The sequence below is a fragment of the Lolium rigidum genome, chromosome 1 (assembly GCF_022539505.1).
Source record: "Lolium rigidum isolate FL_2022 chromosome 1, APGP_CSIRO_Lrig_0.1, whole genome shotgun sequence".
Lineage (NCBI taxonomy): Eukaryota > Viridiplantae > Streptophyta > Magnoliopsida > Poales > Poaceae > Lolium > Lolium rigidum.
In genome coordinates, this window is record NC_061508.1 from 188815297 (window position 1) to 188887385 (window position 72089).

General features: G+C 45.6%; 4 protein-coding genes across 6 annotated transcripts; 3 read left to right on the plus strand and 1 right to left on the minus strand.

The window, feature by feature from the left end:
• Window positions 1–9053: 9053 nt before the first annotated feature.
• On the plus strand, window positions 9054–21436 carry LOC124686374 (FACT complex subunit SPT16-like). Of its 3 annotated transcripts, none has more exons than XM_047220341.1 (2): window positions 9054–9152; window positions 17776–21436. In XM_047220341.1, the coding sequence occupies exon 2, from the start codon at window positions 17808–17810 to the stop codon at window positions 21147–21149; it is 3342 nt and encodes a 1113-aa protein (XP_047076297.1). In that variant the 5' UTR covers window positions 9054–9152; window positions 17776–17807; the 3' UTR covers window positions 21150–21436. The 3 variants fall into 3 exon arrangements, with proteins under 3 accessions (XP_047076297.1, XP_047076292.1, XP_047076300.1); XM_047220336.1 differs by lacking the exon at window positions 9054–9152 and adding an exon at window positions 13601–13777; XM_047220344.1 differs by lacking the exon at window positions 9054–9152 and adding an exon at window positions 14001–14020.
• Window positions 21437–25328: 3892 nt separating this feature from the next.
• On the plus strand, window positions 25329–26372 carry LOC124682848 (BTB/POZ and MATH domain-containing protein 1-like). Its single transcript, XM_047217466.1, has one exon. The coding sequence runs from the start codon at window positions 25329–25331 to the stop codon at window positions 26370–26372; it is 1044 nt and encodes a 347-aa protein (XP_047073422.1).
• Window positions 26373–30988: 4616 nt separating this feature from the next.
• Window positions 30989–31972, plus strand: LOC124682849 (BTB/POZ and MATH domain-containing protein 1-like). Its single transcript, XM_047217467.1, has one exon. It carries the CDS (start codon window positions 30989–30991, stop codon window positions 31970–31972), a length of 984 nt encoding a protein of 327 aa, XP_047073423.1.
• A 9100-nt stretch (window positions 31973–41072) lies between these two features.
• Window positions 41073–44683, minus strand: LOC124682850 (pentatricopeptide repeat-containing protein At3g02330, mitochondrial-like). The gene is made up of 3 exons (XM_047217468.1): window positions 44574–44683; window positions 41743–44431; window positions 41073–41443 (listed from the first exon to the last, which is right to left on the minus strand). Exon 2 carries the CDS (start codon window positions 44421–44423, stop codon window positions 41853–41855), a length of 2571 nt encoding a protein of 856 aa, XP_047073424.1. The 5' UTR covers window positions 44424–44431; window positions 44574–44683; the 3' UTR covers window positions 41073–41443; window positions 41743–41852.
• Window positions 44684–72089: the final 27406 nt, after the last annotated feature.

The following is a 72089-nucleotide window of genomic DNA, read 5'->3' on the forward strand; positions in this document are numbered from 1 at the left end:
AAATCCAAAATGCGAGCTTTCTCCTTAGACCTTTGTACGAGCGGCATGGAGGTACCCCATTGTGACACTTGGTTAAAACATGTGCATTGCAAAGATCCGGTAGTCCAAGCTAATTAGGACAAGGTGCGGGCACTATTAGTATACTATGCATGAGGCTTGCAACTTGTAAGATATAATGTACATAACTCATATGCTTTATTACTACCGTTGACAAAATTGTTTCATGTTTTCAAAATAAAAGCTCTAGCACAAATATAGCAATCGATGCTTTCCTCTTTGAAGGACCATTCTCTTTTACTTTTATGTTGAGTCAGTTCACCTATCTCTCTCCACCTCAAGAAGCAAACACTTGTGTGAACTGTGCATTGATTCTTACATACTTGCATATTATACTTGTTATATTACTCTATGTTGACAATTATCCATGAGATATACATGTTACAAGTTGAAAGCAACCGCTGAAACTTAATCTTCCTTTGTGTTGCTTCAATACCTTTACTTTGATTTATTGCTTTATGAGTTAACTCTTATGCAAGACTTATTAATACTTGTCTTGAAGTACTATTCATGAAAAGTCTTTGCTTTATGATTCACTTGTTTACTCATGTCATTACCATTGTTTTGATCGCTGCATCCACTACATATGTTTACAAATAGTATGATCAAGGTTATGATGGCATATCACTTCAGAAATTATCTTTGTTATCGTTTTACCGCTCGGGACGAGCAGAACTAAGCTTGGGGATGCTTGATACGTCTCCGACGTATCGATAATTTCTTATGTTCTATGCCATATTATTGATGATACCTACATGTTTTATGCACACTTTATGTCATATTCGTGCATTTTCCGGAACTAACCTATTAACAAGATGCCGAAGTGCCGGTTCTCGTTTTCTCGCTGTTTTTGGTTTCGAAATCCTAGTAACGAAATATTCTCGGAATTGGACGAAACGAAGACCCGGGGCCTATTTTGCCACGAACCTTCCGGAAGACCGAAGAGCATACGAAGTGGGGCCACGAGGTGGCAACACCACATGGCGGCGCGGCCAAGGGGGCCCGTGCCGCCCTATGGTGTGGGCCCCTCGTCGGGCCCCGACTCGCCCTTCCGCCTACTTAAAGCCTCCGTCGCGAAACCCCCGATGCGAAAAACCACGATACGGAAAACCTTACCGAGACGCCGCCGCTGCCGATCCCATCTCGGGGGATTCGGAGATCTCCTCCGGCACCCGCCGGAGAGGGGATTCATCTCCCGGAGGACTCTACACCGCCATGGTCGCCTCCGGAGTGATGAGTGAGTAGTTCACCCCTGGACTATGGGTCCATAGAAGTAGCTAGATGGTTGTCTTCTCCTCATTGTGCTTCATTGTCGGATCTTGTGAGCTGCCTAACATGATCAAGATCATCTATCCGTAATACTCTATGTTGTGTTTGTCGGGATCCGATGGATAGAGAATACCATGTTATGTTAATTATCAAGTTATTACATATGTGTTGTTTATGATCTTGCATGCTCTCCGTTACTAGTAGAGGCTCTGGCCAAGTTTTTGCTTTTAACTCCAAGAGGGAGTATTTATGCTCGATAGTGGGTTCATGCTCGCATTGACACTCGGGACGGTGACGAAAGTTCTAAGGTTGTGTTGTGTCTGTTGCCACTAGGGATAAAACATTGGCGCTATGTCCGAGGATGTAGTTGTTGATTACATTACGCACCATACTTAATGCAATTGTCTCGTTGCTTTGCAACTTAATACTTGGAAGGGGTTCGGACGATAACTCTGAAGGTGGACTTTTTAGGCATAGATGCAGTTGGATGGCGGTCTATGTACTTTGTCGTAATGCCCAATTAAATCTCACTATACTTATCATGCCATGTATGTGCATTGTTATGCCCTCTCTATTTGTCAATTGCCCGACCGTAATTTGTTCACCCAACATGCTTTTATCTTATGGGAGAGACACCTCTAGTGAACTGTGGACCCCGGTCCATTCTTTTAGTACTTGAAATACAAATCTGTCGCAATACTTGTTTTCTTGTTTTCTCTGCAAACAATCATCTTCCACACAATTCGGTTAATCCTTTGTTACAGACAAGCCGGTGAGATTGACAACCTCACTCGTTTCGTTGGGGCAAAGTACTTTGGTTGTGTTGTGCGGGTTCCACGTTGGCGCCGGAATCTCCGGTGTTGCGCCGCACTACATCCCGCCGCCATCAACCTTCAACGTGCTTCTTGACTCCTACTGGTTCGATTAAACCTTGGTTTCTTACTGAGGGAAACTTGCCGCTGTGCGCATCACACCTTCCTCTTGGGGTTCCCAACGGACGTGTCAACTACACGCATCAAAGTATCATCAAAGTAAATTTTCTCCTCCATGCTTGGGGGACTAAAAATATCATGCTCATCAAAACCAGCTTCCCCAAGCTTAAATTCTTCCATAGCATTAGCAACAATGGTGTTCGAAGCATTCATACTAATATCATTGCTACTAGCATGCAAATAAGGTTCCATAGGTTTTTTAATTTTCGCATCAAACAATCCATGTCTTAACTCGAGAAATAGAATAAAAAGCTCACTGTTATTTTCCATTATGCCTAACTAGTGAACAAGAAACAAAAAGATGCAATTGCAGGATCTAAAGGAAATAGCTTCGAGCACTCACACACCGACAACAGTGCTAGGAAATAGCTTAGTAGTCGGAGGATGTGAATACCTTTTACCTTACCTCCCCGGCAACGGCGCCGTGAAAATAGCTTGATGTCTACGCACGCTTCTATTCCCGTAGACAGTGTTGGACCTCCAAGAGCGAGAGGTTTGTAGAACAGCAAGCAAGTTTCCCTTAAGTGAATCACCCAAGGTTTATCGAACTCGTGGAGGTAGAGGACAAAGATATCCCTCTCAAGCAACCCTGCAATCACGATACAAGAAGTCTCTTGTGTCCCCAACACACCCCATACACTTGTCAGATGTATAGGTGCACTAGTTTGGCGAAGAGATAGTGAAATACAAGTGGTATGAATGAATATGAGCAGTAGTAACGGTGCCAGAAAATAGCTTGTCGGTGTGCGGTTGATGGTATTAATATTGCAGGAAGTAAAGATGCGATAAAACAATAAATAAGCGATGATTGCGGTATTTGGAAACAAGGCCTAGGGATCATACTTTCACTAGTGGACACTCTCAACATTGATCACATAATAAAACCACTCTACACTCTCTTGTTGGATGATGAACACCATTAATTGTGTAGGGCTACAAGAGCACCTCAATGCCGAAGTTAACAAGCTCCACAACATTCGATGTTCATATTTAAATAACCTTAGAGTGCATGATAGACCAACGCAATTATACCGAGTACTAACATAGCATGCACACCGTCACCGACCGAACTATGAAAGGAGGAATAGATCACATCAATACTATCATAGTAATAGTTAACTTCATAATCTACAAGAGATCACAATCATAAACTACGCCTAGTACTACATGATGCACACACTGTCACCATTACATCATGGAGGAGGAATAGACTACTTTAATAACATCACTAGAGTAGCACATAGATTAATAGTGATATAAAGCACATTGCAATCATAAATGAATATAAATAAGCACTTCACTATGCTACTCTGAATTACTCTTTGGCAAGATAACGAACACTAATTCATCATGTAGGCAAACCTTAAAGATGTATTCCCAAGTACTAATAAACACCCCACGCCGTCACCGTGTGCATTCATAGGAGGTACTAACACACCACAATTTCATAGAGACATCCAACTCAAATCATAACTCGGTGAATAAGTATTCGTGAAATATAGCCTAAGAGACCTACACGGTGCACACACTCGTCACCTTTACACACGTGGGACAAGGAGTCTCCGGAGATCACATAAGTAAAATCCACTTGAATAGCATAACGACATCTAGATTACAAAGCTCATCATATGGATCTCAATCATGTAAGGCAGCTCATGAGATCATTGTATTGAAGTACATGGAGAGAGAGATTAACCACATAGCTACCGGTACAACCCTTAGCCTCGGGGGAGAACTACTCCCTCCTCATGGGAGACAGCAACGTCGATGGAGATGGCGGTGATGTTGATGGAGATGCCTTCCGGGGGCACTTCCCCGTCCCGGCAGCGTGCCGGAACAGAGACTCCTGTCCCCAGATCTTGGCTTCGCGATGGCGGCGGCTCTGGAAGGTTTCTCGTACCGTGGCTTTTCCGTATCGAAGATTTAGGTCAGGGGGCTTCTTATAGGCGAAGAGGCGGAGTCGGAAGGCTACGGAGCCTCCTCACACTAGGGGGGCGCGCCCCCTTGGGCCGCGCCGGCCACATGTGTGGTGGGCCTGTGGCTCTCCTCTGGTCTCTCTTCGGTGTTCTGGAAGCTTCGTGGAATTATAAGATGTTGGGCGTTGATTTCGTCCAATTCGAAGAATATTTCCTTACTAGGATTTCTGAAACCAAAAACAGCAGAAAACAGGAACTGGCACTTCGGCATCTTGTCAATAGGTTAGTTCCAGAAAATGCATAATAATGACATATAATGTGTATAAAACATGTGAGTATCATCATAAAAGTAGCATGGAACATAATAAATTATAGATACGTTTGAGACGTATCACTGCCGCCGCGCCTCCGAATCGCGGGGGCGTCGCGTAGACGAGCTCCTCATTCACCTCGCGCTTCGGCACACTGTACGGCGTGGCGCGGTGCAAAGAAGGCGTTGATTGCGCCGGCCCCAAAGAAGAAGAGTTCGAGGAGGACGGGTACATCCTCCTCGGTTGCCTGCGTGTTGCGGTCGGAGGAGATGGCGATGGAGAAGCTGGCAGCTCCAACCTTGCGGCGCCCCTGTGGATGCCGTCAACGATGGCCGAGAGGGTACGCCCGGGAACACCCAGAAATGGACGTGCCCCTCCTTGTTTCACATGTTCCTCCGGCCGACGAGGCTGTCGGTGTTGTTCATGTCGACGTCGTACTACGCCTGGAAGAAGTCCGCTCACGAGTCATCGTTGCTGGTGGGGGCGCAGGTGGGATTGGCGCTGAGGCGAGCGCGCTGGGTCGTGATCGCGTCCCTCCAGCGATCGGTTCCCAGTGGCGGTGGCGGGACGCCAATCCCGTTGACGGCCATCCTCCAGCCGCCGCTGATTGGCAGGCGCATGTCCGGCGGGACAGGGTACCGCGCGCGGTACAACGCCCACGCCTCCGCCACCGTGAGGCTGCCGCGCCCGAAGCCGTTCGCCGCGAGGATGTTCTTGCTGGAGGACGACATTGGCGCTGAGGCGAGAGGAAGGAAGGAGGTGCGGCGAGATTGGAATGTGGAACGTGTCGATAGGAAGAAGGGGGCGCTCTTTTTTGTACAACGATGGCGGGCGAGGCGACATGCAGCGGGGCGTTGGCCGCAATAAACGCCGACGCGGATGGCCACGCGACCATGCACGACGAGACGCTTCACTGCATCGTCTGGGAAAGCCGGGCACCATTAACATCGCTTGATCAGAGGTATGCGACGTGATTTAGACTTCCGTGTCAATGACGCGTCAGGCTCGTCACTCCCCGCCTCGCTTCTCGTTGTGTTCGGCGTGCTATGGACCAGAAACGGGCTCAGGACACCAAATGCCAAATATCGAATTGAACCCCGTTGGACGGGAATGGCCTTTAGAACACGTCTAGGAATGAAAAAATGTCCAACACGTCTAAGAGCATGTCTAGCAGAGCCCGTAAACTGGGCAAAACCGAATAATAACTGCCAATTTACGGGTTTAGTTCAGAAAATGGCACAGATCAGTCACTCTAAACGAGCCAAAACCGAAAAAAAGTTTTCAGGCCGAGACCGAAAACCCAACTCAGCCTATATTTGTAGGGGCTGAAAAGACGAACTGAACAACCAAACTATATCCGTGGCACGCTGAAATTTCAGATTGAGCTAACTGCTTCCGCTGGTACGGCCAACCAAATTCGCCGGAATCCAACCAAATTCCGGCGAACCGGCGACGGCGTGGCGCAACGCGGGCGGGGCGGAGCGGGACCGGAGCTGGCCAAGGCAGGGCTGGCCGGGCGGGGCGGGGGCAGGCCGGGGCGAGGCAAGGCGGGGCGGGGCGCGGCCGAGCTGGGCGGAGCTGGGCGGGGCGCAGCCGAGACGGAGCAGGGCCGGGGCTGGTCGCGGCCGAGCTGGACGGAGCAGGGCCGAGGCGAGGCGCTGGTTCGCGGCCCTCGTCGTTTAATCCGCAGGAGCGACCTCCTTTGTTTCGATTTAGCAGAGAAGATACCGCGTCCCTCCTTTGTTTAATCCGCATCACGTCGCACTCACGGACTGATGGACATGCATCTGAATGGATTCAGCAGCTTGCTTGCTTAAGCTAGCTAGCTTATGAATAGATCCACCAGTCTGATTGCTTGGTAGTTCGATTAGCTAGATGATCCCTGCTTGCTTGGTAGTTCGATTGGCTAGATGGCCGAAGTGGCGCGGGGCCGAACGGGGCGAGGCCGGACGGGGCGGGGCGCGGCTAGGTCGACGCAGGGCGGAGCAGGCCGGGGTGGCTGGAGCAGAAGAAGGAGCTGATATGTGCGTCCATGGTATATTTAGGAATACTAGCTGAAATATCCGTACGTTGCTACGGAATGACAAATTTTAAGATTTAAGATAAATATAAGTAAGTTATATGATCTTTAAAAATTGCTATAAAACAAACCTATCTGAGGCTTGGGATTAAAAGGGTCTTCTAATTCCTCAATGGGTAGATAAAGATCATTAGATGCCCATTTATTAATTACTTAGAAAACATGAATTATTCTTCCATCACAAAAATATCACCTTGCATATTGTACGTAAGAAACGTCAGCTGTGACGTTTGCACATGTTTATAAAAGGTTATAGTCAGATATTGATTCGTAACTATGCATTAGTAGCAAAAATCACATGTGACTGATGTTAGCTAGGGGAATGTATTAGAGGAGCGGATGATCACGAGCTACCAAGCGACAAAATCTTGGCAAAAAAAGCGCAAATACTCACCTTCACCATTAACCTAAACCGGTCGTGGGAGACTGAATAAATATAGGGATGGAAAAAAAATCATGTAGCACATTCTATTAAGGCTAGAAAGAGAAAGTTAAAAACATGCCCACAACACCTAGAAATCACATCTCTATCAAACAAAAGCTCAACCTAGCAATAGTAAAAAAATCCACGCCCACTTGCACAAGGATGAACATCTCTGTAAATTTGATAGTCGTGGACGTGAGTAGGTTCAGTCGGAGGAGTTTGAATCCCCTCACAAGATGAGGGCCTGTCAAAGATCAGGATTCAGCTAGTTGAGGTTCATCTATTCGCTTCCTTGGCTGGTTGGATATTTGCATCGTGGCCTCTGGTTCTGCCAGCGTTTGTTTTCCCGTCCAGTGCAACCACTTTTACAACATTGGAAAAACAATCAATCAACTATCAACATAATCTCAGCCTCCTAGTTCAGACGTACGAGCTCCTGGGTGTATATATTGTGGAGCTGGGGCGATTCGTCGCCGTTGACAGCCAGCACGGCCGGCTGCATGGCGACGTACACTGTAGTGAGCCTGGACGTGATGTGCCCATTGGTGGCATGGCTCGTTAGCTGGACGAAGGGCCCGGGCAGCGCGTTTCTGCTGCCGACAATGCACGTGGCTAATAGGAACATGACTGGGTTCTCCCGCTTGCTGCCGCTGCGCGTGCATAGCAGTGCCAACACCTGGTGCTCGTCAGGAGCAGCATGCCCATGGATACCGCCGCCGCGAGATTTCAAAATTGACCGGGTAGTATTTTTTCGGTGAAGTCGACTGAAAGGCGAACAATAATGTCGTGAACCGATGGCGGAGTTGTGCAGATCGACCGCCAGCATCGCTGCATTATTAACGGGAGCAAGCAAGAGTATGGCGTGGATCAAGGAGATGGAGGTGGAGATCCCTCTGCATGTCTTTGAGCTCCTTGCTATCCTCTTGGACACCATCGAGGCGAGACCGGCTGATGCTGGTTAGGGGCAAGACAAATTCCGATCGAAATCGTGCAGAACAAATTCAATCAGCACGAATAAATCCAATAATGGTGCACGATAAATTTCAATAGAGATCGTCATGAGAGATTGACAGATCGACGGGGCCGCATATATTTGTAGAGGAGGGGTCTCGTGCGGTCAGGTTCTAATGTGATCGTATATAGTAGCAGATTATGTATAATAGTCGACTTCCGTTTTATTTTATTTTTGTACTTGTTTTCGTGGGCCGAAGGGTTGGTTTACGTGAGCAAGGGCGTGGCCCATGGGTGCGAGCGAGATGTGAATCGCGAGCGGGCGCGAGCGAGGGGATGACTTACCACTGTTGCATTGCAAACTAATAGTAAAGATGCCTTTTTACGGTTTTAGTTTACTATTCTGCATCAGTCATTTTTCGACCCGTAAACACGAGTTCGGTGAACTAAACTCTGCATTTTTAGTTCATATTTTTTATGAACTCTGCTAAAGATGCTCTAAAAAGCTTTTGAAAAGTCTTTGGAGGAAGCCGGTGAAGATGTTCCAAACGGCGTGCAGCAGCCGCTCTCGTGTTCCCGACCCAAGGAGCAACGTGGCACGGTCGACACACGTGACACGGTCTAGCCCTCTTAACCCTAGACTAGACCCTGTGTGTGCCTGCCTTGTCCGAGCGAGCGGCCAGTGCCCCCCTCTACCAGACGCTTCCCCCATCTCGCTCCCGCGTTCCTCAGCGAGCCCCTCTAGCGACGTCGCCGTCTCCTCGCCGGGAACCAGCTGCCACCCACGACCTCCCTCGCGATCGGCGGCCACCCCGTCCTCCTCGATCCCCCTCTCGCGCCCGGACAGACCTGCGAGGCCGGAGACCCTCTCGGCCGGCGGCCCACCCTACCCAACGTCAGCCCTAGAGCGGTGAGTTCGGTGTCCTCCCATTCCTCTCGATTATCCCCTTTCTTGCACACCGTCGCCGCCGAATTCGGGCAGCTCTGGGTCCGTGACTTGGTCAAAATAGAAGTAACATCCCCTTTCGAGCTTAGGTTTCCTGCCTCGTCATAGGTAGGAGAAGTTGCGCCAAGATCCTAGATTGGAGAATTTCGTTATCTGTAGACTGCGAGTCTCCATTACACTGCTTACTGCGGGCGATCATATATAAGGTACTTCTTCCATGTTTCTGACTTACTAGTTGAATGCCCCTGCGTTGCTATGGGGTCTCAAGTTTTTTTTTTTCCTTTATGCCATTGTGCTTCGTACTCGTTCCACTCCAACAATACCGCCAATGTATTCCCTAGTCCTCCTACGTCGGCACTTGCGTTCCGATGTTGTTTTTTTTAGCTTGACAAATCACCTAGCCGTTTCCATGCCGCATCCCTGATTTCCTCTCCAGCTCCGCTGACCGGTAGTTCATACCATGAGCGATAGAGAGAGATGGAGAGTGCTCTAACTGTGAACAGGACCGATGGCGCCGATCACCGATCTTCTGGATCCAGCGGGGGGTGGCTTCGGAGTTCGGAGAGAGCGGCGGTATGTTGCCTGTTGGGTATGCAATTAGCATCAGCATAGCCCCAACAGTGGTTGATAGGGATGATGGATTCATGCTGTTATCACCCAAAAGGACACCAGCAACTACCGATGCAAACCACCCTGGTTATTTGCCCCTTGCCCACAGCCACTCTTGTATCGTCTCATTTTGGTTTTGAAAGAACATACACATTATTAGTAAGTAATTGATTGGTTCAATTTTTTTTTGTAGTATATATTGCTCAGGGACAGTATAAGCCAGCGACAAAAATGTCTGGAAACTATACAAACTTAAAATGAAAACAGCCATCCATCACAAACCCTTTCCCTCTGGTGAAATGTCTAATAGAAAACAGAAGTACACTTCCAGAATGTATAATGGAACCGAGTCTAGTCTGACCTGATAACTCCTGTGAGTTAGCCCATGTCGCGAAGCTCCAGATGTATAGCAGATATTGGAAGTCCTTGATGCATTTTCATTCATTATGTCAGATATTTTTGTACCTGGTAAGAAAACATCCTGGGACATTAGATGTGTTAATTTGTAAACCCTGGCATGTCTGCTTGATAGGTTGCTAGAAGTAGTTTGATAGATGCTGTCAGAATTGTCCGTGCTGCATGTGATACAATTATACCACTTTGAGCTAAAATGTTATGTTTATCTGAAGAACATAAGGTTGATCATTGTGCACCTATTTTTGCTGGCCTGTGAGGAGATTTCGCAGGACGCAGATGAGACACAGTGCCGGTGACCTCGCAGAAATTCTACAGACGATGTCGGTGATGTGTGTACTCTGGAGAAGCAAGTCATGCTGCAGCGGCGCTGATGATGGTGATATCGTCGAAGAGATGGAGACGAGCAATGGGCTAGTGTTTTGGTAGTGATATGTTGCACGTGTTAAGTTTGTGAGAGAAAGGAAGTTCTGCTAGACATGTGTTCTGAGAGAAATTTTAACATGCTCCCAACAATTTTGGACCGTCTGTTTTTTCAATCTAAGGGCCTAGATTTAAGGAGGTAATAGGCCAACCAAGAGAGGTTCACCTGGCCCTCTTAAATAAGTATCTGCATTACAACAAAATAACATGTTAGTAGCAAGCTTTGAGATTGTCCTTAGAAAATTACAGATAGGAAGAAGTACTGAGACTGTACCGTGATAGATTTATGATTTGTGCCATGTTAACATGGAGTGCCAGCAGTATAATGCTCTCGTTCTACCAAAGTACCTTGTTTACGCTGACTGACAGTGATTTGGATGTAACTTAATTCTTGGCTGAATCTCACAGACCTAGGAAAAGCAACCAAATCAGAAGGACAAAAAAGAGAGCAATCATCCAAGATCACATAATAAAAAACACGAACAGGAACCAAACCTTGATCTAGTGTGTGCACCGAAGTAAGCTGCCTTATAAAAGAGATTGAGAAGCAAAATCGGACGGGTTAATCAAAGACTTACAGTGGACGATATGAAGCGACATGACACCAGATATGACATCGCCGAAGAAGATGAGGCCAGCCCACCACTGCCTCCATAAATGGGACGGCGCCGGAGTCCATGTAGAGGCACACGAAGGCGTTGCCGTGGCTGAGTCGATGCAGAAGTCGGTGTGGGGCATCTCCCGATGGCGCACAACCGCGGCGGCGAGGCAGGACGACCACTCCGAATTCGGTGCCGACGACCAGGCGCACATCCTTGATGTAAGTGGGCGGCAGATGGAGAAACACATGGGGATCCAATCAACCAGGTCGGTGACGGTCAGAAAAGGGGAGGCGCCAGGAAAATCCATGAGTAGAAATCTACCTGACAATAGAACATGCAAGAAAAGTTATTAAATCACTACTGGAGAATCCCGTAAAACAACAAGCTTTTATAGCACCTTAATTGAAGAGGAACAATACATGTTTTCTTATAAAATCTCCAAAAGATATACCACCAAGCACTAATTTCAGTTCAAGATGCATCAAAAGATTATTTCTAAGAAGATAGTACATTACCTCTCCTACGAACAAGAATCTCTTGGAAAATACAACATAATCTTTTAAAGGAATAAGTAACACCAAAATTTACTTAGAGATGAAGCTGGCACTTACTACTGGAGATATCAAGCCTACATAAATGGTTATTCCAGATATAAAAGAGAATGATGTCAGATAGAGTTGTTTCATTGTCTTTGGTGACTACTTTAGAGAAAGCAAAATGAATGAATATTACTATACATGTACATATGTACTTCCGCATTACTAAGAACAACTTCAAAAAAAAACACTTTTGCATACTGAGTAAATAAGGTCTGGGGGTCACCGTATAAGGCAAGAATTGAATAGTACATGGCATCTCTGGCATTTTCATTGTCTTTACTGCTGGCACCTCTGCTTTCTGCACCTCTTATTAGCTGTTGCACTTGCAATCGTCTAACATGAGAATATTACCCATAATGAGGTGAGCTACTGTTTGCATTTGTAAAATGACATTAATGTGCAGAAAAAATCACCTCTTCCATTAAAAGGAAACTTTGTTACGCCGATATTGTCTTGAATCTCTCGCTATTGCATCTCAATGAAGACTTGTATTGTCTCTGGACCTTCAATTATGCAAAAAATACAGAAGTGAAGCATTAGCGACTGTTTATGGATCTAGGGGCTCTCTTGTTGAACTGAATTTACACAGAAGGATAATGCAGAGTTTTAGTTGTCTTTACCACAGCACAACCAGTAAATAAATATTCAGAATCTTGTTGCGTCGACCTGCAGAACAGACAATTCCGGCTATGAGGGCATACCAGATCGCATTTGATGTCTCACATGTAGTTGATGTCATGAAGTGAGCATTGTAGATTGATTTGGAGGAATAAATCCCACGACTAAATCCAAGTATGCTCAACCTCTGAAGACATATCTTCAACCTCTGAATAATTTCTCTAGATCGCTGGGGATTGATATACCAGTGGGATCAACTCTCAGGCATTGAGGCCCGGTTGTCGCCTTCTTCCCCTCTGGTGTCAATTTTCTTCTCTGAGCTAGCAACTGATGAGGATGTGCAAACGTTCAGCTTGACAAAACAATAATGGTGCTTCACCCAACTCCAACAATATATACTTACAAACAGTAGCGATAAATTGGTCACTGACTCGCGAAGGACGAAGATTGGTAGGCGGAGCCGGAGGAGCATCCCCATGACTATGTGCGTCCGCCTCCCCATGGGCAGGCGTCTGATGCGTACACCGACGATGAAGAATTTTGCATCAGGAAGGTCCTCACCCCCATGTGCATCTCCACCCGTGGCTCCGGCGTGGGTGAGCCTCATCGGCGTTCACCCATCGCACAGGAGGTTGGCTTGGGGACAAGCGCGGAGGGAGAAGGCAACCATGGAGCCTGCTGAAGGCGGCTGAATGACTCCGATGGCAGTGCCTAGACGCAGAGTGGACGCACGACGAGAAGGGCTAGCAAGCGGCGGCGTGCATCAGCGGATTGGGGCGGCCAGCAGATACGTGGGAGCTCGCCGTCGACCATGAAGAGAGCGGCGGCGCCCAACCCTAGTTCGCGAGAGGGAGAAGGTGAATCGAGGGATCCTGATGGTGCGGGGACTGCTGGTTGAATTGTTGGGGAGAATATGGGCCAGGCCAAAGGGGCGAAGATGAAGCTCGGCCAGGCCCAAGAGGGCGACGACGACGAAATTGGTGGCAGAAAACGGAGGAACTTCGTTCTTTTTAAGTAGTGTAGATGTTTTTTTACGGTTTTAGTTTACAGGTTCTATTCCGTGTCAGTCATTTTACGACCCGTAAATAGTAATTCGGTGAACTGAATTCTACGTTTCCAGTTCGCGTTTTTACGGACTCTACTAAAGATGGTCTAAAAAGTTTTTGAAAAGTCTTTGGAGGAAGCCGGTGAAGATGTTCCAAACGGCGTGCAGCAGCCGCTCTCGTGTTCCCGACCCAAGGAGCAACGTGGCACGGTCGAAACACGTGACACGGTCTAGTCCTCTTAACCCTAGACTAGACCCTGTGTGTGTGCCTGCCTTGTCCGAGCGAGCGGCCAGTGCCCCCCTCTACCAGACGCTTCCCCCATCTCGCTCCCGCGTTCCTCAGCGAGCCCCTCTAGCGACGTCGCCGTCTCCTCGCCGGGAACCAGCTGCCACCCACGACCTCCCTCGCGATCGGCGGCCACCCCGTCCTCCTCGATCCCCCTCTCGCGCCCGGACAGACCTGCGAGGCCGGAGACCCTCTCGGCCGGCGGCCCACCCTACCCAACGTCAGCCCTAGAGCGGTGAGTTCCGTGTCCTCCCATTCCTCTCCATTATCCCCTTTCTTGCACACCGTCGCCGCCGAATTCGGGCCGCTCTGGGTCCGTGACTTGGTAAAGATCGAAGTAACATCCCCTTTCGAGCTCTAGGTTTCCCGTCTCGTCATAGGTAGGAGAAGTTGCGCGAAGATTGTAGATCGGAGAATTTAGTTAACTGTAGACTGTGAGTCTCCATTACACTGCTTACTGCGGGCGATCATATATAAGGTACTTCTTCCATGTTTCTGACTTACTAGTTGAATGCCCCTGCGTTGCTATGGGCTCTCAAGTTTTTTCCCCCTCTATGTCATTGTGCTTCGTACTCGTTCCACTCCAACAATACCGCCAATGTATTCCCTAGTCCTCCTACGTCGGCACTTGTGTTCCGATGTTTTTTTTTTTAGCTTCACAAATCACCTAGTCGTTTCCATGCCGCATCCCTGATTTCCTCTCCAGCTCCGCTGACTGGTAGTTCATATCATGAGAGATAGAGAGTGCTCTAACTGTGACCAGGACTGATGGCGCCGATCACCGATCTTCCGGATCCAGCGGGGGTGGCTTCGGAGTTCGGAGAGAGTGGCGGTATGTTGCCTGTTGCCCTGTTGGGCATGCAATTAGCATCAGCATAGTCCTAGCAGTGGTTGATACGGATGATGGATTCATGCTGATATCACCCAAAAGGACACCAGCAACTACCAATGCAAACCACCCTGGTTATTTGCCCTTGCCCACAACCACTCTTGTATCGTCTCATATTGGTTTTGAAAGAACATACACATTATTAGTAAGTAATTGATTGGTTCAATTTTTTTTGTAGTATATATTGCTCAGGGACAGTATAAGCCAGCGACAAAAATGTCTGGAAACCATACAAACTTAAAATGAAAACAGCCATCCATCACAAACCCTTTCCCTCTGGTGAAATGTCTAACAGAAAACAGAAGTAAATTTCCAGAATGTATAGTGGAATTGAGTCTTGTCTGACCTGATAACTCCTGCGAGTTAGCCCATGTCGCGAAGCTCCAGATGCGTAGCAGATATTGGAAGTCCTAGATGCATTTTCATTCATTATGTCAGATATTTTTGTACCTGGTAAGAAAACATCCTGGGACATTAGATGTGTTAATTTGTGAACCCTCGCATGTCTGCTTGATAGGTTGCTAGAAGTAGGTTGATAGATGCTGCGAGAATTGTCCGTGCTGTTTGGGACAGGTGCTTCCTGTGATACAGTATACCACTTTGAGCTAAAATGTTATGTTTATCTGAAGAACATAAGGTTGATCATTGTGCACCTATTTTTGCTGGCCTGTGAGGAGATTTCGCAGGACGCAGATGAGACACAGTGCCGGTGACCTCGCAGAAATTCTACAGACGATGTCGGTGATGTGTGTACTCTGGAGAAGCAAGTCATGCTGCAGCGGCGCTGATGATGGTGATATCGTCGAAGAGATGGAGACGAGCAATGGGCTAGTGTTTTGGTAGTGATATGTTGCACGCTTTAAGTTTGTGAGAGAAAGGAAGTTCTGCTAGACATGTGTTCTGAGAGAAATTTTAACATGCTCCCAACAATTTTGGACCGTCTGTTTTTTCAATCTAAGGGCCTAGATTTAAGGAGGTAATAGGCCAACCAAGAGAGGTTCACCTGGCCCTCTTAAATAAGTATTAGCATGTTTTATAATTGTTAACCCCTAGACAAAAGGAAAATATAATTGGAAAGTATCAATAAATGACAATACGGTTTATTTTTGGTATACCCCTACCATATGGAGACCATTCGGAAAGATATTGTCTAACAAGTATGCGCCACACTAGCAATGGTAGTTTGACATGACAATATTTTTTTGTATTAGGGTGGTAACATTTTTCTACACATTTTTGTGATGTATATCTTCGGCGAAAAGAATAAAAATTATAACTAGTATATATTTGGTCCGACATTAAAAATATATCTTGTGACGAGAAACGAAAGAAAAAACTTAGGAAACTTCCAACTATGAAGAAGTAGCATGAGCTACCAGTGCTGAAAGCTACCACACATCCTGGGGTCTGGGCAAGGGTATTTCTAGGCGGCCTTTCCCTTGCCTTTTATTATGCAAAGAGGCTGATTCGAACCCAGGACCTCTAGGACACAAGTGGAGACACTCTACCACTGCGCCTGGCCAAATATGCATTAAGAAAAAAAAAATGGCTCATGTCATTGTGTGGCAGCCAAACAAAGTCACGGTACTGCCTCCATGGGCACAAAATTTGTGGAGAATGCCATTAGGGAACATGACATACTTTTCTTTCCTATTTGGAATTGTAGTACCGGAGAGTTCCACCGGCTACAACAGGTTTCAAACACATGCAAAATAACTTGGCCCCACCTATTATAAGAATCAACGGTTTAGATTTGGTCAATGCTCTTACCTCCTAGGTGGTACGATGGAGCATATTAAAAGAGCTCCATGTTCTGAATGATTTTTTTCGTGAAAACGCATAAGACTTTCGCGTTTCATTTCATTGAAAAGATAGTGTTTGGTTTATACTCCTACTAGGAGGCATGGTACATGAATGAGGCAAGGCAGGAGTGGTTCTGCAGATTTATATTCTGTTGAGATATTCTAGGGAAGTAATCATCTTTAGCAAGTAAATAAGTTAGATTTTAGGGAGGGAATAATTTTGGCGAGGATTTGATGTACCAGCGCAAACAAGGAAAGAGAAGATCTCCTCTAGCGCTAATGAGGAGAGGAGGGTGCACGGCGGTAAAAAAGCATCAGACAGTGTTGATTCTCCCAATATTTAGTGGGTGTTTTCGATGGCTATTTGATGGTCCTGAACTCCTGATTTCTCTGATGTTTGGTGTTGAAAGTGACGTACCAACCCTAACTCGTAATTAATAGTGAAGATATCATTTTTCATTTTAGCGCTAGCATATATGTAAATAGACTATGCATTGCACATATTACAACCATGTGTGAGATATGTATAAAACTGTCCACGTGTTGTTATTTTTCTGAAGAAGTGTTGAATCCTTGGGCACGCTTCTATGCATGCGTCCAAAGTCTGCATATTTCAAAATATTGATGTAATGAATCTACTGCAAGGGCTGTAGTCCATTGATTACCAGTCATGCTAAAGGCCATCTAATTTTCCGCAGATTTATGTCTACGACATCAAGATTACTAGACTAAGAAGTAATCAGTAGGCAGATAAAGAAAACAGTGTTTCATGCCCTCCGTTCCGAAAAGGATGTTCCAAATTGTTTAAATTTGGATGTGTCTAGACGCGATTCAGTGTATAGAACTATAGATACATCCAAATTTACACAAATCTGCGACATCCTTTTTTGGTACGAAGGGAGTAAGAAATTTACATGTTCCTTGCTTTTGGAAAGTCAAGTAGGAGCCGCAGTATGTCATTTCTGGATATTTGTCTATTCATTAGTAACAGCCATGTGTTGGCCTCCTATTGGTCCATACCTTGGTAGCTTCAATACTCACCATGTTACGATGAATTTTTTTTACGCAATATGGTGGTTCCTTTCCTTAAAACTATGAGACCCTTAATAAAAGAAATTACCTGACTTCACATGGCAGTTGATGCCTGTCCTAGTGATAATATTTTAATTTGTTTTGGGCACTCTAAATTTATGCTGATGTGTAACGTTGCAATAATTTACTATGGAGAGACATCTTGTTTTGTATCATAACAAATGATCTTGCGAAGCTAAGCAATGAGCAGTGTTAGGAGTCAAGACTAGTTTTTTCTTGTTTTGACAGCATCTAATTCAGAATAAATAAACCAGTTTGCAAGATTTGTTCTCAAGATCAAAATTTGTGACACACATCGATGTTCTGGATTATCACTCCACCTGTTCTGTTGTGGTATTTTTCATGGATTTGATATATTTTCTGTATATCTATTCATTAGCATTTCATAATGTAAAATTGTAATTGTAAATGCTTGCTGCATTAGCTAACTATGGATCAATTTTCCTGCAGTTGGCTTGGTTAATGTGAGCTTATTGCTAAAGATGGCAGATAATGGTAAAGCAAAGTCAGGATCAGCAGGAGCCTATACAATCAATTTAGAGAACTTCAGTAAGCGACTGAAGGTGTTCTATGACCATTGGAATGTAAACAATTCTGATCTTTGGGGTTCTTCTGATGCCATTGCTATTGCTACTCCACCTTCTTCCGACGATCTGCGTTATTTGAAGTCCTCAGCTCTGGATGTTTGGTTACTTGGATACGAATTTCCAGAAACCATTATTGTTTTCACGCACAAGCAAATACATTTCTTATGCAGCCAGAAGAAAGCAAATCTCATTGGAACCCTCAAGAATGCTGCAAATGAGGCTGTTGGTGCTGATATTGCCTTGCACGTGAAGGGTAAGAATGGGGATGGCATTGACCTGATGGATGACATACTGCAAGCCGTTTGTGCTCAGTCGAAATCTGACACCCCAGTTGTTGGTCACCTTGCAAAAGAGGCACCTGAGGGTAAGCTTCTCGAAACATGGGCAGAAAAGCTATCTGGGGAATCTGTACAGCTTATTGATGTCACAAATGGCTTTTCTGAGCTTTTTGCTGTGAAGGATGCCACGGAGATTATCTGTGTGAAAAAGGCTGCTTATCTAACTTCATCTGTAATGAAGAACTTTGTGGTTCCAAACATGGAGAAGGTTATTGATGAGGAGAGGAAAGTCTCACACTCCTCACTGATGGATGACACAGAGAAGATTATTCTTGATCCTTTGAAGGCCAAGGTAAAGTTGAAGGCTGAAAATATTGATATATGCTATCCTCCTGTCTTCCAAAGCGGGGGGAAGTTCGATCTTAAGCCAGGTGCCTCCAGCAATGATGATTATCTCTACTATGACTCCGCAAGTGTTATCATTTGTGCAATTGGATCCAGGTACAGCAACTATTGTTCCAATGTTGCCAGAACATTTCTGATAGATGCTACCCTGACACAGAGTAAAGCATATGAGACACTTTTGAAAGCCCAGGAAGCTGCTTTAGCAGCATGTAAACCAGGGAATCAGATGTGCGCAGTTTATCAGGCTGCAGTTGCAGTCTTTGAGAAGAATGTGCCTGAGCTACTTCCTAATCTAACAAAGTCAGCTGGAACTGGAATGGGCCTTGAGTTCCGAGAATCTGGCTTAAACTTAAACGCAAAGAATGACCGTCTGATAAAAGAGGGCATGGTTTTCAATGTATGTCTTGGTTTGAGTAATGTCCAAGCAGAAACAAACAATGAGAAGACAAAACAGTTTTCTTTGTTATTAGCTGATACAGCTTTGGTTAGTGACAAGACAGTAGAGATCTTAACAAATTGCTCCAAGGCTGTTAAAGATGTTGCATACTCGTTTAATGAAGATGAGGAAGATACTCCTAAGCCTAAACGGCCTAAGGTTGAGCCGAATGGCCTGGAAGCAATACCATCCAAGGCGACACTTCGATCGGACAACCAGGAGATGTCCAAGGAAGAGCTCCGGAGACAGCACCAGGCTGAACTTGCTCGTCAAAAGAATGAAGAGACTGCTAGAAGGCTTGCTGGGGATGGTTCTGGTTCCGGTAACGGACGCGGTCCTTCTAAGGCTTCGAATGAGCTTGTTGCATACAAGAATGTTAATGATGTGCCTTATTCAAGAGAGTTGGTGATACAAGTAGATCAGAGGAATGAAGCTGTTCTCTTGCCTATTTATGGCAGTATGGTCCCTTTCCATGTTTCTACTGTTAAGAGTGTGACTAGCCACCAAGACAACCGCACCTGCACCATCCGCATTTTCTTTAATGTACCTGGCATGCCATTCTCAAATGATAACAATCTGAAGTCTCAAGGAGCTATCTACTTGAAAGAGATCACATTCCGATCAAAGGATCCACGGCATAGCAGTGAAGTTGTTCAGCAGATCAAAACATTGAGGAGGCAGGTTGCTTCAAGGGAGTCAGAGAGAGCTGAAAGGGCCACCCTTGTTACTCAGGAGAAACTCCAGCAGGCAAGCACAAAATTGAAGCAAATGAGGCTTAACGATGTGTGGATAAGGCCTGCATTTGGTGGTCGTGGGAGAAAGTTGACAGGAACTCTTGAGGCTCATGTTAATGGTTTCAGATATTCCAATTCAAGGGCTGATGAGCGTGTGGATATCATGTACGGGAATGTAAAACATGCTTTCTTCCAGCCAGCAGAAAAAGAAATGATCACCCTCCTTCATTTCCATTTGCACAATCATATCATGGTTGGAAACAAGAAAACTAAGGATGTTCAATTTTACGTTGAAGTGATGGATGTTGTTCAGACTGTCGGTGGCAGTAGAAGATCGGCCCTTGATCCTGATGAGATTGAAGAGGAGCAGCGTGAGAGGGATCGGAAGAACAGAATTAACATGGAGTTCCAGAACTATGTGAACAAGGTTAATGACCACTGGTCGCAGCCACAGTTCAAGGGGCTTGATCTGGAGTTTGATATCCCGCTTAGAGAGCTTGGATTCCATGGGGTCCCGTACAAAGCTTCAGCTTTCATCATTCCAACGTCAACTTGCTTGGTTGAGCTAATTGAGACTCCCTTCCTGGTGGTCACACTCGGTGAGATAGAGATTGTTAATCTAGAGAGGGTGGGCTTTGGAACGAAGAACTTTGACATGGCTATCGTGCTTAAGGACTTCAAGAAGGATGTTCTTCGCATCGATTCCATTCCATCGACATCACTTGATGCAATAAAGGAGTGGCTTGACACCACTGATCTCAAATACTATGAGAGCAGGCTGAACTTGAATTGGCGTCCTATTCTGAAAACTATCATTGATGATCCTCGGAAGTTTGTTGATGATGGTGGCTGGGAGTTCTTGAATATGGAGGGAAGTGATTCTGAGGTGGAGGAATCAGAGGAATCAGATCAGGGGTATGAGCCTTCTGATGCTGAGCCTGAGTCTGAATCAGAAGAAGATGATTCCGACAGTGCGTCATTGGTGGAATCAGATGATGACGAGGAGGAGGATTCGGAAGTAGACTCTGAGGAAGAGAAAGGCAAGACCTGGGATGAGCTGGAACGGGAGGCAACCAATGCAGACAGGGATCATGGTGCAGAATCAGACAGTGAGGAAGAAAGAAGGCGTCGCAAGGTCAAGACTTTCAGCAAGCCCCGCCCATCATCGGAACGTGGCAACCTGACTAGCATCAGCAAGCCTCGTCCACCAGAACGCGGTAATGCTGGCAGCAGCAGCAAGCCTCGTCCACCAGAACGCGGTAATGCTGGCAGCAGCAGCAAGCCTCGTCCACCGCCAGAACGTACTAGCGGCATGAAATCTCGTCCACCGCCAGATCGGGGCAGCTCCAAGGGAGGGCCTTCAAAGAAGCCGAAGTTCAGGTGATTTGTGTGGCGGAGTCACCCGTCTTGCTTGAGGTTGTGCGCTGAATCTCTGCCCTTTTGGTTGGTTGTATCAGAAGCCTTGTTGGCTCTTTCTCCAGATCACCGCGATGCTCTTTTTCAGCAGTAGTATTTAGATAGTCGAAACTTTGTTGAATTGTGTGTTGGAGGATCTCAGACCTATGTATTGGTTTAAGTTGGTTCATCAGTGTATCCTCGGTGGTGTAGCAGCAATGTTTTCTGCTAGAAATGCTGACCTTATTTTGTATAATGTCTGTTTTGTCAGAACCATATGTTTTTCTGTTTCATCTATATTTGTGGCGTCGTTTCGGTGTGCAGAAGCATCGTGTTAGGTTTGTTCTTATTCTAGTTTTTTTATGAGGGAATTGTTCGTATTCTACTCCCTCTGTTTCATGAAAGTTCGGCAGATGCATCCAAATTTTAATAAATCTAAGATAAATTTTATAGGAGGAAGGGAGTAGTATTTTGTTAATCTTGTCGATTTCTCCTTGGCCTTATAAAATTTTTAAGGCTTTGTTTACTTCTCCTGTAATTTTTCTATGAGAAAGGTTTGGAGACAGCCAGGCAGGTGAGTATTTGGTGTCAATCCCACTCAAATACTTTTCCTAAAAATACTCGGCGAAAAGTTTTAAATCTAAGCAAAAATAAGAAGATTTTTTTTTTGGAGTAACCGGCAGGAAGAGGGAAATTTGGTCAGTTTATAAGGAAAACTGACCAAAAACCAAAAACCGTACAACCCAAACGCCACACACCAGCCCCGAGGCCGCGCACCACACGAGCCGACGACACTCCCGCCCTAGCAAGAAGTGGCAGCACTCAAAACAGAAAGCTCCCGAAGCCGCCGCTCCGACGTCCACACCGGACCCGAGACCGCGCACACTGGCGAGAACAAGCAAACACGCAAACACAACACACCGGAAAATAAGAAGATTTAAGTCTAGTTTATTTCTCTCGTATTTTCATCCCCAAGGTATTTGAGATGAAAGGAGATTTGGTGTTTCATCAAATTCCCTCCCATCACCTTAAATATTACCTGCCCAAAAAAATACTACGCTAGTATGATAAAACTTTTATAATTTAACAAAAAAATGTAAAATTACGGGGATATCTCGGAATTACCTGTTTGAACTCGGATAGGAGCATCTCCAACAACATCAAAATTTAAGAGCGGCGCCAAAAAAAATGACTTTTTTTTTGCCGGCGCAACAATGCTCAGTAGAAGGCCAGCAATATACAGCGGCCCAAGAAAATTTCAGCGTGCCCGAATAAACTAGCGTTCATAGTGCATATAGACGACACACGCTGCCGTGTGTTACAAACCTAGACGCTCGTGCGCAGCCCAACCGCCCTTAAATTTCTTCCCGCCCACCGCTCCCCGTGAACGCCGCCGATTCCCGCCACCAAAGCCCTCCCCCGCCAATCTCATCGTAGATCCGGTCGGTCCCCGCCTCCGCCGACTCCCGCTAGGTATTTCCCCGCCGTCTCGAAGATGGCACCGCGCCATTCCTTCCGACGACGAGCGTTGGATGTACACGTTCGAGACAGAGAAGGACACCGATAGCGGCAGCGACTGTGATTAGTTTTAGGTCGTGTTTGTGCGTCTGAATTTTTTCGATAAAGTTGTGCGTCTAAATGTGTTTCAGTGTGTCTGAATGTAGTGGCGAACAAATTCAGTTGTCTCAGTGTGTTCGTCGCCCAAAACTACAACATCTGAAAAATTTAGTGTGTTACAGTGTGTTCGCCGTCCAAAACTACATCTAAAAAATTCTTTAAAATTTATATATTTTCTTTTGAATATCAGATCGACAGCAGCTGGCTTCGCTCCGTGAACGCTCGATACGACGCCATGGTATAAAGCTGATGTTGGAACAAAAGTATGGGAGATTTACAAGCCTGTTCAAACGAACGCAGCGATTTTACCGGCTTCGGTAGGTACAACAGTGATGACGTCACGCGTGTTGATCTAGCTTCTAAAAATTTGTGAAATATGTCTGAAATATGTGAAACATGTTTCAAACTTGTGAAAAATTATTTATTATTCAATGTATATTTTACAAAGTTAAACTTATGAAACATTTATGAAACATTTTCTACTGCTTAAATCTGTTTCAATTATATTTCAGTTTTGTTAAAAAGATGACAAGTAATCTCACCAATCTCAAAACATAATCTATGATACTCCGTAGATGACACTCATACACGTACAGTTGACTTTGAAAACGAGTTTTCGCGTCCAAACCCGATCCCCACCGTAAGAGCATCTCCACTCGTCCCCCGACGAGGCCCCCGGCGAGCCTTTTTTCCATCCGGACGGCGTAATTCGGCCCAGTCGCGCCCTCGGTTCCTCGTTTTCGTCCGGATTTGGGCATAAATTCATCCGGCGATCCCACGCCATCCCCGGCCCCCCGGGGAGCGCTCGGGGACTCCGGACGAAACGAAAGCGCGGGAAATACCGAGGAAACTTCCCGCGCGTCTGGTGGCCCCAACTTGTCGGCGAGAGAAACCGATCGTCGTCCTCATCGCATCGTCTTCCGCGCGCTGTAAAGCCTGCCGCCGGTCTGCATTCGCCGGCCACGCGGCGAGTTAATGTCGTCGTCTTCCGCGCACGCATCGTCTTCCGCGCGCACTAAAGGCTGCCGCCGGTCAGCTCGCCGCGGACGCGTCGCATTCCACGCGTGGGAGGGGCACCTCCTCCACCAGGCGGGGTACCCCTGCCCGCCGGACACGAGGCCTCCCGGAGGCGGCTGGCGGCTAAGTGCCGGCGGCGTACCAATCCCGCCGCCGCCGCGGGGCCACGCCCTCGACGTCGCCATCGAGGAGGCGAGGATGACCATGACCGACGAGGAGCGCGCCGACCCGCGCCACCACCCCGACAACTACACGCGGTGGAACTCCTACTTCCTCCCGGCGGTGGGAGCGGGAGCCGGCGGCCCACGACGGCCCGCCGCCTCCGCCTCCGCGCAACAACGCCGCGGGCCGCCGACGGTGGTGGAGCGCGCCGGAAAGGACGCTGGCGAACGTCCTCGCGCACATCGAGGGCGGCAACTTCCCGGTGCTCACGATGCCCCCTCCATCGAGGGCATCGGCGAGCCGCCGTCGGGGAAACGTCTGGCAGCCACGGCGCATGGCTGCCAGCTCGTCGTCTTCCGGATCGGCGCCAAGGAGAGGCCGCCGCAAGCCAGCTCGCCGAGGAGGAGGCGAAGCGCGCGGAGGACGCCGCGATGGCGGAGGCGATCGCCAGGTCGCTGCATGACATGGAGGAGGAGAAGCGCGCGGACGACGCCGCACCGGGACCGGGCCGGGCGCGAATGGGAGCGCCGGGAGGCGGAGCAGCAGCGCGACGGCCGCCGGACCCGGCCGCCGCACGCCAATCTCGCCGCCCGCGCCGCTCCAACCGCCAACGACGATGTCGCGCGGTACCGCCGTCCCCGCGACACCTCCATCCGGCGTCGCTGTCCCCGTCGTCGACCTCGAGTCCTCCGACGACGACCGGTACGAGGCCATCCCCGGGCTGGGGAGACGCCGACCGGGCGAGCGAGCAGCCGGGCCGCGCGGCCGAAGGCCAACGACGACGGCTCCGACGACGACGGCGGCGACTACACGGTGTTCTACCGCCATTTCAGCATGTAGAGCGCCGTGTTTTAAAATTAGCGTTTGAATTCCCCTAGCCGAATTCGAAATATAGTCGAATTCGGCCTCTATGTATGAACTCCGCCCGTAATATAATAAATATCATTAAATTTAGTCTATATTCACCCATTTTTAGCCGTAGTTTGTCAAGTTTCCGTTTTTTAAATTCGCATCGTCGACTTCGCCCGGGCACGCGGTTGGGAAACTACTACTCCCCACGCCAAATCTTCCTCCAATCCGGACGAAAATTTCGCCGGATTTGGGCGTGGGGAGCGCCAACGAGTGGGGATGCTCTAAGTAAACACAGACGTGGTCCCCTAGGTCAAGGTTTCTTCTCCAGTAAACGGTCGGGACGGTCCCAATATCTGTCCGTCGGATCAAAGTCAAGAGAACGTTCCTCGCTCGTCATAACCCTCGTCCCGAACCCTTGTCGGCTCATCTTCTCCCGTTGCTCCGCCGCTCCGCCGCTTCCCATTTCCCCTCGCATCTCCGCCGGCCTGCCCGGGACCCCATCCTTCTCCCAACTCCCACGATGGCAGCATCGCAGGGTCCCATAGTGAGGGTACCATCGAGGTGCACCCCGGAGACGGCACGGGCCACGGTCGCGTTCGAGGTCATTGGCTACAGCCTGCACAAGGGCCTTGGCAGAGCCAAATACCTCTCTTCCGTGGCGTTCTCCGTCGGCGGCTACGAATGGTGCATCCGCTACTACCCGGACGGATACAGAGAAAAGGGGCCTGAAGACTACGTCTCTGTCTCCCTCAGGCTCTTGACCAAGAACGCCGAGGTGAGAGCGCTCTACACCTTCAAGCTTGTGGATCCGGTTACAGGGCAGTCGCATGTGGTGCGCTGCCCGGGACTGCCGCAACTATTCGACAATACAAATGCTTGGGGATGCCTGCTGTTCATGAAGAGGACTGTTGAACAAGAGTCCAAGTACCTGCGGGACGACCGCCTCGTAATCGAGTGCGACCTTGAGGTTATCAAGGAAAAACAGTTGCCACCGTCCGACTTGTCGGAAAATCTTGCAATATTGTTGGCGGAGAAGAAAGGAGCCGACGTCACTTTCAATGTTCAAGGGGAAGTTTTCCCTGCACACAGGGTTGTTCTTGCAATGCGATCGCCGGTCTTCGATGCGGAGTTATACGGCCCGATGGGGGACAATGGGAGGCAGGAAATAACCATTGAGGACATGCAGCCTACTGTTTTCAAGGCATTTCTTCACTTCATCTACACGGATTCGATGCCTTCCATGGATGACCTTGCTGATGATGACAAAACAGAGATGGTTAAGCACTTGCTTGTGGCTGCAGATAAGTATGCTATGGAAAGGATGAAGATGATATGTGAAGGCATCCTATGCAAGAGTCTTGATGTCGAGACTGTGGCGACCATATTAGCCCTAGCTGACCAGCATCATTGCAGCAACCTCAAAGAGGCTTGCATTGAATTTATGCTCTCTTCAAATAGGATCGATGATGTGGTTGCAAGCCAAGGGTATGTACACCTCAAAAGATCTTGTCCCGATGTAATTGTAGATGTGTTTGAGAGAGCGGCCAAGTCCCGTAAAATTTAGTATGCCAACCTGATATGATCCAGAGGGCGCTGCATTTTTGTTCGGTTAGGTAAAACAATGAAGACTTTGTGATTTCGCATGCACATCTTGGGTTAACGTGAGGCTGTTGTATCTTTTATTTTTTGGGATCTTTTGGAGTAGATGAGTTGGATTTATAAAATTCTATGTCTCCAATGTAATGGCTGGCCCGTCCTATATAAGTACACCTGGGATCAGTTTTGAGTTTCGCTATATTTTTAGCTCAGTAGGTGCCTTTTTTGTTATCTGCTCACTTTTATTTCTGGCTTAATCATCTGAGAACGATAAGCTTTGAGTCCCTAGCTATCACTTTTGGGATAATCTATTATGTATAAAAAACTTTTAATCGAATGCTAGCTGTTAGATTTTAATTAGAGACAAGCTATGTTACAAATGGCTTCTTGACATGATTGGCTGCACAAAAACGATGGAATTAACAATCTGATTTATGTGCCACTTTGAAGGGCACAGTACATCTGTACAGGTAAATTCTTATATGCAATTGGTTTTTGTTCATGAATTTTGATCATAAAGGGTATTTTGGAAAGGGAATGTTGAGTGAACCAGATTGAAACATGCAGGGGCCAGATGCTAAAGTCAGTAATGCAGCACTCTTCCTGAGGCAAACCACAATAGCTTACCTCAATTGTTTTTCCGAGGTAGCATGTTGGCATAAAAATCACCTTCTAAGGTTACTTGTGTGCCTCAATATGTTTCTGTAGTTGGGGGCACCTGGGGAAAATTTTGAGGTTGGCACAATTTATCTCCATGCGAAAAAATCATCATTGAGATTACCTTAATTCAGATCAGTAGATTTTGTTAGCTTAACATCTGTTTCTCAGTTTTCCTTGGTTTTCTCTTCAGTTGGTTTAATTACCCGGTGTGCTGTCATTTTTGTTGTTGTTGTTGTTGTTGTTGTTGTTGTTGTGCTTTCTGGTGCTTTCTTCTAGCAAAACAATGTGCTTTTAGAAGTGTAGTCTGGATAAAAGGGGCATCACTGCGTTATAGGTCAGTATGTTCATGTTTATCTCTCACACACAACAGGTTTGACAAATTGGCACTTCAATGCATACAATATATGCCTTCGTCATCATTTGTCCGATGAATGGACTGAATTCGAACTTAAAAAATAGTAACAGAAATTCCAATCTCAAACCATATTACAATGTTTGTGTTTGTTTTCTTTGTCGCTTTCTTTATTTGTATATTCAATTTGAGAAACTCCACAGGGTTTATAATAGGTTTGCTGTTTCCCTTCTCCAACGTACAGGCTATCTACAGGAGGTGAGAGTTGATGCTGTTTCTTGCATAATTTAATTTTCTTACTTAATTTTTCTTGAAGTGTCGCCTGAAACAACAACCTCATTATGGAGAACATACCATGCATTCTGAAGCTCTGCTCTCTGTATCCTCCACTAGATTAGGTCTCTTCTTAGGTCGAGTTGTAGTGCGGGGTGGTTGTCCTTTTTTTGGACATGTACATATAACCTTCTTTCTATCTATCAATGCATCGAAACGCAAGTCTTTTGCGTTTTCATGAAAATGTCTGTGGTGAGCCAAGCTTTGGTACTCAACCATACTATTGCCAAATGAGCTGTGAAGACCCAAACTTTGGCCTTGCAATTTCTGGTCGTGAACCAAACACCCCCTGTTACCTTTTCCTTTGGTGATAACTGGCTAGGTTCTAAAAAGATACTTCCTCCGTCCATAAAAGGATGTCGAAGATTTATCTAAATTCGGATATATCTATACATTAAAGAGTGTCTAGATACATTCAAATTTAGATGAACTTATGGCATCCTTTTATGAACAGAGGTTGTACTTGATTTCAGCAGAGAAAAGGGGATATGAATTGCCATCTGGTCCTTTCTCCAAGGTTAGAGGTGTACCAAGGTGTCCTGATATAAAGGAATTCCAATAAGTATAATTTTCCAGTGCATTTAGCCAATCCAATTTGGTAGGCTATGAACTATTTTGTAAAAGATTCTTGCTTCGATCTATTCTAAGCCTGCCGGTTAGCAGTATTTTTTTCCATCATAATTTGAACAAATCGTTAGATATCTTGTGTTAAGTATAGATTAATAGATACCTGTGGTCACCTTGAGAATGCCGTTAGTTATTTGTGTTGTAAAAGTGTCTATTACGACTGTGTAGTTCTATTAATTTGACAATTCCTTACGACATCTGTTCCAAAGGAAGAAAGTACAATATGAACTAAGGATGTGATAATTGCCGAAATCCGAAAGGATTGCTATGGCTTTGTAAACTACCATCTAGTGCAGGTCAAAAAATACATCCATATGTACAGTGAGAAATTGCTGACATCTTTGCAACAGGTAAATATTCTTCTGGTTATTCTCTGCGAAAAATGGTTCTCCTGATACAATATATTTATTCAAATTCAGATTGCAGACACAGTTCTTGTTAGAAGCTCCCAAGGGATACTACTATGCTGCTTCAATCACAAACTGGTACAGTATATACTTATAATCGAATGTTAGATAATTAAATCTTTTAGAAATGTATTCTTGGTAAATATATGATGCAACGTTTTCTACAAAATTCTACGATGCAAAGATTTTGATGCTTTTGCTTCCATCATAATTTCAACAAATTGTTAGACATCTTGTTTTAAGTATAGATTAGTAGATACTATATGGTACAGACTGTTTTGAATTTTTGGCGGGGTTGCCATGGCACCCTCCTATATCCACCTGTGGCCATGGCACCCTCCTATATCAAAGACTTTTTCCCAAGCAAGTTGGGGTAGGCTAGATATAAAACCTAACAAAAAAAAGAAACCAAAACAAGGAGAAAGAAAGAAAAAAGACGAGTAAATAAGGTTCTGGCACATGGATCGCTGATGTCCATGTCCATTCCAATCCCTCAAGTCTTTTTTTATCACCTCCATCCACATCAACTTTGTTCGTCCTCTACCCCACCTATTCTCCTCCATACTCTTTAGAATTCCACTGTTCTGTACCTCCGTTGGAAAGCCGACACAGGAAGCTTAAACAAAATGTCCCCTTGAAATAGTCTAAGCGGAGTTACAACAGATGTTCGAAAGGGAGAAAGTACAGTATGAACTAATGATGTGATAATTGCTGAGATCCGAAGGATTGCTATGGCTTTGTAAACTGTACCATCTTATGCAGGTCAAATGTACATCCATATGTACAGTGCGAATTTACTGACATCTTTGCAACAGGTCAAAATTCTTCTGGTTATTCTCTCAAAAAATGGTTCTCATAAAATATATTTATTCAAATTCAGATTGCATACACAGATTCATTTCTCTTCTACTTTCAGCAGTTTACTTTCATTTGAATTAGATTTGTCTAGGAAGATATTATTTATTGGTGTGCATTGTGGCAGACACCGTTCTTGTTAGAAGCTCCCAAGGGATACTTACTATGCTGCTTCAGTCACAAACTGGTATATACTTATAATGGAATGTTAAAATAATTAAATCGTTTAGAAATGTATGCCACATTCTTTTGGTAGCAAGGATGTAGCAAGGATTGTGTGAGCATATGGGCAATGGTTTCACACTCTGCTCGCATAAGGCACATGTGTCATCGTCGACGAGGCCGTGGCGCATTCTACGTTGAGCAGTCCAACAGAGATCAAGGGTGGCAAGCCAGACGAAAATTTTGCATTTGAGAGGTGCCCAACATTTCCAAATTGGAATATGAAATGGTGACCTTGGTTTTCCTTCGAAAAGAGCAGTGTAAGCAGATTTTGATGTTTCTGCCTTGGTGCTATGGAGGACCTTCTTTCCATATGATTCACTGCTTTTTCTATCTGTTTTGTACAAAATTTCGCATGTGGTATGCGTATAGTGTTGGAAAAGAAAATGCAATGCCGCCAAAGTATGCACATCTGCATGTCGTACAAAAGTAACGAAATAATACTCATGTACTACCTCCATCTCAAAGCTTAAGGCTTATATTTTCTTGAAGATATTTTTTCCATGTATGCATGGTCTTGCACTACACATATATACATGGTGATTCTATATATATCTTTCCAATGCAACTAGCCCTGGCAGATCAAGGGCAAGCAGCCGATATGCTATCCTGGAAAAGAAATAGAATGACATTTTTCTTTATACATTATCACCAACACGCTAAAAAACCCTGAATCACGGCTTTATATACTTTTGCCTTCCAATGCACATCCTAGCTTTTTTTTTTTTTTGCCTTCTTCCAATGCAACTAACTCGGACTCGTCCGTCGTGATGATATTGTTTGTCCGAATTGATCCCTGGAAAACATATGTGCAAATCCTAGATACCATATACACTCCGGTACCTGAGTACCGGCCTGACTCGATATGAACAAGACTACCCTCAATCCGCCTGCAGGGCTCAAAACTCAAAAGGACTCCGTGTAACCGTGTTCCGTGGATCTCTTCCGAGTCGACCACGTTGATTGGCTTCCGCGTTTATTTAAACTTCCAGCTGATCGAGTCATCTTCACCTTTTCAACTTCCTGTCCTCGATCGACGAAAACGCTCTTAGCCGCCGCCCGCCGACGCCGCCGCGGACACCGTACCGCCCTAGTTTTACCTCTGTGTTACTGTGTATACTACCGGCAATGGCAGCACTGCAGAGGCCGAGAACGACCACGGCGTCGACGTGCATCCCGGACACGGCGCGGGGCACGCACGTGTTCACGATCACCTGCTACAGGATGCACAAGGGCCTCGGCGCCGGGAACTTCATCCGGTCCGGCACCTTCACCGTCGGCGGCTACGACTGGTGCGTCCTCTACTACCCCGACGGAAACAGATCCGAGAACAACGATTATGTCTCGGTACTCGTCGAGCTCCAGTGCAAGAAATCCGTGGTGAGGGCGCTCTACGACTTGAGGCTCACAAACCAGGCCACCGGGAAGTCGTCCTTGCTCTTCTCCCGGCCGTCGTCCTTCCCGCCGTTCAACTCCTGTAAGAACGAGCCTCCCAGGGGCGCTGCCAGGTTCATGAGGAGGGACCTCCTGGAGGAATCGCCGTACCTGCACGATGACTGCCTCGTGATCGAGTGCGACGTCACCGTCATCAAGGAAACCCAGGTCCTGCCGGCCTACAAGACGTCCGAGATCCAAGTGCCGCCGTCGGACTTGTCAGATAACCTTGCAAAGCTGCTGCAGGGGAAGAAAGGAACGGACCTGACCATCAAGGTCAGCGGCGGGGAGGTCTTCCATGCTCATAAGATTGTGCTCGCGATGCGGTCGCCGGTCTTCGATGCGGAGCTCTTTGGCCCGATGGGGGGCAAGGAGAAGCAGTGCATAGAGATAGAGGACATGCAGCCCGCTGTCTTCCGAGCATTTCTTCACTTCATATATACAGATTCACTGCCTGCAATGGATGACTTCGACAGCAACGACAGCAAGGAGCTTGTGAACCACTTGCTCGTGGCTGCAGATAGGTATGCCATGGAAAGGTTGAAGTTACTGTGTGAGAGCATCCTCTGCAAGAGCCTCGACGCCAAGAGCCTCGCCGCCACATTAGCTCTGTCTGACCAGCATCATTGCACCAAGCTCAAAGATGCTTGCATCAGATATATCAAACACTTCGCATAGAGCAGAACAGAGGATATGTTAGTCGCAACCAAGGAGCATAGTCACTTTTTTTATTTTTACACAAAGGAGCATAGTCACCTGACAAGAACATGTACTGCGTGATGTCTTTATTGTTTTATTACTGATGTCTTTATAGTTTTATTATTATATAATAATATGTGCGGGGAAGCAGAAGAGTTTCGCCAGCTTTAAAATGTGGATCCGCAGTTGATTTGTCAACATTTAGTTTATTGACATTACAGACAGACAGAGTGTGGCATTTTGTAGCTCGGGCTACATGAGCTTTCTCGATATCCCCCTTCCTCCCGTGTCGCTCCCGCTCGGGGCGACACCGGAGGACCCCCAAACCCTAGCCGCCTAGTACCTCCTTCCCCCTCCCTCCCCTCCCTTGCCGCCGCCAGAGGCGACCGCCGGAAAGCCGGCGCGGTGCCAAGGACGACAGCGGCGAGGCTGTCGCGGCTCTGCCTCTCTAGCGGAGGGCTTTATTTATTGGTATGCCATGTCACCACCTCACTCTCTTTCTTTATTTATTGGTATGCCATGTCACCAAAATGTCTTGAGATGTGTGATGTTACTAGCTATGTTACTCCCACTATGAGCAGTCTAACATCACACACCTCAAGGCAAAATGAGTCTACAACATAATAAATGATACAATGCATGACATCACATATAAGTTACTATCCACTATAAAGGTAGTAACCAAGACTAGTAACATGGCATATGTTATTAGTCTAAGTTACTCCCCATTATGACCAGCCTAAGAACTCAATTACCTTATCTCTCCTATTCTCACTCATCAACTAAGCAAACATATAGTATTTTAATTCTTATAGTCAGCTGACTCACACTTCCTAAAATATAATGAGTGTACAAGCTAATTAATGAAGACAACTAGTATGATACTACTTTGATGATACTGCTCATAGTGGGAGTAACTTAGCTAGTAACATCACACAACCCAATGTATTTTGGTGACATGGTATGGCAACGAATGAAGAAAGAGAGTGAGGTGCTAACTAGCTACTATGTTACCATAACATCACACACCCCAAGACAAGTTGAGTCTACACTATAGTAAATGACACAATGCATGACACCACATATTAGTTACTACCCACTATGGAGGTAGTAACTTAGACTAGTAACATATGTCATGTTACTGGTCTAAGTTACTCCCCACTATGACTATGAAGGTAGTAATATAGAGTAGTAACATGTGCATGTTACTACTCTATGTTACTTCCCACTATGACTAGTCTAATGTCTTATTAGCCAAGCTAATAACCATTGTGTATGTGGTGAACATGAGCGAATGTAACATCGTATTAGCAAATTGGTATTGCAAACAATCATAGAATTGCTATCTTATCATAGTGTTCATAATACCGGGATCCTATTTGTAAATAAACACAATGTATTTGTTGCAGTACCCAAGATAGTGGCCATGTATTTATTACAATAGGGGTATCTAGATCAAAATAGCTGTCACCGTAAGTTCTCTATCTTGTTTTTAGATTTGCGTGCGGTTAAATTTTGAGTTCTTTTGTTGATTTTTTTTGTGTGCAAGAAACTGATATTGATTAACTGCAGATCTTACAGACCAGTCCAGAACAAAGAAGAAAATTACAAGAAAGACCTTCTGGACCTCGACGCCAAGGACGACGAACAAGACGCTGTGCCGGCGCGCCGCCGCACCACCTCCCCTCTGGCCTTGGAACAGGAGGCTCCCCTGTACGAGCGGGAAGTCGACACTCCTCAGATCCGGAGATCCTCCACCTCGCGTCGCCAGAAGCATCGAAGCAGCAAACCACATCAGCTCGAAACTTCAGCTGGGCCGGAACCGCCGCTACTCGGTCGCCGGCAACGGGGAACTCGCACCACAACTCCGAAGATCTGCGGCCGAGAGACGAGCGAACGGCCGGCGACGACGCCCCGCAGAGCATCACCACCGAAGAGGAGAGCCGCCGCTCCAAAAGTCCACTCCGACCGCGTCGCCATCTTCCCGACGCCGCCGGCTGGAACCTGCACAATCCTACACTACAAACAGAAGAGAAACGAGGCTCCCTCGCCCTCCCGCCGCCGGAGCGGCCGGCGGAGGACGAGGGACCCAGCGAATCGACGGCGTTGAGGTGGATCGGCCGGTGGATTCCAGAAATCGCCCTGCGGTTACTGTAGCGAGGGGAAAGGTCCAGGCTCCTTCTTGGATGATTTGGAAAGAAATAAATTCAACAGAAGAGCTTGCTCGGACCAGCAGCTCTTTCACAAAATGGTTGACGAGGCAGCCTCATGGTGAAGCACTGAAGCGCAAGAATCAGAACGGTGCAGAATTGGCTTAGAGACGACGGTGTAACGTAATCTACTCGACCTGATGGGTGCTTGAGCAGGCCTACTTCTTTCTTTATAGTTCTCTTGCCTCCTCTGGCTTCTAATTGGTCCTCTGTGACTCCTTTCTTCATGATAAAACCAGCAGCTTGCTGTGTTTTCATTAGAAAAAAACAGTTAATCTCATAACCTGAGCTAGTTTCCTTATAAAAGCAAGAACGGATAAAATTGCGTGTATATTCGACAAAAAAATCACACCTTGATAGTCACATGCTTAGGATGTCTATACATGCAGAACTTCATATGCAATGTATCATTTTGCGTCTAATCATATTCATACTTATATTAGCCATACAGTATTGCACATAATCATGAACTAGTGAGATGTGCATCGACAGAGAATCTTGTTCCTATTGCTAATATTTATGACTTGTCGACTTCACTAGATTGATTGATTCGATAATCCTAACCCCAGGTGTGCACTTCAGTTCAACTGATCTTTAGAAGTTCACTAATCATTTGATTATTTCTGTGCATCTTAACAAAACGGATCAATAAAAATCTATGGTTTTACCGTCATTTCGAATTAGGGCAGAAGTAGACTAAGCCCTAAGCCCCTACCACCCCAACCGCCCATTCCTCCCCAATCAATTCTGGAGCGAGTAGAGGATGCCCTTGAACCTCTGGGCCCACTTGTCGCCCTCCGCACTAGCCTCGTGATGATGGTGGTCTTGATCGTGCAGCTCCAGCCCAGCATTCCTCGACTGAGGCGGCCTTATCCCATGCATGCTCTCCTCTCCGATCTGACAGCCAATCCGTGGTCACCACGTCCCCAGGACCCGGCTCTCGGTCCAGACGACCTCAACCTCGATTCATCGCAGCGACCACACATGCTTTACTTTCCATCAACGTCAGCACGCCCTCGTCATCTTGACGCTCATCAGTGGCATCGACATGAAGATTTTGTTGACCTGATCATTCAATCAAACCTTAAACAATCTGTTGACAGAATGGCGCAGTGAAGGCCAGCAGCACCACTAACTGAATCTTTTGTGCATTCAAGATGCTCTGATATGTTCATTCGACCTGAAATTGTCCTGATATTTGTCCCTGGGGAGCCAATTCATTTCGCGGCGTACTGATCAATTCGTTTGGTAACAACCGTTGTACAACGACAACTGATACTGATATTGATGCTTATATATACGAATTTATTTTGCAGGCAAGGCTGGATCTTAGCCTGAACTAATTAACACGGAGCAAGGTTGTTATGCACAGAGACAAAAGCCATACATGCAAAATGAACTACATCGGCAACTGGGACTGAATAATCAAAGAAGTTTGAACAATGGGAAATGGATCGCATCACCTGGGGAGGCGGCAGGAACTATCAGCCTACGCAGAGAGAGCGGCTCCACGATTGTCTCTCCACAGAATCGGCATGGACAGGGCAGCGATCGTCTTTAATCAGGTGGAAGAGCTGGTGCATGAAAGTGTACATGTAAAGCGCAACAAAAGGAAATTGGAAATAATTTTGCAGGTCGAAGATACATTCCATGACCTGCACGTAGTGATGCACGGTGACAACCGGGACGCGCCAATGACAGCCTCCTGTTTCCGTCATCTAAGTAAGTTGTTAATAATACTGTATTTGGTTCTAGCACACTGAAAAGCAAACAATCAATGTGAGCAGCTACGTGAAAACTATTCAATCTCTGCTCTGCTTGCACATGAAATTCCCAATCTGGAGTACTGTGACTTTACAATTAGTTTTACATAAAAAAATCACAGTGACTTGGTGACTGAACCTAGCACACAGTGACTTGGTGCTTTTCATATGAAAAAGATGTGCACATGAAAGAAATTGAAGATGTTGGTTTGACTGAATCTATTCATGGTCATGGAAGGTCAAAGAATAGGTAGATTAGTAATTCAGTTTTTATCGGATTGAAAATGTAGGTAATAGTCTATCTGGGCATAACAATTGCACCAGAAAAGCAATAGAAAAAACGAACAATAACATCATGATCACAATATTGGGAATGTCTTAACTGGGAACAAAAAAAATCTAAGCCGACGGAGCCTCTGACAGCAAGCAAAAGAGTTGTGCTACTGAACAAGCATTTTCTTACCTATGTCAATAAGCCTCTGAATTGTATATGAGGTTCCCAAATGATATGATTATTACAACAGGTATGTAAAAAGTAGGATCAGAGAGCATTCCTTGTTATTTTTAAAATACCAAACAGCTTCTCAGCAGCATATGGGAGAAATAATAAACAGAAGCTAGATGCAAGGAACTGAAATGTGAATAGGTAACTGGCTTATCGGATCAACAAGCCACACAAAATACAAGTAGAACAATGAAGGGAGCACTCACATGCCTTCAAAAATTTTAACACATTTCTGTGCACAACACATGTGACATAAGATCTAGCTCCAGAGCTAACACAACAACTAAATATCCAGCAAAAGAATAATCTACAGCAGTTCCCATCCAAGCAAAAGGCTGTCATCAAATATCAAGAATTAATGTTCCCGATTAAGCATAGATTGAACTCCTAATTTGGGAGTTAGAGGAGATCATCAGGAACTATAACAATGTGAATCGTTGCATTATGGCTTGTCCAATTTTACAGAAACAATAAGCTAACAGTATGTTTGGTCGATATAAATGTGTAGATGATGACCAACTAACAAAATTGTGCTTCTAGGATAGAAATAAGTATCACATTACACAGCAGGCGATAAGCAAGATACCACGGGCGACAATTATAATAAAGCAATCTCACATTATGTAAGCTCAGGCGCATAGAGAGCAAAAGAAAAAAAAACAAGTAATTGGTAATAGTTAATTCTATTGGGTTTCATATCCATAGAAACCAATTAGAATTTACTATTATGAGATTACTTAGAAAAGCACCAGTGGAATTCTAAGGAATATGGAAAATACAAGGAGGGGCAGAGGACGACCAAAGTTGACATGGGTGGAGGCGGTAAAAAGAGACTTGAGGGACTGGAATGTGCCTAAAGATTTGGCTCTTGATAGGACCACATGGAAATCAGCGACCCATGTGCCGGAATCTTAGTTTACTTGTTCTTTTTCTCTCTCCTTGTTTTGGTTTCCTTTTCCTTATGTTTCCGTTGGTTTCATATATCTAGCCTACCCCAACTTGCTTGGGAAAAAGGTTTTGATGTTGTTGTTATCTCATAAGAGTAACTGAAAAATACCTCTGACATGAAAGTACTAGCAAGTAACAAAAACATGAATCAAAATATCATAGGCAACCCAGAAACCATTACAATCATCCCCGACAATCAACCGAAATACGGTAATAAAACCAGTGTATGATCTTTACATCAAACTACTACAAAACATTATGCAGAGCCATTGGCTAAACCTAAACAAGAGAGCTGTAATTAACGGATGCCGTAATGCATCTACCAATGCCACCAGAAAAGAATGTCAGAATGAATTTGTGTATGTGTTCAGAACGTTTGACAGAGAAGTTCTAAGAATCTACAGATGGGACATAATTACCATACCAGGTATCAAATATATTGTATCTTGCAACACATAGATTAGGCGGATCTTAATAATATAGATCAGGTCCCTACTGCCTAGATCCATGTCAGTAGTGTCTATAGATGTGAAAGTTCAAATAAAAGAACGCACGCCTTAATGGATATCACACACGTTTTCTTATAGGAAACCTGAAAAAAATGCATATTAAACTTACACCTGGCAAAGTTCAAGTTAGCCAATGATTGTTTGTTAGAATCAGAAACAATTAAATTCATTTTAAACCTATATTAAATAATCAGAATTGAGGAGTCAATATAAATGATTCTTTTGTCTGAAATACCTTCAAGATGATGGCTTCAAACAAAAATATATATGTTGTTGAAAAAAAAATTCAAACCTCACTAAACAAAAAGGCTAAAAATCTTATTGCACTACAGTATCTACATGCTTAGGCCAAATTAAAGCGATATTCTGCTGCTATCACAAATCTGAATATTTTTTACTGGCCTAACCAAAGAGATTTGGGACATTGATGTAGTGAACAAATAAGTCATATAGCTATCATTACACTGCGAGTACAGAATTCTGTAAACTCAAGAAAAATAAAATATCAAGGGAAACAGCTATGAAAAAGAAATCCTCGAGGATGAAAAATCTTATGCGTCGAAAGTGATGGAAATAAATCAAGTATTCAAACCTTTGTAGTCGTTTCATAATAATAATCAGTAAGATGTGGAATGTGGAATGTCCACACAGATCAGTATCACCTATGAAATTGGCTCGTCAGGAATTAACAACTATGTGCAGCAAGTTACAGCCTAGATGCATCTAGATCAGATTACATTTGATATAGTATTAACATATATGGCAATATCATAGCAGATCCTACAGATCATAATACAGTCAGGTTTACAGTTGTTGGCACTTACCTGAACACTGAACTAGAGCCGGCATTCCACCAATCTTCTCAAACATTGCATCCTTTTGAAAATACCAAGAGATAACACCTGAAACTATCTCATTGGATGATCATACAACAGTACAGACAAATGCTTTATGTATTAGACTTAATAATCTGGAAGAAAACAAAACAGTAAAATACACTCTGACAGTGTGTACAATCCATTCCCACAGGATACTGCATTTCTGAATTGGTGATAAAAGTACGTTGCTGGCAGGCTCCTTAATTCTCCATGTCTGGGACTAACGTGAGGTCAAACCTTCCACAGTTTAAGCAATAGAGAAAAATGAAAAGGCAAATAGCATGAGATAGTAGTAGTAAAGCATACCCATGCAATCCCTTCTACTACAGTTGAAGTAACAGGAAAATAAAAGTTTTGCGCAATCCTTGCTCGATCAAAATAAATACTATTAAAAAGTTGTGTGATACCTTTTAAAAAATCATTATGCAAAAGAGAGTTGAACACGGATCTATTAGTATATCAAAGTATTCACATGAGAAAGAAAGCATGCAAAAGAAAATTGGCTTTACCGATACACGTAGCAAAAATAATGCTTCTCATTTTGACAAACGCTTGGTGCGCATGGCACAAAAGCATCAATAGTGGTGATGAAAAATAAAAGAGAAAAACACAGACATTCATTGACTATGAATCAAATAGCTTCTGGGTGAAGCATGAATCAAAATTGCACTCTACAATATGGAGACATATCTGCTGCCTAACATTGAAATATATAGGCAGTGTAAGCTAAATCATGAACCTAACCAAGAGTATAATTTAAGCCTGGTTGGATTAGTTGAAATTCCATCAAGAAGGGTCTAATCAAAAGCACCTAACAACATCAGAATTTAATCATCATGTATCATCCAAACAGCAACGTGTGAAACTAATTAGAAGACCAATTTGATGTTCAGTGGCAAGATGTCTGGACTTGTATTCGTCTGTGGATCTGAAGCACAACGACCACCCAACATTTTAGTCTGTAATTGCTTCCCTGCCTGGAATTGGCTGTGTTAGGAGAAGAGTGTGGTAAAAGCAGAAGGTTAGTGCAGGTGCAGTGTATACGTAGAAATCCCACTTGATTAACCCGAACTACCATGTCACCATCCCAATTCTTTAGCGCCGCCTCATTCGTTTGCAGCCTGATGCTATCAGCTTGTGATGGCACCTCTTCTGATTACTTTTCCTTCCACCACTCGAACTTCCGCCGCCGCCCAATTATTCCTTGTCACTTGATTAACCCAAACTACCTTGTCACCATCCCAATTCTTGAGCGCCACCTTGTTCGTTTGCAGCCTGATGCTAAATAAGCTTGCGACGGTACCTCCTCTGATTACTTTTCCTTACAGCACTCCAATTTACACCACCTCCCTTGGCTCCAACCACCACTCGAGTACGAACCTGCGGAGCAGCGATGAATCAAATCTGCACAAGGTGGCAGGAGGGAGGTCAAGAGTGGCAAATGAGAAATGGGGGAGAAGCAAACCATCGTCGCAACTCGTCCTCACCTGCTGGGAAACATCCCCGCTGATTCCCAGCAGAGACGCCTGCCGGGCACTGGTACCCGTTTTGTTTTTCTCCCGGATGCAGGACATGTTTATTTCTCACTCGAATGTCAGCCTGCTGCATGCGCTGCAGCATGGCAACGCAAGCGTCCTGTGCTGGTGGCACTGTGGACTGCGGTTGGCATGTCAGCTCTGTGGGTCCCTTGCAGTCGTCTGGAAGGGGGAAGCGGCTTGCCCTCTCTAAGTCCACTGGCATCGACACAGATAGAAAGCTACGCATGGTTATAAAGTGTGTCGCTGCATTCTGCTCTTGGGAGCAATAGCCTGTCCTTGTGTGAAGCTAGAACTATCCACTGTTTTTATGAGACGAAGCAAAGCTTTACTGAAAGCACTCAACTAAAAACCGCACCGGCAAGGCTAATCTTACACCGAATCTGGTGAGCTACTGAGCTTAGGTGCCACTGTTCAGGGTGATAATATACGGTTTGTGCTGGGTTTTTCCTGTTCTTCAACCCAGCCCAAATGCAGGTGGTTTGGCTGGGGTGGGCTGGTTTGTACAGTTTAGAGAAGGGAACTGGTTCACTGGTCTGGTTTCGATGGTTTGCATATCAAACCATCCCCAAATATATAGATGCAAGTGGGTCAAAGTTAGGGTACCCACTACCCTCTTTAGTTCAAAAATATTGAACTAACTTTTCTGATGACATCATCATTTTACAAAACTTAGTTCAAAATTTTGCACTAAAGAGGGTACCCTAACTTTGACCCACTTGCATCTCTACCCAAACAGCAGACAGCAATGACAGCAGGCAGGAAAATACTCAAAAATACTATAGTCTATATGCATGGGAAAATCCCAGAAATTGAAGGGAAAAAACAGAACAGGTACCAACAGCGCAGAAATTTTGCATCAAAGAACTTGTGCCAACACACTGATACTCCAATACAGGTACAATAATAACCATGAATGAAGCAGTTCTCCAACAAAATTGTTAACATTCAGACTGGCATTTATTGATGTTACTCAACCAGTATCAATGTTCTAAAACCATAATGGAAAAACATAGCCAAAATAATCTCCCACAGACTACAGTTACTTTTGAACTCGTACCTTAGGCCGATTCTCGAGCATCAGACCCACCAAATTAGTCACCTGAAAAAAATCACCACAAATAAGAGGTAAGGAAAAGTAATCCAAGACATGGTAATCAAGGACATGGTACATCAGGGCAATGTAGTGCTGACTAAAAACGTTCAAAGAAAGGGCGAAATACTAGAGGCCGAAGAGTGCATATTCTGAATTTAAATTAACAGCAGCTGGGTGCATATATGCTACTGGTTCATGTCAAATCATTAATGCAGTTTGGGCACGCATGCAGAATTAGTAAACCAAGCACCAAGTTAATTGAATAGTGTGAAGATGCATGATTGAGGAAGCATGCTAGTACATACAGACATATGCAGAGGGTGACAATCCAGACTAAGATGATTCCTGCCATGCTTCCTCACAGTCTAAGTGCACCACGCTCTAATAATAGATTGGAACGCCAATGCTTGACAGATTAGCCACCAACAATTCCATGTAACTGATGCTGCTCAAATGCACTCCCCTCTTCAGCAAAATAAGCCAAATCAGGCTCATATCCAGTCAGTTTCATCTCATCAATCAAGTAATTCAACATGTCATACAGCTCCCTCGATCTCGGATGGACATTATCTCCTACAAGGAAACCATGCATTTCACTTTGCACCTCAATCCAGCTACAACCAGGTTCCTTCTTAAGCCTTCCCTGCCTCATTAACCTTCTTGTCCTTGAAACGTCAACCCATTTCCCTGATTCTGCGTATACATTTGACAGAAGAATGTAAACTGAAGAATCCTCAGGATCTAGTAGCAGAACATTACTGGCAGCAAGTTCAGCCACCTCAACATCCCGATGGATCTTGCAAACGCTTAGGAGAGTCTTCCAAATGACTGCATCAGCTTCAAAAGGCATGGTGCTGATAAACTCCCGAGCTTCTCGCGGTCCCTTTGACCGTCCTAGTATATCTACCATACAAGCAAAGTGCTCCAGTTGTGGTTCCAATTTATAGCGGGAGGTCATCTGATGGAAGTAACGGCATCCATCATCCAACAGCCCAACATGGCTGCAAGCCCGAAGTACAGCAACGAAAGTTGCATGGTTTGGAACCACATTCTCTTTTTGCATCCTATCGAACATCTGGAGTGCTTCTACTCCTTGGCCATGCAGCGCGTAGCCACATATCATAGCATTCCATGACACAAAATCCCGTTTGTGCGCCTTCTCAAACATTAGCAGCGAGTCTTGCATGTACCCACATTTGGCATACATATCTATAAGAGTACTGGATATATATTCATCTACCAGCATTTCTTGCTTGATTATCTGACCATGGATCTGTTTCCCGATCTCAATGGTAGCTAAATTAGCACAAGTATCAAGAACAGTGGCATACGTGAAATGATCAGGCTTTAGTCCCATATCTAACATCTGTGAGAAGAATTTCTGGGCATCCTCACTCTGTTTGTTCAGTGAAAATCCTGACATGATGGCATTCCATGAAACAAGTTCTTGCCTCCCAATTCTGTCATGAAGTTTCTGAGCATCTGTCATCATACCACACTTGCAGTACATGTCAACAACAGTGCTAGCTACAAAAGCATCTGAACCAAGTCCTGATTTGATAACCTTGTCATGAACCATCAACCCAAATTCCAAAGATTGTAAAGCTGCACAAGCCTTAAGCACACTGCCATATGTGAAATCATCTGGTTCCATACCAAAACGTAGCATCTCATTAAAATGAACTACAGTGTCCTCGTAGTGTCCATTCTGCTCAAGAGCAGCAATAATAGCATTCCAAGAGACTGAATCTCGTTGCTCCATGTCCTTGAAGACAAGGTATGCTTCTACCAATGCTTTGCACTTCCCATACAGATCAAGAATTGCATTTCGGACACAGATGTCCGCATCAAAACCTGATTTCATTGCTAAGCAGTGGACTTGCAGCCCTTGTAAATACCCCTTAATCTCTGCACAAGCACTGAAAACCCCCGACAAGCTGACTGCATCAAAACCAATGCCTGACCTGGTCATGAACTGAAACAGTTCCATGCCCTCATTTCCTAGCCCTGCGCGCACAAGCCCAACCATCATGGCATTGCATGTCTCAACTGTATGACTGGGCAAGCCGAAGAATGCCCTTTTAGCATCCACCAAGCTATTAGCCTTAGCATAAACGTCCACAATGGCTGTCCCAACAATACGGTCAGTATTGAACTTATTCTTTATGGCATGCGCGTGTAACTGCCTACCAGTGCTCAGGCATGACATTGCTGCGCAGGATCTGAAAGCGCTGGCATAAGCCGGCTGGCTCACCCCCATCCCTGACCTCTGCATCTCCATGAACAGCTCCAACCCACGCGTATACTGACCATTTTGAACACATGCAGCAATAACTGCACCCCACGAGACCCAGTTCCTATCCGGCATTGCATAAAAGAAGAATAACCCGTCCTCCAAACTGCTGCACTTGCCATACATGTCCACTAGAGCACTCCCAGTCCGCACATCGATCCCTAACCCTGTCTTAACCGCCAATGCATGGATTTGAACACCTAGTGCCAAATCGTCCAAAGCACCACACGACTTCAGAAGGACGGCAAAAGTTGTCCGGTCAGAGGCAACACCAGAACGAGCCATCTCCAAGAACAGGGCCACCGACTCCTGGTATATGCCGCGCTGGCAATAGCTCGAGATAAGAGCGTTCCATGACACGACATCCGGGTTTGGCATCGCATCAAAGAGAGATATAGCGGTTGTGATGTCCCCAGAGTGCGTGTACGCAGTGAGCATGGTGTTCCATGAGACGGTGTCCCTGTGGGGCATCGCGTCGAACACCCTCCGGGCATAGGCGGCGTCCGCACAGCGGGCATACATTTGCAGGAGGCAGTTGGAGACGAAGGCTGTGGGGACGAACCCAGACACAAGCATGCGTGCATGCACGGCGAGACCGGCGGCGAGGGCAGCGCGGCCACCATGTGCGCACAGCTGGAAGAGGTGGGAGAACGTGGAGTTGGTCGGAGCCGCCAACGAGGGAGGCGCCACCATGAACAATTCTACAACAAAAATGTTGAAGATAGTTTAGTAATTGGATACAGTTCATTGGAAATCAGGCCTACATAATCTATCCAGTTGCTGCAACTTTGCAAACAAGTTGTAAAGTTTGTATGATTTGCGGTTAAAGTGTTGAACTTGTACCTAGCTTGGAGAACGAAGTCACAAATGGGTTGGAGCCTGCTTGCTGCTGAAGTGCTGCTGGACTTCTCCCCTCTGCCGGCGACGGGCAGGAACGGGCACCGGTCGCCGGGAGCCCGGGACTGCGCCGTGGGGCGCCGCCGGCCTCCCTGCTCTGCCGCTAAGGTTAGGGGCAAGGCCGGACCGGGGAGCGCCAGGAAGAGAGAAAGATCAGCCGTAGAGGTAGAGTGGATTATCGGCGGGAAAGGAGGCGGTGGCGTGACGGCGAGCGCCGGCGACGGGAGACGGACTCTGGTGTGGACTGTCAAACAGAACGAATAGATGGGGTGTTTTTGGAGTACAATTTCCTGTGGCGCAATTGATAGGTCTTTTTGCGCTCGCGGGGCCAACCGGACCAAAAACCATGTTTTCCATTTCCTTCCGTAGCACAGGTCGAACCTAGGGCCGGTAAGCCATTTTCGGCGACGGATTTCGCATGTCTAAATTGTTTGGAGGCCCGTCGTGGATGTTGAAATGATCGCTATGTAAATTGTCCATTTACGTCGGGGAGTAACTCGGCGGTCCGACGCATTTTGGAGAAACTTGCATGAACCCCTTCCTAAATTGCTTGCACAGCTGCGAAGTCGAATCGAACAAATTAAACATACAAACTACAAGAACAAACACACTGCCAGAACAAACAAATTTTAAACTAGCTACTTCTTATACTTCTTGTTAGAAGGTCCCGTCTCGTTATCCTCACGGATGCGCTTCCTGCTCGTCACCTCCTCCAAAGAGGTACTGCCGGTCGACGCGTCCGATGAGCTTGAGTTTTCCTCCAACGAGTGTATTAGGGTCTTCCTCGTCGTCGGTGAACGGATGATGAGCCTCCGCCTACATCTGCGCCCGCGTCTGCGCCCGGGCCCTCGCCTCCTTCCTTGCCGCCGCCTCCTCCGCCTCCAGCCGTGCCCACCTTGCGTCTGAATCGTCGTCCTCGCCGTCGTGGCCAACGGTGTCCCCCTCCTCCTCTCCCTCCGACGGCGGGGAGCTAGAGTTGCTCGGCGTGGCAGCTCTATCCCACCAATGCCGCCATCCTGGCGGCTTCCCCTCGATGTCGGTGTCCGATGACAACGACAGGTTGCTCATGCTGGCTAGCCGGTGTTGGAGAAGAAGATGAATGGCAGCCGGTTGGAGATGAATTAGAGCGGGCGCATGGGTCTTATTGAGTGGGGATTAATGGCGGCGCGTATAACGAAGAGGTCTGCGGTTGCTCTTCCGCGGTGGTTCGGCGCTCCATTCCGGCGGTTCGCGCGTCGATCGGCGCGGTTGCCACTCCGGCGGTTGCCCTCCCGGAAGTTGTTCTGCTTTAATTCGCGCCGGCTCGAGCCAGGGTCACTGCCAGGCGGGCCAATGGGAGAAGCGAGCGCACGCTCGGCGCGACCGCGCAGCGTCTGTGGAGACACAAACGTGCCGCATATTTGCGTCGTGTTTGCGTCTCCGCGGATGGCTCGGACACTATGCGTCGCCCCGATGGAGCAGGGTGCAGGGCCATTTCCAGTCCGCGCGGACCGGAAACGATCGTGCAGCGTCCGTTTGCGTCGCCCCGTTAGAGGTGCCCTTAGGTAGCCTGGACATCCCTTCCCTCGCATTGGGCCAGCAATTTTTTGCGACACACCCGGGAGCAACGTTTGAATCGGCCGTTTTCAGCCGGTCTACCTCGTTGTCGTTCAATTTTGCACGCGGACGTGCAACGGTTGCACACGTGAAGAAGCATAGGAGACACCGCATTTTCTCGGCCCTTTCTCCCCACTTCCAGTCATCGGTTCACTCCTCTCTCTCCACTCGACTCCCTCACTGACACACGCCAACGTCCCATCAACCACTGCCCACGGCCTCCTCGCCTCCCCCACCTCCTTCCGCCCCAGCGCCAACGAATCTCATCACCCCAACGGTCACCCGATCGAACCCTACGCAGTTGCACATGGTCCAGGAGTACTAGGCAAGCGGTCATGATGCGGCACCATAGATCGATCTCGGTCGAGTGCGGTCGTCTCTCGTCTCTTTGAGGCCCGTCGGGATGGGTACGAGGAGCGCGTCCGTGGCCGCACTACAAGCCGTTGGGATTCGATCAGCGTATCCCGCGATTGGGGTTTTTCAGCCCTGCAACCTAGGGTTTGCTTCAGCTAGGGCGGCGACAATGGCGGCGGGTGCAGAAGGCTCCAGCCGGGAGATGGAGCCTCCGCCGAGGTTCGCCTCTACCCTAATGCACGCGCCAATGCCATGGGGCCAGCCGCGTTTGGATGCTCCCAATGCCGCGCCGCCACCCTACGGCTGACTTCGTGCTCATCAACAACCATCAGCTCCATCAGTGCCCCGTCCTATGATCGCTAGTCCAGCGCCGTGTCATCCGACCACTGCTCTGGCTCCGCCTCCTCCTGGATTTGGGTGCGACCTCGTGGACCACATGTCGGTGCCGCTGCGTGATACGTTGCAAACGTATCTATAATTTTTGATGCTCCATGCTTGTTTTACACCAATTTATATATGTTTTGCTCATACTTTGTTACACTTTTATACATTTTGCGGCACTAACCTTTTAACAAGATGCCACAGTGTCAGTTCCCTGTTTTCTGTTGTTTTGTATTTCACAAAAGTTGTACAGGAAATATTCTCGGAATTGGACGAAACAAAAGCCGAAGTCAACATTTTTTCGTAACGAAGACAGAGTCCATAGGGGGTCGAAGAGAGGCAGCAGGGCGGCCACGCTATCCCTAGGCGCGGCCTAGCCCTGGCCCGCGCCTAGGGGTGGTGTGGGCCACCCTGGCCTCCACCGACATCGCCCCTCCGCCTATTTATTCATGATCTCGGGAAAACCCTGAAGACCCGAGCCTCCATCCACAAAAAGTTCCATCGTGTCCGCCATTGCAGTCCCTAGCTCGGAAGGGTTCTGAAGCTCTTCTCGGCACCCTGATGGGGGGAATCATCGCCGGATGCATCTACATCGCCATGCCCGCCTCCGAAGTGATGCGTGAGTAGTTCATCCCTGAACTATGGGTCCATAGCAGTAGCTAGATGGTTGTCTTCTCCAATTTGTGCCTCGTGTTTAGATCTTGTGAGCTGCCCTACATGATCAAGATCATCCTTATGTAATGCTACATGTTGTGTTTGCTGGGATCCAATGAATATTGTGTACTATGTTGAGATCGATTACATATTCTTGTCATATGTTATTTGTGATCTTGCATGCTCTCCGTTGCTAGTAGATACTCTGGCCAAGTAGATGCTTGTGACTCCAAGAGGGGATATTTATGCTCGATAGTAGGTTCATGCCTCTAGTTTTCTGGAAGAGTGACAATAACTTCTAAGATTGTAGATGTGATGTTGCTACTAGGGAGAAAATAACAATGTTTTATCCAAGGGTAATTCTATTATTTACTTTACACACATTGATTAATGTGATATTCAGTTGCTAGCAACTTAATACTGGAAGGAGTTCAGATGATAACTGGAAGGTTGATGTCTACGCACGCTTCTATTCCTGTAGACAGTGTTGGGCCTCCAAGAGCAGAGGTTTGTAGAACAGCAGCAAGTTTCCCTTAAGTGAATCGTTTATCGAACTCAGGGAGGAAGAGGTCAAAGATATCCCTCTCAAGCAACCCTGCAATCACGATACAAGAAGTCTCTTGTGTCCCCAACACACCTAATACACTTGTCAGATGTATAGGTGCACTAGTTCGGCGAAGAGATAGTGAAATACAAGTGGTATGAATGAATATGAGCAGTAGTAACGGCGTCAGAAAATAGCTTGCCGGCGTGCAGTTGATGGTAGTAATATTGCAGGAAGTAAAGATGCAGTAAAACGAGTAAATAAGCGATGATTGCAGTATTTGGAAACAAGGCCTAGGGATCATACTTTCACTAGTGGACACTCTCAACATTGATCACATAATAAAACCACTCTACACTCTCTTGTTGGATGATGAACACCACTAATTGTGTAGGGCTACAAGAGCACCTCAATGCCGGAGTTAACAAGCTCCACAACATTCGATGTTCATATTTAAATAACCTTAGAGTGCATGATAGACCAACGCAATTATACCGAGTACTAACATAGCATGCACACTCGTCACCATCAAGCTATGAAAGGGGGAATAGATCACATCAATACTATCATAGTAATAGTTAACTTCATAATCTACAAGAGATCACAATCATAAACTACGCCAAGTACTACATGATGCACACACTTGTCACCATTACATCATGGAGGAGGAATAAAGTACTTTAATAACATCACTAGAGTAGCACATAGATTAATAGTGATATAAAGCACATTGCAATCATAAAGGAATATAAATAAGCACTTCACTATGCTATTCTGAATTACTCTTTGGCAAGATAACGAACACTAATTCATCATGTAGGCAAACCTTAAAGATGTATTCCCAAGTACTAATAAACACCCCACGCTGTCACTGTGAGCATTCATAGGATGTACTAACACACCACAATTTCATAGAGACATCCAACTCAAATCATAACTCAGTGAACAAGTATTCTGTGAAATATAGCCTAAGAGACCCACACGGTGCACACACTGTCACCTTTACACACGTGGGACAAGGAGTCTCCGGAGATCACATAAGTAAAATCCACTTGAATAGCATAACGACATCTAGATTACAAGCTCATCATATGGATCTCAATCATGTAAGGCAGCTCATGAGATCATTGTATTGAAGTACATGGAAGAGAGAGATTAACCACATAGCTACCGGTACAGCCCTTAGCCTCGATGGAGAACTACTCCCTCCTCATGGGAGACAGCAGTGTTAATGAAGATGGCGGTGGTGTCGATGGAGATGCCTTCCAGGGGCACTTCCCCGTCCCGGCGAGGTGCCTGGAACGGAGACTCTCGTCCCCCGGATCTTGGCTTCGCGATGGCGGCAGCTCCGGAAGGTTTCTCGTACCGTGGCTTTTTCGTATCGAAGATTTAGGTCGGGGAGCTTTAAATAGGCGAAGAGGCGGAGTCGGAAGGGTTACGGGGCGCCACACAATAGGGGGCGCCCCTCGGGCCGCGCCGCCCACACGTGTGGGCCCCCTGTGGCTCCCCTCCGGTCCCCCTTTGACTTTCCGGAAGGTTCCGGGAAAAATAAGATGTTGGGCATTGATTTCGTCCGATTCCGAGAATATTTCCTTTGTAGGATTTCCGAAACCAAAAACAGCGTAGAACAAAGAACTGGCACTTCGGCATCTCGTCAATAGGTTAGTTTCGGAAAACGCATAATAATGACATATAATGTGTATAAAACATGTGTGTATCATCATAAAAGTAGCATGGAACATAAGAAATTATAGATACGTTTGAGACGTATCAAAGGTGGATTATTAGTCATAGACGCAGTTGGATTACGATCTATGTATTATGTTGTAATGCCCAGACGAATCTCATAGTAATTATCTTGTCATGTATGGTCGATATTATGTCAACTGCCCGGCTGTAATTTGTTCACCCAGCATGTTATTTATCTTTATGGAGAGACACCTCTAGTGAATTGTGGATCCCGGTCCTTTCTTTTACACTGATAAATTCAACCACTGCAATCCTATTCTGTTTACTTTCCGCAAGCACTGTTCTCTTTAATTACTGCAAACATCTTCTTCCACTCGATACGTTTAATACTTTGTATTCAGCAAACCGGTGTGATTGACAACCTCACTGTAAGTTGGGGCAAAGTATTTTGGTTGTGTTGTGTCTAGGTTCCACATTGTTGCCGATGCCGGTAGTGTGCCCTGCCACTAGTCAGCTAGCGCCGATGCCGGTGAGATTGACAACATCACTGTAAGTCACGTCTTTCTCCTACTGGTCGATTAAACCTTGGTTTCTTACTGAGAGAAAACTTGTCGTTGTGCCCATCACACCTTTCTCTTGGGGTTCCCCAACCGCTTCCATCAAGCACCGTTAAGATATTTTGGCATTGTTACCGGGGAGAAAGAGGATTTCTGCAAGGGGAGTCTCTCATCACCAATCTCTTTACTTTGTTATAGTTTTGCTTAGTTTATTTTTTTTTCTTGTTTGCTTCTTTATATCAAAAACACAAAAGAATTAGTTTCTTTTATAGTTGACTTTATATCAAAAACACAGAAAATTAGTTCCTATTTTAAGTTGTTTTTATGTCTATTCCTGTTACTATGTCGCCTGAGGAAATGATCTTCACTTTCAAACAAGGGAGTGAGGAGAGTTTTAAGGAAGCTTGGTCTAGAATTAATAGTCTTATAATAAAACTGAAACTAAAATGACTCTAGGCTTGCTTCTTAGTAGATTTTATTTTGGTCTTATTCTTCGTTTTAGATATGCTTTGGACACCGTAGCAGGAGGAGATTTCCTCCATTATGATGGAGATCAAGCTTTTAATACCATAAAAAAGGTGATTGTAACATATAGCTCACCTAGTAATTTTGATTCGTCCCTTGTGAGCATTTTTGCTAGATTAAATACTCTTGAGACAAGTACAAATAGCTTGAAAGAATGTTATAGTATGCTTCGGGAAAAGTATGATCATGTTCCAATAAATTCTGAACTCGCAAGTTGGCTCCCTTAAGTAAAAGTTAATATAGGTGCTGAAATTTTTTATGCTCATTGCGATATTATGTCTGAGTTTTGTCTTATGACTAAAGATATTTACGAGTCTTTAAATCTTTGGGATTTTCTGAGGGTGGAGAAGAAATATCTCTTACCAATAATGCTATTATATTACCCATTGAAATTGCTGGAGGAGTGTATACAAAAATCCTAGTGACGTGGGCATTACCCTTCGGGTAACTGACATTGCCCTATCATGTACGGCCCAACTGGAGGCCCATGAAGATACCCGATGGCAAGGTGGGCCACTAGGACGGTGCTGGAGAAGATTCCTTGAAGAACAAGACAGAGAGGAGTCGAACAAGGAAAGTTTAGAGCTAGGTATTTTGTAAACCTAGTCGTACCCGGACAGATCTCTTGAGACCTGGCCTCCTATATAAAGGCCTGGAGAGGGGCTGCCGAGGAACACACAATCAATCTTAGCAACTTTAGCCACCATAAGTCTAGAGCTAGGTCGCCGTAGCACTTAGCTTCTCGACGAGATCACAGCCGAAACCTTCGGCACCCCATTGTAACCCGATATTTTCATAATCAAGATCAGACATGCAGGACGTAAGGGTTTTACCTCATCGAGGGCCCCGAACCTGGGTAAATCGCTCTCCCTGCTTGTCTGTTAACCGATGTCTCGTGTCAGCCTACAGGAATGCATCAACCCTAAGCCCCAATCGGAGGGCATTGCCGAGGAGTACCCTCGACAATTGGCGCCATCTGTGGGAAGCCTGTTGGCACCATCCTCTCATGGGCTATATGAGATCATAATCTTGATGCCATCCTCTCATGGGCTATATGAGATCATAATCTTGATGCATGCCCATGGCAAGATACCTAACCCACATAGACAACACAAATGCACATATATAGTGGGTTAGCTCATGAAGCATAATTGATAAGGCTTACCACCCACAAGATCACATGATCCAATCTTTATGCTTCATGTGTTGACCAACTTGAATTCAATATTCACTCTTATTATTGGTCAACCATGTATCTCTTCATGCTCTATCATCATATCTTGATCATTCATTGCTTAACACATAAGCTAGAGCATGGCTAACTTGAGTTCCACACAAGAACTCCATCTTCATTTCTTCTTCTTGATTATTCTCTTCAAATCGATGACCTTGATGCCAATACCAAAGGTATAACATTATATTCATGGCATTAACACTTGAATCCAACATATGGACTTCAAGAAATACCTATGGAATATTCCTTCATATAAACACAACGAAAAAATTACTCCATAGAGGATTGTCAATAATTACCAAAAACGCACTTAGGGGCAATGTACCCTTACAGTTGGGCTTGACAGTGGCTAGTGGCTCCGAGGGTCACCTCACCGCCTCCGCGGAATGGAAGGGCAAGTACTCTGACTTCGACGATGATGCTACCTCTTCAAGGCCACACCTCACCACCGTCGTGAAGATGAGGATGAGCTTGGCGACGAAGACTTCCCGGTGTGATCGTCATGGGCGAGTAGCATCGCTCTCTTTCTTTTTGGTGTCTCGATGCCAAAGGGGGAGAGAATTCTATTAGGTTGTTCCGGGGATTTGCTTTTACTCATGGGGGTTGCATTGCCTTGCGTCTTCCATTTGCCACTCGTATTTCCTTCCGAACTTGAACTCGTTTCTTATTCGTGCTTGAGAACTTGAGAATCATTTGGCTATCGTATGGTGTTGTAAGAGCATCCCCACTCGTTGGCGCTCCCCACGCCCAAATCCGGCGAAATTTTCGTCCGGATTGGAGGAAGATTTGGCGTGGGGAGCGCCGAAGTTCCAGCCGTCCCCCGGCAGAAACCCCCAACCTCGACCATTTGACATATTTCAAACAAATTTAACATAAAATTTAACAAGTTCGGCGACCAAGAGTACGAAAATTGCTGAAACAAATTCGGCGATATTCGGTACAATGTTTAACAAGTGCTTGAAACAAATGAAGCACACAATTTCACAATTTTTCAAACAAATTAAGACGGACTAGTTGGCGTCGGCGTTGGCGTTGCCTCGGAGCCTCCATATGTGCTCCACCGGATCATCTTGCAGCGAGCTGATGCATTGTAGAGTCTCGAATCTCCTGGCGCATAGCAATGAAGGCGGCCCATGATGGAGGCACTCGGTGATTAGGCTGTGCAAGAGGACCCTCTCTCTCATATGGTGCTTCTTGCTCAGCCAGAGGAACCGGATGCTTTCGCTCATTTTCAATAATCATATTGTGTAGGCACACACAACAGTTCATCACCTCCCACATCTGATCTTTGGACCAAGTCATAGCAGGGAACCGCACGACAGCAAATCTCTGCTGGAGGACACCAAATGCACGCTCGACGTCTTTTCGACAAGCTTCTTGTTTCTTGACAAACTCGCAAAATTTGGGGGTGGTAGGGTTCGAGATAGTCTTCACAAATGTTGCCCACTTTGGATAGATACCGTCTGCAAGGTAGTATCCTTTGTTGTAGTGCCGACCATTGATCACATAGTCCACCGGGGGAGCATGATCCTCAACAAGCTTGGAAAAGACCGGGGAGCAGTTTAGGACGCTGATGTCATTGTTGGATCCAGGCATACCAAAGAAAGAGTGCCAAATCCAGAGATCATGGGTAGCCACCTGCTTCAAGTATCACAAGTGCAGCCTTTTTGTGACCCTTGTACATTCCCTGCCACGCAAACGGACAGTTCTTCCATTGCCAATGCATGCGATCAATGCTTCTAAGCATCCCCGGAAAACCCCTAGCTTCATTTGTTGCAAGGATCCTCCGAGTGTCTTCGACGAGTGGGTGATCTCAAGTAATAGTCCCCGAACACTGCTATGACGGCCCTGCGGAACCGGTAGAAACAATCAAGGGCGGTGGACTCCGCCATCCGAAGATAGTCATCCGCACCATCACCGGGAGCTCCATACGCCGGCATCCTCATAGCCACCGTGCACTTCGCAGTGTGACGAAAATCCAACCAAACCAGGTGCAATCTGCCTTGCATCCGAAGTAGGGATCAAAGTCTCGGATGGCATACACAATTTGCGTAAATAGCTTTACGCTCATCCTGAAACGACGCCGGAAAACACTCTCACCGTGCAATGGATTGTCGGCAAAGTAGTCGGCGTACAACATGCAGTAGCCCTCCATTCGTTGTCTCGGCTTGCACTTCCGGCGACTTGGTGCCGACCCACCACGTCGACCAGTTGCCAGTTCGGCGTACATGCTTGCCAAGCAACCGAGGATCATCATGTGCTCGTCGTCTTGGGCGGCTGCTGCCATCTCTTCTTGCATTAGCTTGACGAACATCTGCTCCTCCTCTTCGTCCGAGTCCATGGCCGGCGAGGCAAATGGACGAACACCTGACGGGTGTGGTCGAGGCAACCCGAGCCGCGAGCGACGAGGAGCAGGCCAAAGTCGGAAAACAGGCCGGCGGAAGAGCAGCCAGATAGGCCGTCGTCCAAAGACGGCGGAATATAGGCAGGTGGGGAAGGAGGGGCGGCGGAATCTGGGCAACAAGTCGGCGGGGTGGTGCCGGCGGCGAGAGAGATACGAGGGGTGGGGGAGATTTTGAGCGACGTGGCGGTGGGGTTCGTGCGTCGAGTCACCGACAGATCGGACCCTTTCACTCGTCTGGAGTCCCCGATAGGTCCCCGGGGGGCCGGGGATGGCGTGGGCTCGCCGGATGGATGAAGGGCCAAATCCGGACGAATACGAGGAACCGGGGGCGCGACTGGGCCGAATTTCGCCGTCCGGATGGGAAAAACGTCGCTCGGGCCCCCCGGCGAGCCATTTTTACATCCGGACGGCGAAAAATGGCCCAGCCGCGCCCCCGGTTCCTCGTTTTTCTCCGGATTTGGGCTTTCATCCATCCGGCGAGCCCACGCCAACCCCGGCCTACCGGGAGCGCTCGGGACTCCGGACGAGCGAAGCGCGCGAAACGGCGAGAAATCTCTCCCGCGCTTTCGTTTCGTCTTTGCCGCGGAGGTGGCCCCCGACCGGTCAGCGACACGCGCATCGTCTTCCGCGCACGCATCGTCTTCCGCGCGCAGTAAAGGCTGCTGCCGGTCAGCTCGCCGCGGACGCGTCGCATTCCACGCGGCATTAATCCCCCGCGCCAGCCGCGTCTATATAGGCCGCTCCGCTCGCCGCGACGCGTACCCCTGCTCTCATCTCCCTCCACTCTCCGTCCACTTTCCCGATGGCGTTCTCCGACGACGACGGCGCAGCCAACAATGGCTTCCCCCGCCGCTCGCTCCACGCGTGGGAGGGGCACCTCCTCCACCAGGCGGGGTACCCCTGCCCGCCAGACACGAGGCCTCCCGGCGGCGGGTGGCGGCTAAGTCGTGGCGGCGTACCAATCCCGCCGCCGCCTCGGGGCCACGCCCTCGACGTCGCCATCGAGGAGGCGCGGATGACTATGACGGACGAGGAGCACGCCGACCCGCGCCACCACCCCGACAACTACACGCGGTGGAACTCCTACTTCCTCCGGCGGTGGGAGCGGGAGCTGGCGGCCTACGGCCGGCCCGCCGCCTCCGCCTCCGCGCAACAACGCCGCGGGCCGCCGACGTTGGTGGAGCGCGCGCCGGAAAGGACGCCGGCGAACGTCCTCGCGCACATCGAGGGCGGAAACTTCCCGATGCGACGATGCCCCTGCATCGAGGGCATCGGCGAGCCGCCGACGGGGAAACGTCTGGCAGCCACGGCGCATGGCTGCCAGCTCGTCGTCTTCCGGATCGGCGCCGAGGCCATCCTTGGCGCCGGTGAAGAAGGAGGCGACGTCTCCGTCGACGCCGGCGCGTGTCAAGAAGGAGCCGGCGTCTCCGCCGCCGACCAGAGGGCGCAGCAGCGGCGCCCTCGTCATCCGCGACCAACTGATACGTCTCCAACGTATCGATAATTTCTTGTGTTCCATGCCACATTATTGATGTTATCTACATGTTTTATGCACACTTTATGTCATATTCGTGCATTTTCTGGAACTAACCTATTAACAAGATGCCGAAGTGCCGATTCTTGTTTTACTGCTGTTTTTGGTTTCGAAATCCTAGTAAAGAAATATTCTCGGAATTGGACGAAATAAAAGCCCGGAGGCCTATTTTCTCACGAAGCTTCCGAGAAGACCGAAGACGAGACGAAGAGGGGCCACGGGGGAGCCAAACCCTAGGGCGGCGCGGCCCCCCTTGGCCGCGTGGCCCTGTGGTGAGGGCCCCCGTGCCGCCTCTTGACTTGCCCTTCCGCCTACAAATAGCCTCCGTGACGAAACCCCCGATGCCGAGAGCCACGATACGGAAAACATTGCGAGACGCCGTCGCCGCCGATCCCATCTCGGGGGATCCTGGAGATCGCCTCCGGCACCTCGCCGGAGAGGGGAATCATCTCCCGGAGGACTCTACACCGCCATGGTCGCCTCCGGAGTGATGAGTGAGTAGTCTACCCCTGGACTATGGGTCCATAGCAGTAGCTAGATGGTTGTCTTCTCCTCATTGTGCTATCATTGTCGGATCTTGTGAGCTGCCTATCATGATCAAGATCATCTATATGTAATTCTATATGTTGCGTTTGTTGGGATCCGATGAATAGAGAATACTTGTTATGTTGATTATCAAAGTTATGCTTATGTGTTGTTTATGATCTTGCATGCTCTCCGTTATTAGTAGATGCTCTGGCCAAGTAGATGCTTTTAACTCCAAGAGGGAGTACTTATGCTCGATAGTGGGTTCATGCCCGCATTGACACACGGGACAGTGACGAGAAAGTTCTAAGGTTGTGTTGTGTTGTTGCCACTAGGGATAAAACATTGATGCTATGTCTAAGGATGTAGTTGTTGATTACATTACGCACCATACTTAATGCAATTGTCCGTTGTTTAGCAACTTAATACTTGGAGGGGTTCGGATGATAACTCTGAAGGTGGACTTTTTAGGCATAGATGCGGTTGGATGGCGGTCTATGTACTTTGTCGTAATGCCCAATTAAATCTCACTATACTCATCATGATATGTATGTGCATGGTCATGCTCTCTTTATTTGTCAATTGCCCAACTGTAATTTGTTCACCCAACATGTCTGTTCGTCTTATGGGAGAGACACCTCTAGTGAACTGTGGACCCCGGTCCAATTCTCTTTACTGAAATACAATCTACTGCAATACTTGTTTTTACTTGTTTTCTCTGCAAACAATCATCATCCACACAATACGGTTAATCCTTTGTTACAGCAAGCCGGTGAGATTGACAACGTCACTCGTTTCGTTGGGGCAAAGTACTTTGGTTGTGTTGTGCGGGTTCACGTTGGCGCCGGAATCTCTGGTGTTGCGCCGCACTACATCCCGCCGCCATCAACCTTCAACGTGCTTCTTGGCTCCTCCTGGTTCGATAAACCTTGGTTTCTATCTGAGGGAAAACTTGCTGCTGTGCGCATCATACCTTCCTCTTGGGGTTGCCCAACGAACGTGTGAAATACACGCCATCAAGCTCTTTTTCTGGCGCCGTTGCCGGGGAGATCAAGACACGCTGCAAGGGGAGTCTCCACTTCTCAATCTCTTTACTTTGTTTTTGTCTTGCTTTATTTTATTTACTACTTTGTTTGCTGCACTAAATCAAAACACAAAAAAATTAGTTGCTAGTTTTACTTTATTTACTTTCTTGCACTCTATATCAAAAACACAAAAAAATTAGTTTACTTGCATTTACTTTATCTAGTTTGCTTTATTTACTATTGCTAAAATGGCCAACCCTGAAAATACTAAGTTGTGTGACTTCACTAGCACAAATAATAATGATTTCTTATGCACACCTATTGCTCCACCTGCTACTACAGCAGAATTCTTTGAAATTAAACCCGCTTTACTTGAATCTTGTCATGAAAGATCAATTTTACGGAATTAGTTCCGATGATGCTTGCTGCCCATCTTAATAATTTTGTTGAACTATGCGAAATGCAAAAATATAAAGATGTAGATGGTGATATTATTAAACTAAAATTGTTCCCTTTCTCATTAAGAGGAAGAGCTAAAGATTGGTTGCTATCTCTGCCTAAGAATAGTATTGATTCATGGACTAAATGCAAGGATGCTTTTATTGGTAGATATTATCCCCTGCTAAAATTATATCTTTGAGGAGTAGCATAATGAATTTTAAACAATTAGATACTGAACATGTTGCTCAAGCTTGGGAAAGAATGAAATCTCTGGTTAAAAATTGCCCAACCCATGGATCGACTACTTGGATGATCATCGAAACCTTCTATGCGGGACTAAATTTTTCTTCGCGGAATTTATTGGATTCAGCTGCTGGAGGTACCTTTATGTCCATCACTCTTGGTGAAGCAACAAAGCTTCTTGATAATATGATGATCAATTACTCTGAATGGCACACGGAAAGAGCTCCACAAGGTAAGAAGGTAAATTCTGTTGAAGAATCCTCTTCCTTGAATGATAAGGTTGATGCTATTATGTCTATGCTTGCGAATGATAGGACTAATGTTGATCCTAATAATGTTCCGTTAGCTTCATTGGTTGCACAAGAAGAACATGTTGATGTAAACTTCATTAAAAATAATAATTTCAACAACAATGCTTATCGGAACAATTCTAGTAATAACTATAGGCCATATCCTTATAATAATGGTAACGGTTATGCTAATTCTTATGGGAATTCTTACAACAATAATAGGAATACACCCCCTGGACTTGAGGCCATGCTTAAAGAATTTATTAGTACACAAAACTGCCTTTAACAAATCTGTTGAGGAAAAGCTCAATAAAATTGATATTCTTGTTTCTAGAGTTGATAGTCTTGCCTCGATGTTGATCTTTTGAAATCAAAAGTTATGCCTAATAGGGATATTGAAAATAAAATTGTTACTACAGCAAATGCCATTCAAGTTAGAATTAATGAGAATATAAGATTAATGGCTGAACTGCGTGCTAGGTGGGATAGAGAAGAAAATGAAAAACTAGCTAAAGAGAAGAATATAGCTAAAGTTTGGACTATTACCACCACTAGTAATGCTAATGCTACACATGTTGCTGCACCTCCTACTCATACTAATAAAAGAATTGGTGTTAGCAATGTTTCCACTTCTAATGCAAAGCGCGAAAAGCTGCACAAGCCGCTAAAGCTGCTTGAACTGCTCGTGATAAAGGCTGCTGAATTTTTTCCAACATTGGGGATGATGATCCCATTGCTTTAGATTATAATGGTTTGAATTTTGATGATTGCCACATCTCTGAAGTTATAAAGTTCTTGCAAAAACTTGCTAAAAGTCCTAATGCTAGTGCTATAAATTTGGCTTTCACGCATCATATTACAAATGCTCTCATAAAAGCTAGAGAAGAGAAACTAGAGCGCGAAGCCTCTATTCCTAAAAAGCTAGAAGATGGTTGGGAGCCCATCATTAAGATGAAGGTTAAAGATTTTGATTGTAATGCTTTATGTGATCTTGGTGCAAGTATTTCGTTATGCCTGAAGAAAATTTATAATATGCTTGACTTGCCACCGCTGAAAAATTGTTATTTGGATGTTAATCTTGCTGATCATTCTACAAAGAAACCTTTGGGTAAAGTTGATAATGTTCGCATTACCGTTAACAATAATCTTGTTCCCGTTGATTTTGTTGTCTTGGATATTGAATGCAATGCATCTTGTCCCATTATATTGGGAAGACCTTTTCTTCGAACTGTTGGTGCTATTATTGATATGAGGGAAGGTAATATAAAATATCAATTTCCTCTCAAGAAAGGTATGGAACATTTCCCTAGAAAGAGAATGAAGTTACCTTATGATTCTATCATTAGAACAAATTATGATGTTGATGCTTCATCTCTCGATGTTACTTGATACACACTTTCTGCGCCTAGCTGAAAGGCGTTAAGAAAGCGCTTATGGGAGACAACCCATGTTTTTACCTACAGTACTTTGTTTTTATTTTGTGTCTTGGAAGTTGTTTACTACTGTAGCAACCTCTCCTTATCTTAGTTTTGAGTTTTGTTGTGCCAAGTTAAGCCGTTGATAGAAAAGTAAGTACTAGATTTGGATTACTGCGCAGTTCCAGATTTCTTTGCTGTCACGAATCTGAGCCCACTGCCCTGCAGGAAGCTCAGAAAATTATGCCAATTTACATGCATGATCCTCAGATATGTACGCAACTTTCATTCAATTTGAGCATTTTCATTTGAGCAAGTCTGGTGCCATTTTAAAATTCGTCAATACGAACTGTTCTGTTTTGACAGATTCTGCCTTTAATTTCGCATTGCCTCTTTCGCTATGTTGGATGAATTTCTTTGATCCACTAATGTCCAGTAGCATTATGCAATGTCCAGAAGTGTTAAGAATGATTGTGTCACCTCTGAATATGTCAATTTATATTGTGCACTAACCCTCTAATGAGTTGTTTCGAGTTTGGTGTGGAGGAAGTTTTCAAGGATCAAGAGAGGAGTATGATGCAACATGATCAAGGAGAGTGAAAGCTCTAAGCTTGGGGATGCACCCGGTGGTTCACCCCTGCATATATCAAGAAGACTCAAGCGTCTAAGCTTGGGGATGCCCAAGGCATCCCCTTCTTCATCAACAAATTATCGGGTTCCTCCCCTGAAACTACATTTTTATTCGGCCACATCTTATGTGCTTTTTCTTGGAGCGTCGGTTTGTTTTTGTTTTTGTTTTGTTTGAATAAAATGGATCCTAGCATTCACTTTATGGGAGAGATACACGCTCCGCTGTAGCATATGGACAAATATGTCCTTGGTTTCTACTCATAGTATTCATGGCGAAGTTTCTCCTTCGTTAAATTGTTATATGGTTGGAATTGGAAAATGATACATGTAGTAATTGCTATAAATGTTTTGGGTAATGTGATACTTGGCAATTGTTGTGCTCATGTTTAAGCTCTTGCATCATATACTTTGCACCCATTAATGAAGAAATACATAGAGCATGCTAAAATTTGGTTTGCATATTTGGTTTCTCTAAGGTCTAGATAATTTCTAGTTTTGAGTTTGAACAACAAGGAAGACGGTGTAGAGTCTTATAATGTTTACAATATGTCTTTTATGTGAGTTTTGCTGTACCGTTCATCCTTGTGTTTGTTTCAAATAAGCCTTGCTAGCCTAAACCTTGTATCGAGAGGGAATACTTCTCATGCATCCAAAATACTTGAGCCAACCACTATGCCATTTGTGTCCACCATACCTACCTATACTACATGGTATTTTCCCGCCATTCCAAAGTAAATTGCTTGAGTGCTACCTTTAAAATTCCATCATTCACCTTTGCAATATATAGCTCATGGGACAAATAGCTTAAAAACTATTGTGGTATTGAATATGTAATTATGCACTTTATCTCTTATTAAGTTGCTTGTTGTGCGATAACCATGTTTGCTGGGGAACGCCATCAACTCATTGTTGAATTTCATGTGAGTTGCTATGCTTTTGTACTGAAGTAAGGGCGATCTACACTGAGTTGAATGGTTTGAGCATGCATATTGTGAGAGAAGAACATTGGGCCGCTAACTAAAGCCATGATTCATGGTGGAAGTTTCAGTTTTGGACAAATATCCTCAAATCTCTAATGAGAAAAGAATTAATTGTTGTTAAATGCTTAAAGCATTAAAAGAGGAGTCCATTATCTGTTGTCTATGTTGTCCCGGTATGGATGTCTAAGTTGAGAATAATCAAAAGCGAGAAATCCAAATGCGAGCTTTCTCCTTAGACCTTTGTACGAGGCGGCATAGAGGTACCCCTTTGTGAAACTTGGTTAAAGCATATGTATTGCGGTGATAATCCAGGTAGTCCAAGCTAATTAGGACAAGGTGCGGGCACTATTGGTACACTATGCATGAGGCTTGCAACTTATAAGATATAATTTACATGATGCATATGCTTTATTACTACCGTTGACAAAATTGTTTCATGCTTTCAAAATCAAAGCTCTAGCACAAATATAGCAATCGATGCTTTTCCTCTATGAGGACCATTCTTTTACTTTCAATGTTGATTTCAGTTCACCTATTTCTCTCCACCTCAAGAAGCAAACACTTGTGTGAACTGTGCATTGATTCCTACATACTTGCTTATTGCACTTATTATATTACTCTATGTTGACAATATCCATGAGATATACATGTTACAAGTTGAAAGCAACCGCTGAAACTTAATCTTCTTTTGTGTTGCTTCAATACCTTTACTTTGAATTATTGCTTTATGAGTTAACTCTTATGCAAGACTTATTGATGCTTGTCTTGAAGTGCTATTCATGAAAAGTCTTTGCTTTATGATTCACTTGTTTACTCATGTCATACACATTGTTTTGATCGCTGCATTCACTTCATATGCTTTACAAATAGTATGATCAAGTTTATGATGGCATGTCACTCCAGAAATTATCTTTGTTATCGTTTTACCTGCTCGGGACGAGCAGAACTAAGCTTGGGGATGCTGATACGTCTCCAACGTATCGATAATTTTTTGTGTTCCATGCCACATTATTGATGTTATCTACATGTTTTATGCACACTTTATGTCATATTCGTGCATTTTCTGGAACTAACCTATTAACAAGATGCCGAAGTGCCGATTCTTTGTTTCTGCTGTTTTTGGTTTCAGAAATCCTAGTAAAGAAATATTCTCGGAATTGGACGAAATAAAATCCCGAGAGGCCTATTTTCTCACGAAGCTTCCGGAAGACCGAAGACGAGACGAAGAGGGGCCACGGGGAGCCAAACCCTAGGGCGGCGCGGCCCCCCTTGGCCGCGCGGCCCCGTGGTGAGGGCCCCCGTGCCGCCTCTTGACTTGCCCTTCCGCCTACAAATAGCCTCCGTGACGAAACCCCCAGTACCGAGAGCCACGATACGGAAAACATTGCTGAGACGCCGCCGCCGCCGATCCCATCTCGGGGGATCCCGGAGATCGCCTCCGGCACCCTGCCGGAGAGGGGAATCATCTCCCGGAGGACTCTACACCGCCATGGTCGCCTCCGGAGTGATGAGTGAGTAGTCTACCCCTGGACTATGGGTCCATAGCAGTAGCTAGATGGTTGTCTTCTCCCCATTGTGCTATCATTGTCGGATCTTGTGAGCTGCCTATCATGATCAAGATCATCTATATGTAATTCTATATGTTGCGTTTGTTGGGATCCGATGAATAGAGAATACTTGTTATGTTGATTATCAAAGTTATGCTTATGTGTTGTTTATGATCTTGCATGCTCTCCGTTATTAGTAGATGCTCCGGCCAAGTAGATGCTTTTAACTCCAAGAGGGAGTACTTATGCTCGATAGTGGGTTCATGCTGCATTGACACCAGGACGAGTGACGAAAGTTCTAAGGTTGTGTTGTCTTGTTGCCACTAGGGATAAAACATTGATGCTATGTCTAAGGATGTAGTTGTTGATTACATTACGCACCATACTTAATGCAATTGTCCGTTGTTTAGCAACTTAATGCTGGAGGGGTTCGGATGATAACCTGAAGGTGGACTTTTTAGGCATAGATGCGGTTGGATGGCGGTCTATGTACTTTGTCGTAATGCCCAATTAAATCTCACTATACTCATCATGATATGTATGTGCATGGTCATGCTCTCTTTATTTGTCAATTGCCCAAGCTGTAATTTGTTCACCCAACATGCTGTTCGTCTTATGGGAGAGACACCTCTAGTGAACTGTGGACCCCGGTCCAATTCTCTTTCTTGAAATACAATCTCTTGCAATACTTGTTTTTACTGTTTTCTCTCGCAAACAATCATCATCCACACAATACGGTTAATCCTTTGTTACGGCAAGCCGGTGAGATTGACAACCTCACTATTTCGTTGGGGCAAAGTACTTTGGTTGTGTTGTGCGGGTTCCACGTTGGCGCCGGAATCTCTGGTGTTGCGCCGCACTACATCCCGCCGCCATCAACCTTCAACGTGCTTCTTGGCTCCTCCTGGTTCGATAAACCTTGGTTTCTTTCTGAGGGAAAACTTGCTGCTGTGCGCATCATACCTTCCTCTTGGGGTTGCCCAACGAACGTGTGAAATACACGCCATCACCAACCCTCCTCCCCGCAGCGTGGGCGGAAGAGGAAGACGGCGAAGAAGGAGGACGCCGCGGCCGCCACCAACGCCGCCGCAAACAGGCTCGCCGAGGAGGAGGCGAAGCGCGCGGAGGACGCCGCCGTGGCGGAGGCGATCGCCAGGTCGCTCAAGGACCTGGTGCCCGCCGACAACGCCCTCCCCGAGGACGCCGCCACGGGTGGTCGAGGCGCGACTAGGAGCGCGAGGAGGCGGACCCGGCGGCGGCGGGCGATGGACCTGGCCGCCGCACGTCAACTCGCCGCCCGCGCCGCCGCTCCAACCGCCGCCGCCGACGACGTCGCGCGCTACCGCCGTCCTGCGACACCTCCATCCGGCGTCACCGTCCCCTTCGTCGACCTCGAGGCCTCGGACGACGAATGGTACAAGCCATCCCCGCCTCGCACCAGCGGCCGGTGGGGAGACACCGGCCAGGGCGGCAGCAGCCAGGCCGCGCCACCGCAGGTCGACGACGACGGCTCCGACGACGACGGCGGCGACTACACGGTGTTCTACCGCCATTTCGGCATGTAGAGCGCCGTGTTTTAAAATTAGCAGTTGAATTCCCCTAGCCGAATTCGAAATATAGTCGAATTCAGCCTCTATGTATGAACTCCGCCCGTTATATAGTAAATATCATTAAATTTAGTCTATATTCGCCCTTTTTTAGCCGTAGTTTGTCAAGTTTCCGTTTTTCAAATTTGCATCGTCGTCTTCGCTGGGCACGCGGCTGGGAAACTACTCCTCCCCACGCCAAATCTTCCTCCAATCCGGACGAAAATTTCGCCGGATTTGGGCGTGGGGAGCGCCAACGAGTGGGGATGCTCTAAGACATATTATAGCTATTCCCCGGATATCTATGTGCTCAAGAGTATGGTGAGCTATGTTCTACCCTCGTTATTATTGTCACATATATGTTGTTATGTCTTACTTTGTGTTTCTCTTAAGCATGCTTTATTGTTGTCATATATCCGTTTGCTTAACTGTATGGTTCTAGTGCAATGCTTATGCTTGCCTATATTCCTTTTTTGCTAGTAGCTTGTTTATAAATCATAGGGGGTGCATTGAACCTAGGATGTGTGTGTGTTTTGTATTCAAATGCAATTTACCATATGATGCACACATATAGGGGGAGCCCTTCTATTTTTTTATAAACCTTTGCTTTTGTCATATACTCTCTATATGTTGTTGCAAATGCATACACTTTCTTAGTGCATAGAATACCAAAATTTGTTGTTTTACAAAACCTAATCCTTTGCAATGTGCACATTTTTTTGCTCCAAATCTTGGACGTTTTGATGATTGACTGACAGTAGTGTAGACATTTTCCGATTGGTGTAAGTTTGGTTACCTGAATTTTCTGGCCGTCACGTGAAACTTAGCAGATGATACATGCTATAATCTTTTGCTAAAAGTTATATATCAGATGAGTGATTAGTCCATTAGAACATTTCATGTATATATAATTTTTTTGGTAACGGTTTGATGTATTTCCGGAGCAACATACAAACACGTTTTATATTTACACCCTTTGTTTTTATTTATCTGGCGGTCTAGGTGTAGTCAAATTCAAATTTTATATAGTTCGACCAAATATTTATAAAATATATCAACATTTACGATATAAAATCCATAATATTATATATTTATAGAATATATTTTCACATATATATATATGGTATTATAGAAGTTGATATTTTTTCTAAATTTTTAATCAAATTTTATAAAATTTATTTTTGACTAAACTTAGAACCAAGGTAAATAAAAACGGAGGGAGTTTTGAATGACTAGTACAAATGCCCGTGCGTTGCCACGGGAAAACAAAACATTAACATAAGCGATTTGATTTTGTTGAGATATTCAAGGACAAGCACTCATAGTTTACTATTTATGTGTTCAAATATCCCTATTTATAGTTTCTGAATACTCCACACTAAAGATAATACTCCACATATACAGCATTATTTTTCCTATCGTCCTTGAACATGTTATTTCTGTCTCTTTTTACCCTTTTCTCCATTTATAGTGTTCAAATATTCCATATTTATAGTTCCCCTTCTTTATACACTGTAAAAAATAATTAATAAAAAATACTATACACTCGCACATTAAATTTTAAAATGAAGACTTGATTAAGTAAAATGCCCTATTTCATCAAAATGCTAAGGACATGCTCAATAACCAATAGCTTTTTTCACATAAGCATTGACATTGCACTACTAAACTGCAACTAAATGTTCAAAAGCATAGCATATTTCATCTTTAGAGGGAGGCAGAAAAAAGCACACAATCAGCTCAACCTGAACTATTACTTAAGCTTCATATATTAAACGCGTCTACAACAGTGTATACTTACGTATAAATTTAACCTTCTATTGAGATGGACCATGAGAACACTACTTCCAGCAAACACAAATACTCCATATGAAAAGAAAGATAGACAGCTTTGCATGCCAAATCCATCTGCTCCAGTCCAAGTGCCAGCTAAACTTCTAATCAGTTTGATCAAATTTGCATTCAATAAACAAATTTCAAAGAAATTCACATGAAAAGAAATGTAGATGTCACCTATATGTTGAAGTGATCAAGAAAACCAACTTCTAACTAATTTGGTCCATCACAGCTTAGTTATCACCGCTTCAAGTCTTCATCAAGCTTAACATGCTATATTCTACAAAATCCACAATAATGATATTAATATTTTGTACCATGATGCATAAGAAATAGCACTAATCGTCAAGTTCACCAACATTTTCGTACATGAAAATCTTCACTGAAATCTCACCATGAAACCATGAAGATTTCATCTAAAAAGATCAAGAAACTTTTGAGTTAATTAAGCACATCAATTCCACATATGTTCCCCACAACTTCCTCTCTGATGCAATATACATAGATTGAAAGCAAATATTTTTGGATCTGAAGCCTCAAGCATAAAAGAGTTCATATACTCTATTTCAAGTCAATTTGATGTGTGTTTCTGACAAGCTCGATCAAAAGGCCGTAGAATACGAAAGTGAAATTCAGCGGGTTACTTGCCTGTCAACAAGAGGGACTTTCGTCACATGCACCGCGCTTGGACAGTAGTGCGTCGCTGCCGCCGCGTTGATCTCAAAGGACATCTCAATTCTTCAGTCTGTTTGGTTCATTCTAGTTTGATTCTTTTGAGTGGAAAATTAGATTGCTATTGCGAATGATACAACTGCTCCATTTGTTGACTTCATTTCAGTCAAATAGCTTTTAAAACAAGAGAAATTTCAGAAGAGATTTCGATCATACATCAGGTTGCTAGCAATAATTGTTTGCATACGTGCTAACCAAGCCTACATTGCAGAAGCAGATAAACTATAAGGAAAAATTGGTATGCACTCAAAATTGAGAGAATATTGTGCCACCAAAGATTCAGATGACACATGATTTTCGCAGAAACAAAAACATAAGGGCATTGAATTTTTGGACCATGAGGAGACAGAAGGCAATGAACTCGATGCCCTCGCATTGCCAGATGCTTTTCTTAGCAAGATATGACATGGAGTTAATTAAGCATGGCAAATAAATTCACTTCAGGTCGAGCTTTAATGTTCCACTATAGCCATATAGATATTCCAATACTTCGTGTATCTGCCAAGATAGATTGGCAGTCAAACAAGGTTGTTTATGTGTTATCGAAATATGAAATCACACTGGCCAAATGCTCCCTCCCAAATGTTTACTGTGAGAGAAAAAATCACAGGAAAAGGAAGTACTTACATTTGACTGCGAGATTGCTGGATGTGGTGTTCTTGACTAAATTACACAGCCGACGGCGAGGGCCCATGCCCCCGCACCTGCCTGTCACCGCCCAGGCAAGGTCCGGCGCCCCTTACCTTCCTCCCCATCACCCCGGCGATGCCTGGCGCACCCTCACATGCCTCCCCATCACCCCATCGTGGTCCTGCACCCCCTCCTATGTCTCCCCACCACCCCGGCGAGGTCCTGCACCCCCTCCTGCTCCATCTCTAGATCCCGACAAGCTGCGCCTTCCCTGACTCCACACCGCTGGTACGATGACTCGCATGCCCATCCTGTTCTCCACCCATTCTTGTTGATTCCGGTCGCCTCCTAGAGTGGATGGTCGAGCAAGCAGCCAACCATGGAGGAACTAAGGATATAAAGAGAAGGCAAAAGAAAAAAATAAATTTGGACGAATTGGTACCCAGCTTGCTTATATGGTAATCTTCCGTTTACTCCATAAACTGTAATTTGATGCATGAATTAGGAGATCACCACCACAATTGGATTTGTGCATCTTCCAGCAACCTTCCCTGAATAAAATTGATACCATGCTTGCATATATGTTATGAGGTGTGTTGGATGAGAGAGGAGCAGATCTTGAATAAGGAAAGGAAGCTATTAGTACAGGTTCTATTGCTCATTAGAGATTCCAGAATATTTGTTAGTGTTCTTCACAGACTCTATTTTATTATGCATACATGCTCACACATGCAAACACACTTGTTTCAGGATTCTAGGTAAATTCTAAAATACAGGTTATATTATTTCAGCACGTTCATATCACAATTAGAGAGAGGGAGAGGTGGGTTAAACACTACCTAAAGTAAATATACATATGTGTTGGTCTAACCAGCCCTATGGGAACTCCTCTCTAAAACTGTCGTGGTATTGTTGGTAAGTAAATGGGGTCTTTCATTAGTTGCTTAATCAAGGAGTGTAGGTAAGTGCTAAACTGAACCATAAATCAGATCGAGATTGTTTCACTGAAATTTATCAAAGTTTACGACTCATTGCCATCCACTGTAAATACCCATCAGCTTTGGCTGAACTTAAGTACATTTCCTAACACAGAAATCAGAATGCGTATACGCATTGGCTGCCAAGTCTGACTAATAAAACTGAACATAATACTAAGGATAGGCATATTGACGAATAATTCAGGCTGACAAGCAAAAGTCTAGTACCTAGAGGTCCAAGTGTGCTCACAAAGTTCATGACAAACATCAAACGAAAATCTTAGAAAAAAGGTTTACCACACTTCAAATCCTCCATTGGCTTCATTACTCAAGTGTGATCAGGCAATGGAGACCATCCATCACGTATTCATCACCTTCCCGTTCTCCCGGCAAATCTGGCACGAGACCCTGTCCTGGCTTCGGATGACCTGCATCCACCCTCAGCCGAAAACTGTCTGGTCGGGTCGACTGGTGGCATGCAGCCAAGCAGAACACTCCCAAGGCGATGCAAAAAGGACTGGCCATTGCGATGTTGTTGGTGCCATGGATGATCTGGAAACATCGCAACGCTTGTGTCTTCGAAGGAGCGTTGCCCTCCGCCTGAGACCTAAGTGCCAAGATCAAGGAAGAGGCAAGGTCCTGGGCCACGGCAGGAACAAAGGGCTCAAGGATGCCTGTAACCTGGGATGTTCACAGTAAGCATTTTAATTAAAATGGCTACGCAACTTGAACCTAAATTTAAAACAGGATATGCAACTTAAATAGGAAACAATAAGCAGTCACCTTAAGATGCTAAAGCAACTTGATACTAATCAAAGTGCATCTCCACTACATGTCGATAGCCCTGTCCTCCTCCATCTGAACAAATAAAAACAGAGGATGTGTCTAGCCAACAAAACTGTGAACTATTTGCAGTATACGCATGGCCAATAAATAGGTCAAACAAATAGCACAAAACAATCTATCCTAAAAGTTCACTGGTTGGCTCATTTTAAGTTCACGGGTTATGCATTTGGCTCCTTAAATAGCAACCTACTTTGCAAATATGTACTATAATTGGCATGCAACACATTTGATTGTACATTGCTCCTTTCGTTCCATGAAGAACTGTACGTAAGGGCAATGCATTTTTTAATCTATAGATACGAATATATTCCCAGAAGTTCAGTGTGTCCTGAGCTATGTACTCAAATGCAATCACTTTTGTGCTATTCCTACAACATTTGTCAAGCCTGAGTACAAAAAATCAGTATGTCATGACTGTACTCAAATACAATCGGTGTTGTGCTATTCCTACAACATTTGTCAAGCTTGAATAGAGCTGAATTTATTTCAAACGAAAATCAGTGTGCCATGATCTTTGGGTAGTAGGTGCTTCCACAATGTAAAACGGATGCAAATGCCATACAAGTGGTAGACATGTCATACAAGTTGAGTAAAATGTATGTGCACTGACAGTTAACTCCTAGTTGAACAATCCAGCCAGACGCCCCTGCACATGAAGCTACCACTCTCGGTTCCCACGGTGGAGCTTCATGGAGGCCAGACCCTTTTGTCCGCCTTTCTACACATAAAAATCACTAAGAATTTCAGTGAACATATGGACAGAAAGTTCAGATGCACAAAGAAGTGTTGGATACGGCCAACCAACCATGCAATTCCCCATCCAGAGGCCAGGCTTTAAACCTCAGGTAAAGAAAAGGAGATCAAGTGGCTTAACACCATGACCTTGACAAAGACACTCACCGATCTAGATGCCTAACGACCACGGGACTGTGATTTCACGAACACAAAGAGGGGGCGGAATGGAGGGTCACCTGGATCTTCTTCTTCTCGAGATGGTCCACTTGGAGTGGGCAGAGAAAGCCATGGAGTGCAGAAGGCGGTGGGAGGATCAGCCCATATTATCCACCCCTGCTTGGAATACTGATCATCTCCCTGTCCTACACCGCAGATCCGGCTGTGGCCGGCTGGAATGAAGGCGCCGATCCTCTTCCTTGCCGCGGTGGTCCTGGAAGGTGGCCTCGCCCCAGATCAAGCTAAGAAGAGGCTGGATCCACCAACGCCCTGTCCGCGCGACTCATGTACTTGGAGGTGAAGAGCGACGTCGGTCTGGAGGCGGAGACGAACTCGTGGATTGCATCGTTGGTGGTGAGGCGGCGGAAGCGCGCGATGAAGATGGCGATGCGAGCGAAACGGGGCGGGGTGGTAGGAAACAGACTTGGGCTTGGCCCATTTGCGAGCGATACGTAGCGCAGCGCGTCCAAAGAGAACGGAAAAGTCTTTGTGGAAGGGTAAAAAGGTCTTATTGAAAATATGCTTGACGAAACTTACGACCGGAGGAAACAGAACCAGTTCTTCCTTTTTATATCATCATCATCACTACTATTAAAATCATCACTACTATTAAAAGAGCGAGAGCGGTGGATCCAACCAATCCTGAACGTTTAATTTATCCGACGTCTCACAGTCGCTCCGTGTTTGATGGGCGGACAAGTCTAATCTCCCACGATTAGCGAACGAACCGTCGCCTCCTATCGCCGCAGCACTCCCACGCTCCCGCGGCCCCGCTTGAAATCCGGCCATTGAAAGTTTGCACTCCCATCACGCGAGCGGTGCCCTTCATGGTGGCACGACCAAGCGCCGACGGCCGGACAAGTCGGCGATCTTCCAATACTCTCGATTTGGGCGCTGTATTTCGACGATTCTGCTGGCCCTCGCCTCTACTCCTCACGCGGATGTTCCTCTGTCGTCCAGATCGGTGAGCAACTGAGTTATCTTATATCTGAAAATTGCAATACGCAACTGCAATCCTACTCCTCACGCGGATGTTCCTCTATCGTCCAGATCGGTGAGCAACTGAGTTATCTTCTATCTGAAAATTGCAATAAGCAACTGCAATGGAACTTCCTTTCATCTGAAAATTGCACTACGCAACTGCCTTTGCAGATTTTATTTGCCTTTTTGTGATCTACTGTTATGCTGCAAATAGATCAGGTTCACTCATTGGACGATACTTCTATCACTTCACCTCTGAAATGTATGCATTCTCACCGAGTTGTTTACTTGTGTTCTACAAGGCAGAGGTTAATCACAGACAATGTACTATGCCCCACTTCTCTTTTGGATCTGT

Bases quoted from the DNA above. Each gene is read 5' to 3' on its own strand.
- LOC124686374 (XM_047220341.1), top strand. From the start codon at position 17,808: ATGGCAGATAATGGTAAAGCAAAGTCAGGATCAGCAGGAGCCTATACA.
- LOC124682848 (XM_047217466.1), top strand. From the start codon at position 25,329: ATGGCAGCATCGCAGGGTCCCATAGTGAGGGTACCATCGAGGTGCACC.
- LOC124682850 (XM_047217468.1), bottom strand. From the start codon at position 44,423: ATGGTGGCGCCTCCCTCGTTGGCGGCTCCGACCAACTCCACGTTCTCC.
- LOC124682849 (XM_047217467.1), top strand. From the start codon at position 30,989: ATGGCAGCACTGCAGAGGCCGAGAACGACCACGGCGTCGACGTGCATC.